Source organism: Lycium barbarum, chromosome 4 (genome assembly GCF_019175385.1).
Source record: "Lycium barbarum isolate Lr01 chromosome 4, ASM1917538v2, whole genome shotgun sequence".
Classification (NCBI taxonomy): Eukaryota; Viridiplantae; Streptophyta; class Magnoliopsida; order Solanales; family Solanaceae; genus Lycium; species Lycium barbarum.
The window spans coordinates 144122886-144194665 of NC_083340.1; the positions used below are offsets into that span (position 1 = coordinate 144122886).

Here is a 71780-nt window from a genome sequence, read left to right on the forward strand (position 1 = left end):
TTAGACCGTATTAATCGTATGAGAACACTACCCTTTGTTAGACAAATAGCTATTAATCATTGGTATTTATATAGAGATATAAAGAAAAGACGAGAATATAGATAAGTAGAAAAAGCCTTAAGTTCTTATTTAGAGATAATAAATTCAGAAACATTATCATCACTAATAAACAATAGACTCTTACAAAGTTAGATTAACCAAGAGACAATCTCTGCTATAATGTGGGAATTACACGGTATAAGAGAAGATATAGAAAGACTTACAACTAGTATAGAATATCAAAAGAAAGTTTGTAAAATAAAAATTCCGTTAGGATAACAGAAAACTAGTAATCTTTAGTCTACTTAATTGGTCTGCTAAATTATTATCCTTTCCTTTTATATGTTCAAATTTTAAATTATAAATTGAAATGGTATCTAAAAAATTTAGCCATCGTCTTCTACTGCTATTTTTATCATTTATCTTTTGATAGAATTTAACTATAACTTCGCAGTCTGTTCTAACTAGTATTTCTGTTTTATTTAAAATATATAGTCTAAAACTATTTAATCCATATATTACAGCTAAAATTTCCGCATCTATACTACTCATATTTCCTTTAGTAGCTTTCCAGCCATCAAATTGGACTTTTAAAGTATTACCAGAATACGTCATAGACAGACAACAAAGATGCTTAGTGGATAGTTTATGGATCTCGCATAATAGAAAAGACTCTAAACATTTTGTAGCTACTATAAATTATCTTTGTCAGTATTTTACAGACCGAAATTTAGACAAAAAATTTAAATTTTATGTTGTAGTTCACGGTAAAACTAATGGTGTTTTTCAAACTTGGATAGAAGTTTTAGACTCTATTAAAGACATAAGAAAACCTCCTTTTAAAGGATTTAATGATTTCACTGAAGCATTAGACTATGCTAGAGGAGTATTGGGTCCAAACTACTATATTTCTCCAGCTCTCAGACAAAACCCAGACAAAATCCCTCAGTACAATGTACAAAAAGACACAGACAAGATAATTTTTTGTGATCACTGTTCTACTATGACTGAAGTGGTCAAGAGATTAAATCAGCAGAAAGAGACATTGGTTCAAGAAAAAATGAAACTCTTGGATCAGGTGAAGACATTAGAACAAAGAATACAAGCGGTTAAGTTCGAATTGATGCAATCTCAGAGTTCTCCATCTCAGACAAAAATGGATGAGATGGGTGTGCATTCCCCAATGGATGCAGTCAGACCCACTGTATCGGGTAAGGATACAGCTAGTCCGGTTCAAACGGTAGTCGGTAAAGACTTATCAAATCCGTTGATGGCTGTCACTTTGCCAAAAAGTGAATATGAGGGATGTTCATCTCTCCAAACAAGACGGAGACTACCAAAGACACTTTCGCAAGGAGCGACTTCTACAAAGAAAAGCACACTTGCAAAAAAGAAGAAGAATGAAAAAATAGAAACTATAGTAAAAGAGACATTAGAAAAAAATTTCCAGACAAAAGAACAAGATAAACATATACTAAAAAATCCTAGTCCGGAATTATCTCCAAATCAAGGGATGTCTCCAGTCCATAGTTCAGATTTCGAAGGAGATGATATTAATTAAAAAAGACAGTGTATTTCAAGACCCGTAAGATCCAAATGATGTAGACTCAGGCATGAGCTTTGATTCAATTGCTCTACACAATTTAGATACTTAGATCAGTTAATGGAAAAATAGTAGAGCCTAATTAAAAGAAGACAATTGAAGACATTAGTTAGCAAGAAGACAAAATAAAAAAGTAATGCAGAGAACATTTCAGGAAAGATAGATGAAAGGAAAAAGAATTGAAAAGGACATGTGAAGAAGACTATAGTGGCATAATCGAGTAAAAGAAAAAGAAGACATGTGAAGAAAGAAGACTTTTGTGTCATGATATCAAGACTTTTGTGTCACCTTTCAGAGAAGAAAGGAAGACAATGACAAAAGAGAGACTTTGAATAAAAAGCTGATAATGACATTTCAGAAAAAGAAGACCAGACTTTATTAAAGTAGCTTTAATAAAATAGTAGCTTCATAAAGTAATGGGACAGTTCAGCAAACGGACAAAATTATAAAGTATCTTTTGAAAAGTTTCACGTGACAATGGGACCCTAAGAGTACCCGGCTGAACTCAAAAGATTCTTCACAACTTTGAAGTCCGCAGTTAAAGTCCGCCAGACTCCTATAAATAGCAGTGTTCGTAGAAGAGCAGATAATCAAGAAAAAGTCATCAAGAACGAGAAAAGTTTCTAACACTTCTCTCACAACAAACCACTCCATATTCCTCTTTCCTTTCACAATGCCCCAACTCTTTTTTTCCAGCAAAACCTTTTGTAATATAACTTCCTTGTAAAAATAATATTAAGATTTCAGTAATTTTCTCTTAGTGTGAAGTAGTTTTCGGGTTCCCCGAAAGGGAAACCTCTCTCCATCTTCACGTCATGTAAGTTTTTATCTATGTTTTCTGTACTAATCTCCCTACTATGTAAATTATCCTATGTTTAATTAAGATATTATGTTGATAATGTTTGAGTAATTATTTACTTGTTATTATGAATCTATTACTCTTAGTATATGGTTATTCTCTTAATTTCTTAATATACTCGATGGATTAACCTGTAAATTCCTAGGTGTTTGAAAGACCGTTTTAATGTCCAAATGATAAGGGACGATGTTGGCCGTGGTAACCGGGGTGTGGTTAAAGAAGAAGGATATTAAGAATCAAGATTAAGAGAGAGATGAACAGTGTAGTATGATTCATAACTTAAAAAAAAAAAAAACGAGAAAATTATAAAAATTGGGAGAATAGGCAGAAATTAAGAAATAAACCTACATGATAAGAGGAATCAAGGGGTGAGGGAGTACCGAGTAGGATTGTTTAAAATACTAGTTAAAAACCACAAAATATTGCTATCCTTATTTATATTTCTATGGAAAAAATATAACCCCCTTATCATTTTTGGTATCAGAACAAGAAGATTTTTGGACCTAAATCTATATTTTCGACAAAATTATATGAGACAATATAGTTTTACCCAATATATAAGTTATAATTATTGTATGATATATTTCACCCAAAAAAGACTTGCAAATCTTAGACAAATAAGAAAGTTCTTAACTGAATATAGTAGATACATAGACGTAGTCCATCGCCGAGACTTACATAATAATATAACAATACTAAATTTAAGAAATAATACTAATTGGGATATATTTTTCATCAACGACGAGATAGTTAGAGCTGAAGATCTTATTAGACATCTAGAGCAACAAGTAAAATTTATTCCCTTAGGGTAATGCAAGATAATTATTTAGACGTAAAACAAGAACTAGAAAAACTATATCAGGAATATATCAGACTAAGTAATACTAAAGAAAACCAGTTAAGACTACAAGAATTAATAGATATAATATCAGGATTAGAATATAAGTTACTGGGATATATAAAATCTAGAAAGACCTTAAAAAACCAAAAGCGATTTAGACCGTATTAATCGTATGAGAACACTACCCTTTGTTAGACAAATAACTATTAATCATTGGTATTTATATAGAGATATAAAGAAAAGACGAGAATATAGACAAGTAGAAAAAGCCTTAAGTGCTTATTTAGAGATAATAAATTCAGAAACATTATCATCACTAATAAACAATAGACTCTTACAAAGTCAGATTAACCAAGAGACAATCTTTGCTATAACGTGGGAATTACACGGTATAAGAGAAGATATAGAAAGACTTACAACTAGTATAGAATATCAAAAGAAAGTTTGTAAAATAAAAATTCCGTTAGGATAACAAAAAACTAGAAAAATAGATACAATAAAAAATCTAGAATACTTAGACTTAAGAATATACCCAGAAAAGAAATATAGAGCATTAAAAGACCATAGTATTATAAAGTGTAATTTTTGTAACGGAGACCATATATTACATAGTGAAGACAAACAGTTGAATACATTGGTAGATTTAGTCATATATTTTAGTGAAAAAATACACGAAAATAATAAAGACATTACTAGAATATTAGAGGTAGTAGAAGCATCTCAGACTAAGCAAAAGAAAACATTCGAAAAGTTAGAACAAAATCTAGATTATTTAAAAACACAAGAATTAGAATTAGAAAAGAAAATTCAGATTCTAGTCAATAAATTTAATCTAGAAAAATTACCTACAAAGACGGAAATAGAAAAGTTAGTTAAAGTTATTATAGAAAAACCAAAAGAGATAGAACTAAAGACAACCCAAATAGTCTCTAAAATAGTGCAACAGGTAGAAGTTTTAATTAGTGATATTAAATAATTAAAAAAGATAGTAGAAGAACTAAAAGAAATCACTCTTTCATGAGTAGACCAACCTTAGCTCAGCCTCAAAAATAATAGAAAAGTCTATACCTTTACCAGCAGACTATAAAGATTATATACCTAACGCTAAATCGGATCAAATAACTCTGCAACAAAATATTACTATAATCTCATTAATATTAGAAATAATAAAGAAAATAGAAATAATAATACCAAGGTTAGAAATAATAAGTGAGCGCGTTCGGTTATTAAGTGAACAACAAAGCGAGAAAAATAAAGAGACGTTTAAAAATAAAGAAGTTGAAGAATTAATAGACCAATTAAAAAAGGTAGAAATAACACCTCAAAAAGAAAAAGTTAAAGTAATTAGAAAACCACAAAAATGGACCTTCTTTCAACTAGACCAAGAAACGAAGGAGGATCAGAAAGGCAAGAAAGACAAAGAGTAAATTTTTCGGATAATAGAATAGGCAATAATTTCTTATCAAGAATTTTAAGTAGAAGAAGACCAGAAGAAAACAATCAACAACTAAGTGAAGTAATAGACGAAGATAGAGATATACAAATTTTCCAACAAAATCAGTCAAAACTATTAAATCCAAAAACTTTATACAATATAGGACAGTTTTCAAGTACAGCCCAATTATATAGACATTATAGAGAAGAACAAATATCAGTCATAGGAACTAAAATTACTACAATAAGTTTAATAGACCCAGCAGCTGTAAGACAAATAAAAAATACTGGAAGAAGTTTAATGCATATGGGATTAATAGTAGTAGGATTAAAAGGATTAACTAGAAAGAACTTAGGAACTAAAGTTTTAATAGTAATTTATGACGATAGATGGTCAAACATGAAAAAATCAATAATAGGACTAATAGAAGTAGACATGACAAATAATGGAGGAATCTTTTATATTAGCCCAGATGTTATAATGAATTTAGCAGAATTTGGAAAGCACATAAAAATAGGAATACAGACCAAGGGATATGAAGAGATGTGTGACGGTAATAATTTATTAATATGCGTAGGATTTCTAGAAAAAATGACTAATAATAGTAATACAAAATTTAAAATTAAGGTAGAAGATGTAGTAAAAGTAATGGGAAATAGACGAATAAGACTAATAAAACCCATAAAAATAAATCCTAAAGAATATGCAGGGATGGAATGGAATCTAGAAGATTTTAATAGAAAAAAGATTCTACAGCCAGAATCTCACCGAATGTACACTAATTCTAAGGGAAAGACATCTGTACATTTTACTAATTATAATTATACGTCTCAAAAAGACATAGAAGAAGAAAATACTTTAGACGAAAATGAAATTACAGAAACAATTTTTATGAATATAGAACTAATACAAGACGAGTTTACGGTAGACATAGCGATAGAAGAAGCAAAAAGACTTCAAAAAGAAAATAAAAATATGCTTTTTAGATGTAAAGGATGCAAGCTAGGAGAATTAACAATAGAAGAAACCATAAGTCACGTTAAATTATGTGAAGTCCGAACTGATAATTGGGGATATAGAGTAGAACATATATACCAAAAGAAATCAGACGAATTTGATAAAATATTAGAAGATATGCAATATAGTGATGACGAAATAGAAATAGACTCTATAATAAGTCAAAAAGAATTAATGGAATCTAGTGCATCTAGTTCTAGTCCATTTCAAAGAACAACTGGAGAACAATATACTGTAGATACTAGCACAGGAAATGTGCCTAGAAGAAGGGTTTTTAGAACATCAGGTGAACCCTTAGACAATGTCAAACCATCAGTAAAAAGAATGCCTATAGAAGAACCCATTATTCTTCAAGAAGGAGGTAATAAAGGTAAAATATTAAACATAGCAGCACATGATCCGCAACGATGGAATTCAGTAATAGATCTTTGGAAAGGAATAGTAGTAGCAGACTATATAAAAACATATAGTGATACAGACGCAGAAACAATGTATAAATATTTAGAAACTTTTTTAGGAGAATCAGCCAAAGTTATATAACTTTGTCTCTATGTCTATTAAAGTATAATCTTTTTCTAACGAATCCTCTTCTCCTAGAATTTCTTCTTCTTCTAGAGTTAAATTTTTTACTTCTGGCTTATCCTTACAACATGTATTATTTTCTTGACATTTTTTACAACAACTATCTTTTTTCTTTTGCAGGTCTGTGGTAGGGATCTTTTTATGACGGATCCTAGTTTCAGTCTTAAGAACTTGTACTAGTGTATGAGTAATATTTTTTAAGAAAATTACTCCATCTCTTGTAATCATACAGCTGCCATTATTATGTAACATAAAGTCCAATCCGATGACAAAGTCTACATTTATATTAAGGTCTCTTACCCATATCTTATCCATTTTATAGCTTGGTTTGTAAAATTCTGAACATGTATTTATAAAGCTAATGTAGGCCTTATGAACATAATGTCTATATATGTTATGTGTTCCATCCATTTGCATGGCTGCAACTGGTTTTTCTAGAATTTTTATTAAATTAGGTGGAACTATTCTTTTATTTATTATGCATTTTGTGCACCCTGAATCTACTAATGCTAATGTTTCTATCTCATAATCATCTATTTTAATTCTTGCAAGTATTTTTATTGTTCCTAATTTTTTATCTTCATTACATACTAATGTTTCATGGTCTTCTATACTCATTAATTCTGCTTGAGAATCTTCGGGTATTATTCTTAATGGTTTCATTATTGGTTGTATATTTGATAATCTTATTTCTATTGGTTATATGTTGTCTCATATAATTTTGTCGAAAATATAGGTTTAAGATATAGGTTTAGGTCCAATAATCTTCTTACTTTGATACCAAAATGATAGGGGGGGTTATATTTTTTCAATAGAAATATAAATAAGGATAGCAATATTATGTGGTTTTTAACTAGTATTTTAAACAATCCTACTCGGTACTCCCTCACCCCTTGATTCCTCTTATCATGTAGGTTTATTTCTTAATTTCTGCCTATTCTCCCAATTTTTATAATTTTTTCGTTTTTTTTTTTTAGTTGTGAATCATACTACACTGTTCATCTCTCTCTTAATCTTGATTCTTAATATCCTTCTTCTTTAACCACACCCCGGTTACCACGGCCAACATCGTCCCTTATCATTTGGACATTAAAACGGTCTTTCAAACACCTAGGAATTTACAGGTTAATCCATCGAGTATATTAAGAAATTAAGAGAATAACCATATACTAAGAGTAATAGATTCATAATAACAAGTAAATAATTACTCAAACATTATCAACATAATATCTTAATTAAACATAGGATAATTTACATAGTAGGGAGATTAGTACAGAAAACATAGATAAAAACTTACATGACGTGAAGATGGAGAGAGGTTTCCCTTTCGGGGAACCCGAAAACTACTTCACACTAAGAGAAAATTACTGAAAGCTTAATATTATTTTTACAAGGAAGTTATATTACAAAAGGTTTTGCTGGAAAAAAGGAGTTGGGGCATTGTGAAAGGGAAGAGGAATATGGAATGGTTTGTTGTGAGAGAAGTGTTAGAAACTTTTCTCGTTCTTGATGACTTTTTCTTGATTATCTGCTCTTCTACGAACACTGCTATTTATAGGAGTCTGGCGGACTTTAACTGCAGACTTCAAAGTTGTGAAGAATCTTTTGAGTTCAGTCGGGTACTCTTAGAGCCCAATTGTCACGTGAAACTTTTCAAAAGATACTTTATAATTTTGTCTGTTTGCTGAGTTGTCCCATTACTTTATGAAGCTACTACTTTATTAAAGCTCTTGTCTTCTTTTTCTGAAATGTCATTATCAGCTTTTTATCCAAAGTCTCTCTTTTGTCATTGTCTTCCTTTCTTCTCTAAAAGATGACACAAAAGTCTTGATATCATGACACAAAAGTCTTCTTTCTTCACATGTCTTCTTTTTCTTTTACTGGATTATGCCACTAAAGTCTTCTTCACATGTCCTTTTCAATTCTTTTTCCTTTCATCTATCTTTCCTGAAATGTTCTCTGCATTACTTTTTTATTTTGTCTTCTTGCTAACTAATGTCTTCAATTGTCTTTTTCAATTAGGCTCTACTATTTTCTCCATTAACTGATCTAAGTGTCTAAATTGTGTAGAGCAATTGAATCAAAGCTCATGCCTGAGTCTACATCATTTGGATCTTGCGAGTCTTGAAATGCACTGTCTTGAAAATTAATATCATCTCCTTCGAAATCTGAACTCTGGACTGGAGACATCCCTTGATTTGGAGATAATTCCGGACTAGGAACTCATGGTTACAGTCTTCCGCTATATTTGCTAAATTATCCATTGCTTCTAAGTCTAGATTTTCTAATCCTATTTCATTAATTAATTCGTCTGCTTCTGAGTCTGATGAGTCTGTTTTGATTTTTTCTTCAGTGTCTACACTTACTATAGAATATATACTTTTTGTATCTGTTATATATATATATATATATATATATATATATTTCTGGACACATGCTTTGCACGTATATCCCATATTAATTAGTATAAACTCTTTAAAATTATATTAATAGTATTTAAATATGTCTGATGAATAACATAAAATTTAAACAAAAAAATACAAGCTCGGGATAAATAAGAGCAATTAATCTATTTATTTATACTCACATACACACACACATAAATGAGCGGAGGAATTAAAAGAAAAACAAAATGGGAATATAGTGATAAAATAATATGGAGAGAGGCAGCAGTAATTTTAATACCTTGAAAAACTTGCTTTCATTAATAAAAAATAATCGATACTCATACAAGGTAAATAGAATTACATCCCAAGTAACAACACACTGCGCCAAAGAATTACAAAAAAATTATTAAAAAAAAAAAAGATTCCAAAGGGCTGCCGCGGTGTCTAAAAGAATGAAAAAATTCAGCTAGTGTATAACGAATATATATATATATATATATTACTTACCATATGGTGGAGTTGAGAACGAAAAGCGGAGAAAAGGTAGAAAAATCAAGTTGGACATAACGTATAAAATGGGAAAAAAAATGGTTGCCTCTTTTAGCCCCTTCTTTTCCTGGACTGTCAACGACAAACTGAATACAGATCAAACTTTTATTTTCCTCAAAATAGACTTGCTCCTGTGTAACTATAAAGTGATACATAAATTTATTAAGCAAATAAGGAAAAAAATGAGACTAAAATGAGTGAAAAAGAGAAAAGATGGAGGAACCACCATTTTATGTCTATATTTTCCCCCTCAGGCCTGAAGGTTAACCTAGGTTACTTCTCACCTTGTGTTGAATGGTCTAAGTAATGAATGATATATTTGTAACTAATGAAAAATAAGAAAGGTCAAGTATGGGGAAATTAAATAATTTTCACCTCTTCTAACACCTTTAATGATAGGTAGTAAAGAGACTCAAGCATAAAATGTGGTACATGACATTGAGTAATTGTAAAATGAATGATAACGTAGTTTGACATTAAATGAATGAGTAACGTAGTTTTTATAATAGCACACATAGAAGGAAAAAAATAAGAGAAAGGTTAAAAAATTGACACTAATTGCATATATTAAATACTTTTTAGAAAAGGACTATAGTATTACATTCTATACGCTTCTGGTACAAATATCCCTCAAATCTTAGCTCTGACCAATTACTTAGCTAGTAAATACACAGAAAAAAAAAAGTAGTTTCAATTAAATGAATAGACTACACTAAGGTGGGATTAAGGTCCGCGTACACTTTACCCTCCTCAGACCCCACATCGTGAGATTTCACTGGATATGTTGTTGTTACTATAGACTACACTAAGTAATTATTTTGTAGTAAGTGCTTGGCAGATTCATGAACTTCACACTAATATCTCCATTTGTTGATTCATGACATTTATTATATTGTAAATTTATTATTTAGTAGTACAATACTAATCAGGATTGCCCTCTGGTGCACCAATGGTGTTTGATGATATACCTAAATCAACTGATTTTTACTTTCTTTTCTAAAACCCATTTTAGGAATCTCTCATAAAATCCAACTTTCCCTCTTCAATTTCATCACAATAAATGGGTAAATTCAAGCCTAACAACATTAATCTAACCAATTCCATGCTTAATTTAGCTAAATCCATCAATTATAACTCATCAAGAGAGGCTTAAAGCCTTCTTTTTTTTTTTTAATGAAGAAACCATTAAAATCCATTTTCAGGAAGTAGTCTTGATGCTAATACATCTTTTACAGTAGCTAGGAAGAATAGACTGCACATATTATTGAAAGAATTTAATACAATTCTTCATCGTGAATTGATTATGCTGAAGTTTTAATTGTATTTGAGTCTCATTTTAGTAAAGTTCTAGAAAACTGAAGACTTTAACCTTTTAGGATGGTCTAGCCATGCTCTAAACATTAATATAAATCCTTGAAGCTTAAAATCTTTTTAGTTATTATATGTTCCTTTATTCCTTTTCAGTATAATACAAAATAATTTATTTGTTCGTGTTTTCAACTTACTGGATGTCAATAATTTCTTCACCCGTCGCTGAATTTCTACTCCCACGTTGTACAACTTATAATTTCAACTTTTTCTTGGGTTAATACTTTTATTTACTTTAGCAATTCGTGACTTTTACGCATTATGTTGACATGGTTCTTGCAGTGCGTGCTATCCTGTCTATATAAGATGTTTCAGGCCCAAAAAAAAAAATTGATTTGGATTACTGCTTTATTACTCGAGGTATTCTCCGTGCAAAATACGTGGTCCTGGATGCTGGGAGCTTTTCAATTGGCTCTACCAGCACTTCTCGGAGTGCTGAGTGACGATAAAAATATATGTTGTGATTAAGATATTCAGAATACACATCCAGATAGAGTATTCCAAATGCTTGCAGGACCTGCATTTCAGCGAGTAAGCATCAAGGAATTCTTATATTCTAATATCTTAATACAGCGATGTAACATGAAAATGATTTTTAAAGAGGGACACACACAAGTAATGCATATTCTGAATCTGGCAAAGAAAGTAACTGTGAATGCTTAACTGTTTCACAACAACAGCTTGACAAAGTTCATGAAGTTGTACCTGCATGTTGTGAATATGACATTATTGTTCCATGGATTGGTTGCGACACACAACAAATCATGAAGATCTTGCATTGGAGGCTCAGAAAGAAAGTAAGTCAATACTGCTCTATGGTCTCTTTGTCTACTATATAGAAATGCGAGTTGGGTGTGGGACGAACACTGCACTTCTCTATTGTACCAAAAATAATAAAAAATGAACAAGGAAGATTGCAGAGGTAATTAATTTGGTCATTTAAAAAAGGTAAACATGTGCTGACATGTGTCCCTATTGTGTATAAATAGCGAGCACGTGTCCTGCAGTACTTATACCTACACGTCATAGTTTTTACTTAGCTTCTTAGTAAAATGTGTTTGACTATTCCGACTTTCCCTTACTCTTACATATGTTCTCTCTCCCTAAAACATATGCATTCTAATTTTGAGTTTTTAGCCTAATCAATTTATCATCGTATCTAAATCTCAACATACATTTCTATAATATGTGGACACACGTTACTTTTTAAATGAGGTATTATGTGCAATCAATAACCAAAAAACTTATAGCATTAAAAACTGCAAATCTTAGTAAATTAGTAATATAGCCATGAAACAGTACATTGATTTTTCACAATATTAGGGCTGTTATTTGGATGTGTTATCATAACTTTTGCCAGCTGGTTTTGCCATTTAAGTATTCAGGACCGCTTGATTTCTTTTTGGTTATTTCGAGGTCCTCGGAAGATTTACATTACATGCATCCATTTTGGCTCTTTGATAGAAAACCCTTAACTTGCAATAAAATGAAAATGATTTATAAGGAAAGCAATATTGGGCTAAAAGGAGAATGGTTTGATTTATATAGTTCACTCTAACTTTGTACTGTGTTGAAGCTTAGTTGGTTCTTTCCATTTTGGAATTTTTAATAGATATGATTCATATACCTGACTCTAACGGCTATTTGAGCTTACAACCTAGGAAGCGAGTTTCATGAAATTAGGGATAGAGTATGCTATATTCTTTCCAGTCATACAAAATTTAATTATGGAACTTTAATATACTGTTGTATTTTACAGGATTGATCATTGGCCAGATAGTTGTAGTCATTAAATAATGGTGTAAAAATGATTGGAGAAGAGTTTCTTAAACGGGGGAGGGAGTTTCATGTTCCTTTTTTTTTTTTTTTGGTCGATAGAGAAAGTGTATTAATTTATGCACCCAAATTCTAGGATAATCCAAGTTTTTAGTTTCTTTTTTAATTTTTTCAGTGAGACACTCTGTAAGGATCATGTAAGCTGGTTGTCTTCGTCAGTTACAACTTACAAGGATGGGATGAGATGAGATTGAGAAAGAAGTCGAAAGAAAGATCAAGTAAATCACCTTTTCATTTATAGCATCTTAGTTGTGTATTCACAATTGTCTTAGTACACTCATTCTTCAACAGGCATGCTGTTAGTCAGAACATGAGTTGTAATGTTGGGGTGCTTACAATTTCATGTTCTATTCACTAACCTAGATTCTCCTTCAAGTTCAAGCAAGGTCCACTTATGTTAAAGAATATTAGATTACATAAGCAAGGTCATTTACCATACTGTAATTGGCTGAATCTCGGTACTACAACACTGCTCTGTTTTTTCTGTTTTGATCTCTCTAACTTAACTCAGTGGCGGAGCCACAGCCCGACAAGCGTTTTCCGAACACCCTCGCCGAAAAATTATACCGTATAGACCTGTCAATTATTACGTATTACAGACATATATTACATATTGAACACCCTTAATATATAAATCATATGAATTTGAACACCCTTGCCACTGACTTAACTGTTCTCTTTCTATTGTATTTACTCTTTACATGACGTAAGTTTTGCCCGAATTTATAAATTTATTCCAAATGAATTTATTAGATACGTAATGCTATTACAAGTAAAAGTGCATGGAGCTGTAACATTTATTTATATGATGATATAGGAGAAGCAAGCAGGTAAAAAGAATTTTGAATGCCAAAAGCTATCATAATGAGATGTGTGTGTTTAACTGTATGTTGTGGTCATATTTTTATCCGTCTCCTTTTGTAATCTGAAGGATTGAAAATGAAGCTAAAGATTGATTACACAAAAAGAGAACCCATGAAGTTAAAAATGTAACATTTAAGGCTAGAAAATTAAATCTGCTGTCATTTTACTTTTGTTTTTAGATCTGCTGTATAATTTCATAAAGTACTCGAATGGTTATGCAAATGCTGTCAATGTGACTAAAGTAGTATTATTTTACATTTTTACTGATGGGAGTTAATTATTGAACGAAATTTTGCTTCATAGTTAAAGTACACCAGTAAAGAAGCTATGGCATAAGAGATTAGTCCATCCGACTTGAACATAAGTTTCAAATAAGTAGCCATCTTTGTAATACTATACACAGGAAGGAGATGAAAGTGGAGATCAAAAAGACAATCACTAAAATAGGGTCACCAGTCACCTCTCCCTGTCCATTGTATGATATTTTAGTTCAATGCTTTTCTCCATTCTTTTTACGCGCCTTAGTTGAAGATCTCCATTAAAATTTAATTCTATGTGTGTGTCATACCTGGAACCTAGCAACATCTTTTGAGAACATAGCATCCTAAAGTACCCTGCATTTTATACTGCTTACTATTGTGATTTACTTGCAATAGAGAAAATGGAGTTCTTAGCTTTACTATTATTAACTTGGTTACTTACACTTTGAAAAATGAAGTTTTAAGCTTTCACCAGTTATGTACGTGGTATTAACATTTTGAGTTTGTATTTGCTTTCTTCATTGAGAAATGTAGAAAAGATATCTAAAATAGCTGTTGCGACAATCGCGGTAAGTTTATCAAACAATGACATGTTAGTTTACTCGAATCACTAGCCAAACCAATTAAGATGCTGACACATTTTCCTCTAATCTTTCATTTGAAGCGGTCTGCAAGTTTGCAATTAACTACGAGAGAACTCTCTAATTTCCATTTTGGCACTTCTCTCAATTTCAGACTTCTTTAGTTGATGATTGGTGTTTACTTGATTTTTGAAGGTATTTCAATATCTCCCTGTATGTGGTTTCTGTGATGGCAAAAGTTGGCTACTAAGCTGTGTATTGTAGCTCCAGCACATTTGATATGATGAATCAAGCAACACTTTGGATTTTGAAACTCTCAAATGGAGTTATGTGTCATTAGAGATAGAAGATGTAAATGAGCTGTCAAAGTTGGAAAGGGATTGTCAAAGGATGACAAGGTGCAAAAATTGGCTCTGTAAAATTTGCTAAAACCTGTAAGCTCTTGAAATCTTTCTTCTTATCTGTCCTCCTAAGTAGCAGTAGATCTCTTGATATTCGTTTAAGGCTCTTCATTCCTGACTGGCTGCTGAAATAAATTACCTCTATCTCAACCGCTTGCTGGTTATTTGAGTTTTATGGCACTCAATTCATATTACTATTGTCTATATGAATTACGTCCGTTCCTCTCTTTGATGATTGAAGGTATTGAGAGTGGTAAATCAAACTTATTAGAACCTGTATGCCACTTAGGCCATTGCCTTAACAAATATATGAGGACCCAAGATTTGAGAATAGTGCGGGCATTCACTACTGTTCCGTGGCTACAAAAACGTCAGGGAAAACATTTTTGCTGATGCTGAAGTGGGGAATCAACTTCTAGCACCGGTAATCAAATTAGAGTTGATTATGTGGTACAAGGGAAGATTAATTCTTATAGTATTTCTCTTATCATTAACAGATTGGAGAGGTCTCTCATGCAGGTTAGTTTTGCAGTTTTGGAGTTAAAATGCACTTTTCCAATCTAATTTCTGCAAATACTTGATAATAAGATATCTTGCTTGGCTTTTTCCTGTCATTTGACAGGGTCTAATACCTATCTCAAAGAGTTTAGAAGGAAAATAAAGAGGAAGCTCATTATACACATCAGGGTAAATGATCGATCTATCAAGTGAAGGCTAAGTTTGTCTCATGGAAGATGAGAGTATGTACTTCTCTTGATGGCGGGTTAAATAATAATATTGTTCTGAAGATGCCCGATAGTTCGTCTCTCTTTAAGAAGACATCTGAAAGCTGCTTTTGGTTTCACATTTCTGGTAAATGTATTATTGTAGATGCAAAAATGATTTCTTTAATCACAAAAAGTTTAGAGAATGCTAGCTATTGGGAAAGCTATAAATATTTCTTTTTGTAGTTTATTCCTTATACTATGTTACTTTTAACTTAACTATAATTGGTGAACATAAATCTATTTGAGCCTTTACGCTTATATTATATGAATCAAAGAATCATAGTGTCGATTAAAGTGAAATCACTACCAATGGTGTTGATGTGTTCATATATAGCAGTTAGACAAGATTTCAATCTATGAAGCTGATTTTGGTTGGCGGGGCCTTCTTTGGGTTAGCTCTGTTGAAAGGCAAATGTGATTCAATTGAAGACATGTCCAAGTATGAACATGATACAGACATCTGCAAATTTTCATTCCTTGTGTTATATCATATTAATATTGTTAAGTTGAAGGAATAAAAATCTACCGCCAGCATTGATGTGTAGATTTTAGTATTGGGCTGTGCAAACCACGGGCATCTCTATCTAGTCTTCTTATTATAGAAATGACAGTTAGATGGCACGAACAAGGGCAAAAGGATAATTATCATTCTTCAACTACAGCCCTTTCATCCTCATTTTCTTGACCTTCCATTTCCACTATCATTTTCTCATATATTTTCCGCCACGCTCCACTCTTCATTTTTCCATATACTGTACCTTACTGCTAAAATTTGGGGTTTGTCTTTCCATTTCTCAATTCTACGATTCCATGAAGTTTTTCTCAGTTCTTTCTTATGGCCATGGCAGGTTGGTTCATAAAATTGGACTTAGCGATTGAATTTATTTTATAAGACACGTGTATAAAATACATCAATTTTCGTTTTTGGGAAGGCACCTGTCTACCTTCTGCCTCTTTGTGGTCTTCAATGGATTTCTTTCAAAGCTTTTCCATTTTATGGATTTATTTCATAGATTCTCCCTTTTGGTTCTAATTTTTTAGGTCTCGGCTCAAAGTTCTGGTAAGTTTTTTGTCTGATTAATCTTTTGTTAATTGCACTTCTTTGTCAGTAATTTTATCTGTTTTGAACAAATATTTTCTTAAAGTTTATTCACTTCCTGAACTGCAGTTCTTTTTCTCCTTCACTGCTCTGAAGTATCAAACTTGCCGTTGGAAGATTAGGTCGTGACAATATCGATGAACATACTTTCATGGTCTTTTATATCTAAATCTATATGTTGTAAGAGTGGTTTATAGTTAGTGATAGTTTGTTTCCTAATGGCTGTATTTTTACCTTTTTCCCAGTTATTTAATCGTCTTAATTCTTAGTTTACTTGACATGATACAGATAAATCTAAGGTGCTTCATGATATGCCTGAAAGAAAATTGATAATTATTTTGGTAACTGAAATCATAGAAGATATATATAGATGATAAAGTTCAACAAGAATAGTTTTTTATGGTTTAAGCTAATGAAATTAATCTCTACCGATGATTTCCCAGTCTATACTATTAAAATTACAACTGCAAAAGAAATGGCATCTTATGATTTGGTCTTCTGAATTTACTTTGGAAAATTGCTTATTATATTTCCACACCGCTAAATATGTTATATGCAAGTATTGATGTTCTGTATAGTTCCTGTGAAACATATTTGCATCATTTTGTGAAAAAGTAATAAAATAAGTGTCAATCTGAAACTAAAATGCGGAACGCAAGGTGCTGGCTTCTTTTGCTTCAACAGTCGATGTTCTCTGATAGAATTTAACTAAACTCTCTTTTATTAATTCATGAGTTTTCATATGAAATTGTGTAAGAATATTTGATGCTAGCTACTTTAGCATCTATAATTGACATTCAATAGTTATAAAATACAAAACTATAACATTCTCTTACATTCATTAGTTTTCATACGAAATAACCTTGAGGGCATATTGTTCAATGGTTATAACCTGACATGATTTTGTTCTTCTGCTTTTATATTCTCGAAAAAAGAAATCAAATAATCGTTAAGAAGATTGGAGGTCTTAGGATTGTTGTCTTAAGTTTTAACGGTTTGCAGAATGGAAACCATAACTCTTGGCATAAAAGGATAGGCATGAAAACAAGTGTCCTAGAGGAGAAAGAGACAACGATATGGTTTAATTTGCTGCTACGCTGAATTTTCAGTGACTTTTGTATGTGCTATTGAGTTAAATCTCTTTCTGATGAGGAGTTAGAAAAATGACGTCAACAACAATAACAACAACAACATACCCAGTGAAATCCCACAGTGTGGGGTCTGGGGAGGGTAAAATGTACGCAGACCTTACCCCCATCTCGGAAGATAGAGAGGCTCTTTCTGATGAGAAGTTAGAAAAATGACGTCAATGCTTGAAATAAGTTACTCCGAAATTTCCAATTCTGAAATTCTGTTTCCATGAGGAAGTTAAAAGGCTATAGTTTCAGGTGTGATTTCTATTGTATCTATTTTGTTTTCCTTTAATTTCTTTATTTTCCATATACTTTTTCAATTATGTAAGTGACATTGTGTAGTGATTTAAAACCATGTCAGAGCTGTTATGACACGCCAAACTAACTATGGAAAGGCATTATGTATGGCGGAATATGTCAAACAGTTTAGTCAGAGAATATAAAAAGAGAGTTAACTACTTGGTTGAACTTGAACTTGATTACTCAAAGTAAATGATATTTACTATGCTCTACTTAGTATCATGTATCATGATGCTTGTGAGTGCGAAAAAAAAAAAATAGATATAGAGGGCTTTAAGTTCTACAACCGACTTATTTGAAGCATTTAATGAAATTTTTCACTGGGGAATCTCCCAAACATATTGGTCGTATGTTCACGTGGTTCTGGAAGTGCATTCTATCCTGTATATATAAAGTATTTTCAGCCAAAAAAAAATTATTTAGGATTAATGTGTTAGTGCCCATGGTATCCTCTGTGCAAAAAACTTGGTATTTTCGCTGCTTTAGCTAACTTTGATAGTTTTTCTCATTGTTTTGGAGAGTTTATTCTACGTGTTTTTTTTTTCTTAATTAGACTTTATTCTAATCACCTCTGAAAATTATTATGTTCCTTCATCTAAAAAATAACCAGGGGATAAGCAACCTCAAGAGGTATTGGTTGCAATCAGCTTTCCCACTGGCTTTTCATGCTCTTCTTGGAGCGCTAACTGACAATAAGAATGTATGTTGTGATTAAGAAACAGTCGACGTTTCAGTTACCAGTTTCAAAAAAAAGAAACAGTCGACGTTCTCCGATAAAATTATCTCTTGCTCAAACTTCAGGAAACCTTTGTCATCTTAATTAAGGTATTTATCAAATTTTTTGGTTAGTTCAGGCTGTTCCCTGCAGATTTTCTACATGCATATCAATAATTTTTTCCGATTTACTCATGCATGTTTAAAAATATATACTTAGCTAATTAGCTTCAAGCTTCGCATTAATAGTACTGCAGTTTTTTGGTGTTCTAGGGATTCGTATATAGATTCTACTGTATTTTCCTAACTAAAACTGTTAAAATGAAGCTTCGTTATATTCTAGCCTTAGTTGTGTTTGTTTTTCTATTCGTTTGTAGAATTTCTACTTGCATGTCTAGAATTCTATCTGATTTTGATATGAATGTTTGGAAATTAATATCTAGGTGCCTGTTTTTTGTTTCTGATTTTAGTTGTGTAAAATGGTACTTTTAGTGTAAAAATATTGTTCTTTATTTTACGGCGTAGTTTCTCTTTGTTGTGGTCATCTTTAAAGTGGGAGCTCTTTTTTTATGAGATTTTTTTGCATTCTTTGTCTGGTTACTGTAATCACTCACTTTGTGCCCCATTTGCAGGGTATATGTTAGTTCCTCTTTTGGGTATAATGCCAAAAAAAAGCATGCCATCAAATCTTCATCCTACTCCGTGGGCTCTTTTGACCTTCAACATGATTTGTAATGGTAATAATTTTATTGTTATTTTTATTTTTATATCATTGTGTACATGGAGTTTTCTTAAAACAGAGAACAGGGGAGTGACTTTTTCAGAAATTAGCACCACCATTCTCGAGAATATTTGCCATTACTTATGCTGGTCCCTTCATTTTCTAAGGTTATGCCTTGATTTCTTTTCCTTGAAACCGTCAATCTGGCACTCAAGTTGTCCCTCGTTTAACTCATGAAGAATGTAGATGTGTTTTTTTGCCGAACAAAAATTTAGCGAGCTACTGTTTAATCCTACCTAACATTTGTTTTTAGTTTACTCTGGACGAATTTATTTTTATGGTGTTGTATTTGGTTATGTGATATCAGAGAATGAGAAGCAGAATGTATGAGCTTAACTCATTTCAGGTTGTCTTGTGTTTACTTCTTAATATTGTAGCATGAAAAGGTAGTTTTAGTGAGAGTTGCCTCATTATTTGATGATCTCATCCAGCTTGCAGTAGAGTTTGTATTTGATGCCTACAGTGCCACAACTGTAACATTATTACCACAATTAACTCGAGCTACTGTTTGTTTTGACCTTCTTATTCCCTTTTTTTTGGGGGGTCCTTTCGATCTTTATTTGATATGCGTAGTCTTCTTCGTATTCCACCTGCAATCCCCATTCTACTACTTGATAACCTTTTATTGTAGACTTCTCCACTTTCTATTCATGTCTACTACTAATTTTGATGTTCTTTGAGTGCTTTAGCTCCAATATTAAGACTTATATGTCTTTGCACTTCTTTTCAGGTTGAGCATGGATGTAGATGCTATTCGGCTTAGGCAGAGAACAAAAGACGAAGCTTCTAGAAAATGAAGGCATGAGAGGTTAAGATAGACAAAAGGGTCCTTCTTTCTCATTTATATATTTTGTTATATTCGATTTGTCATTCCAAATTTAGGGAGTTGTCATTTACTCTATTAATCAATTTATTCTACCATTATCTATATATTTATCTGATTTCTTTCCCATCTTCTGGTTGATATATTTGTCCCAACACTGACGATGGTGCATGCTCTAATGAGATGGTCACGACAAATACCTTTCGAGAAATTTTGATGACACTCCCGGGTAAGAGGAAACCACTTCTCTTCTTTAGGTATTAGTTATTTTGATAGAATTCTTTGCACTATTACTTGACAGTTTAAAGTATAAAATCTTTTTTGTTGTTCATGAAAATTTTGTATTAGGATGGCGATTTTCTTGATATGATTAGCATGTACTAATACTAGGTTGGTTTTACCCGATGAATGATGATTTATCTTCATTTTCTTGGAGTGGTTCTTGCCATATTGTTGCAAGATAAGTGGATATTCCTTTGATAAATGTGATCAGTTTATAACAAATAAACGTAAATGCTTTGTACCTCTGTTTTCGTCTTAGGGTTCACGGCCGACAAGTCATCCTTGGAAATTAACTTCATCTACAATTTTTACGTCTGTTTCACTTGCCACATCACAAATAACTAACTGTTCTTTTATGCTACTGAAATATATAATAGTCCATTCAAGATGTTTCTTATGGTGCTCTGATGAAAACCGCTTCTACACTGCAGTTATAGATAGATTTTTTGGTTCAATATACCAATGTTAACTGTGCTCTTTCAAGTGCCAATAAGAACCTACTATATGAGTACACCACTGCTGCTGAAGTATTTTAACTGATTTTTGCTTTTGTTCTTTCATTGATTTCATTCTCCTTATACTAAGCATGGTAGATGCTAATAGCTTTAAAAGTAGTGTATTTTTGGAGGATCTGAAAACCAACTGAGTCTGACTCACGTTGGGCTGTGTCTTCTATTGTGTATTTGGACGCTAACAGAAGGCAATGTAAAAAGAAAAGGAGAATGAACGCAGCACTAAAAATTTGTACCAACTTAAATTGTTCTCTAAGCAAGGACAAACAGGTGTACCTTTTGCGTGTTCATTGTTTAAGTCCCCAACTGTCCACAACGGCTCGGTTGTCCTTTCATCACCCATATACCACTGATCTCATCTTTGATTTCTCTATTTCCCCTCAATCCAGTGCCCACTTTTAAGATATCATTCTCCACTTTCACTATTCTTTAAATTCTGTTGACTTGGTATATTGGTTTGCACGTGCATTTATCTATATTTGATTGTTGGTGGCTAAGGTAAGCCTTAGATTTTGTTGATTTTGGAATCTTTGCTCATCTTCTCAAGTTACTCATGATTAATTCTCTGTTTTTGGGTTCTTAATTTAGTTGGGATTCATCTTTTTCACGTTTTTCATGTTTTCTTTGTGCGACTTGATATTCAGCTGTCAGAGTTACTTCACGAACCTTATAGTTTACTTCTTCTTAATTCATTGTACCAAGATTGGTCAACATATATACAAATCTGACAGGGGAAAGTTTGAAGCTCGCTATTCGAATTTACTTACATTTTAAAGCGACGGATGCTTTGCGGTCAAATGATGGATGTTCTCAAGCTGGCAAAGATAGTAGCTATGAAAGTTTTTAACTATTTCACAACAGCTTAACAAAGCTCATGAAGTTGTACCGGCATGTAACAGATATGCTTTATTGTTTCATGGGTTGGCTGTGACTCTCAACAAATCATGGAAGATCTTGCATTGGAGGTTCAGAAAGTAAGTCAATATTGCTCATTGTTCTCTCTTTGTTTCAATTTAAATTGCTCTTTGTTCTCTCTTTGTTTCAATTTCTTTGTTTCTTCTCCTCATTTTTTTCTGGTATACAAATTAGTAGCTTAAGTGTATTATAAAAAGAAGAAAAAAAAATGTGGTACCTATAGTGCTTGAGATTTATCATATGAAAGTTTGGTCAATATGATTGATACTATGGATGTCAACATAATGCTTGAATGCTTTTGTTTGTAAATAACTGATTTCTTTTGCGAAAATTGAAGATGACATAGTTGTCAAGTCATCCTTATGCAGTGTGGTTTCTTAGCTTTCTTTGTCTTGGAATAACTATTACTCCCTTCGTCTCAATTTATGTGACACCATTTGACTAGGCATGGAGTTTAACAAAGAAAGGAAGATTTTTTAACTTTGTGGTCCAAACAGGCTTTAGATAAAAAAGCATTTCCAGCCCTTGATCTGCTCCTATTCTTCCTGCTAAAGGCACTCCACTTAACAACCTATCAGTGTCATTCTGATTAGTCCAATTTACTTATTTATTTGTTCGCTCATTCATGCCATTGCTATATGATTTCCAGGTCTGCTCATTTGAAGTTGAATGTTTTGCTGTTGTGGTTCATTTGAAGGTGAAGAATAAAGTTATCTTCAAGGAAATGAAATCATTTAGCTTTTGTTCTCTATCGGTGAATTTCTTTTTTTGTACTTTAAAGTGATAATCACTTATAATGGAATGTTTGTTTTGAATTTGATTGGATAAGCCCAATACCATTAGATGTTACTAGACATTACTGATGTTATTTTGTTTTTCATCAAATTCTTTATTGCTATCGTTCACTGAATGATTGCAAAGCATCCATTGCTTTAAAACGTAAAATGTTGGGCTCGTGCTTAGCACGGGCCCCGCCCCTCTAGTTTAATAATATATGATGATATATATCATTTATTTACAGTTTTTTTATTATTTTATGTGATTTTACCTATTTAAAAATATTTATTATAATTATATTGTTTTATGAAATATTAAAAATTAAATACCCGTGAGGCTTACGCCTTACTGAGGCAAATGTAAAACGTCCGCCTTACGCTCCGGCCTTTTAAGACACTGTTTGAAGTGAAGTGGATTGTTGCTCGATTCTTTTTTCCGTGCCTTTTCTTTCCTGTTATTTTCCATTTCTTACCTACCGATGTGACACAGAGAGGCAGCGGGAGGATATTGTCTGTGGCATGTTCTCTTTTTTTTTTTTTAACCTTCTCGACTTTGTCAAAATTTAAATGAAAAAGGGTTATTTCAGTCCAAAATGGAGATACCTTTTGAGGAAACTAAGCATTTAACCACTTGTCCATGACCTTGAAAGGAAATATTGAAATTTTCACTTTTCTCCATGACCTCTTAGGTGTCATGTATATATTTCCTCTAGTTCGGGGATTGTATGACCACTCCAAAACTAAGACAGGTAATTAATGTCATTTCTATCTTTTCTTCTCAAAGTTTATCTTAATTTAAAATTGTACAGGCAATTTAGCAACTCTAATGGTAGAATATAGCCAAATATATGCAGAGTGCTGAAAATTCTATGCTTTCTCAAGATTCCCAATATAGCTTTATCATATTCCCTTTTCAAGTGTTTTCTCTGCCTTCAAAGTAATTTTATGCTGAAAAAATAGTTAGACTATTAGAGATATAAGCTTCAAACTTTCTATTGTGCCTATCCTACACGAATAAATTTTTTATTTGTAGGCTGAAGTCGAAGCAATCAGGAAGAGGATTAAAAGTCTTGTCGATCGTGGGAACTTGGAAAGTGACAAAGAGGATTATTAGTACGTGGCCAAATGCAACAAGCTGAAACCTGGGTTAATTTGACTGCTATTGGTACTAGTATTCTTGATGTTCATGGGAAGTTGTATGCCAAATATAGATTGAAGAGATGGGAAATTCTCAAGGACCGAACATGTTCTATCTGCACCGCGACTGATGAGAGCCTAAACTTTTTTTTTGAATGTCAATTTAGTAGACATTTGGTACAAGTTATTACAGTGGCAAGGGATCAATGAGCAAGTATATTACCATGGCAGGATGAAGTTAATTGAGCTAACAGACATGCTAAAAGCAAGAGTGCAGGCTTAATGAAGCGATATATGTATTGATGAAAAGGACCATAGGAGGGTAAATATTTAATATTATCCTCCATAATACCATTTCAACTAAACAGAAATATATATGAGTTAAAATTAAAAGATAAGTGCTCAGAACTTCTTAGAGGGTTGTGTAAACCATCACAGACCAATAGTCTCCGACACAAGAATTTTTCATCAAAGCACAATAAAATGTAACATCTAAAACATACTTAAAAAAACATTACAAATTTAACACTAAACAATTAGAACCATATATCAAGATTATGACTCAATATTAACAGAAACTATAAGGATAAGGCAAGTGAAATAACATAAACTTTAATTATTGGACTCAGTTTATGGGTGGTGATATATCAGGATGGTCGTCAAGGTGGCTTTTAACACCATTACGACGAACGAGACCAATTGATACAAGTCGTCACTGTCCATTAACCATTTCAATTTAACAAATAAAATACCTAAAATCACATTTTTAAATATTTTTCAAGAAAATGAGCCATCAGATAGGAGCGAAAGACTAATAACTGTTTTATAATCACAAAGATTTCAGTTGAACTATGCTTATAATCATCATATGACCCAACAAAAACATTTTTTTTAATGAGAAAAAATGACAAATAATAATTGGCCTCATAGAGAAGATTAGGCTAACAACATGATAAAAATTCAGACATATGCTTGTCTATAAAAGAATTTTAATCATCGGCCAATGATATTTAAACAAATAAATAACCTGAACATTAACGTTAAATTCAGACCTGTCTCTACCAAATCAAGATGAATTTTTTAAAATATTTACCAACACATTCTCTTCGAAATTAATACAAACTCGAAATATCCAAGATTCTATTAATCAATTTGAAAAAATTCCAATGTGGTTAGATCAACCCAAACTTTACACAATCAATAACCCTCAATGCCATTCTTCAACAATCAAGCTCAACAAAAATGTTGGTGTCTATTTATATAATTTCTAAATCCCTAAAAGACAGTTTTAGGGTTTACTATAAAAACAAAAAAGAAACATATATAGAGAAAATAATTTAAAGGGCATCAGTTCTCCAAGGTGATAACATCAATAAAAAATTCAGACGCAAATTACCCATTTACGATATAAAAGATTTCATCATATGCCCATAAAACTTAAATTAAAAAAAATAAAAAAGAATAAACAAAAAATGACATTAAATGGAGGATCAATTAATTAATGATCAGAACCTGTCGAGATTCACACTTTACATCATAAAATGTATTTCAGGGGATTGACAGACTTATGAATTATATCATCACCTCATATTCCTCCTCAAATATATAAATAAATAAATTACAAGCTAATAAATAGAGAAAATATTTGAGTTGAAATTTTAGAAAAAATTAGTGCTCAGAACTTCTTAGAGGGTTGTGTAAGCCATCACAGACCAAAAGTCTCCGACACAAGTTATTTTCATCACAGCACCACAAAATTAAAAAAATAACATTTAAAAAATAAATTAAAAGGATATCAAATTTAACACTATAAATAATTATAGTGCAAGGATTACAATCCTAATGGGATAAGGTGGAAAACCCAAGATTAAGCTAGGAATTAAATTTATACCATGTTTGGTTAACAAATAAATTAATAAGGTCCACCAAACACAGTATAAATTTTATTCCAAGTTTAATCCTGGGATATAACACGTACCAAACGAGCCCTTAATACATAATTAAGGATAAAATAAGTGAATTAACATAAGAACTAAATTATAGGACTCAGTTTATGGGTGGTGATATATCAGGATGGTCGTCAAGGTGATTTTAACACCATTACGACGAACGAGACCAATTGATAAGAGTCGTCATTGTCCATTTACAATTTAAATCTCAATAATAAAAATCTAAAAATAATTACCAAACAAATATCTACTTATATAGAAAATAAATCTTCATTAAAAAAAATCACAATTTAAAAATGAGCCATCAGATAGGAGCGAAAGACTAATAAATATGTTTTATAATCACAAAGATTTCATTTGAACTATGCTTCTAATCATCATATGACTCAGTGATTTAGTAATAACAGCAGCAAAAAAATAGATTTTTTAACAAAAAGAAAAAGGAAAAATAATAATTGGCCTCATAGAGAAGATTAGGCTAACAACATGTTGAAATTCAGACATATGCTTGTCTATAAAAAAAAGTTTAATCATAGGCCAAAGGATATTGAAACAAATAAATCAAAAAAAAAAAATATTAACAACATAGAAAAATATTAGGGCTTACTTATGGAAGATGTGAAAATTGTGAAACCCTAGATTAGAAAAATGAATGATTTTGTTAAGGGGAAAGAAGGTACTTTATATAGGGACGGGTGACTCTGGTTAGGGTTTAGTGATGGGCTATTATGGAGCATATTGGGCTAACGTCATTCTTATTGGGCTATAATTCAAAAGGCGTATTTTAAAGGAGGGAAGTTTAGTAGGCGTTTGGCCATTATGGTTTGAAACAAACCAGCGTGTGAACATGCGTTTTCAGTCATGGTTTTAATTTTTTTAAATATAAAATTTAATCCATAAGTTTATATTTTGTAAAAAAAAGACTCGTAAGTTGGTAGATATTTTTAACAATTACCTCCAGCAATCATTTACCAATCTCATTAACTTTCACCAAATTTTATTTGTGTCTACCAAGCTTTTAATTTATATATGTCTGACAATTTTATTTATTAAACTAAAATTTGATCAATTGATGTTGTATTTTTAGAAAGGTCTTCTAGTATTAATTTGAGCCAGTTGTTATGAATTAACTTATTAATGTAGTTATGAACTATGACTTGCTCATTTGGTAAGATTGTATAAGAATTGAGAATGTTTTGATACTTTTCACAACCTGTGGGGTTTTTATGTCTATAAGAGAAAATACTCCTTAAAATATCCAAATTGCATGTTCAAACATGGTTTCAAACCATGGTATCAAACCATATCCAAACGGGGCCTTACACAAATAGGCTATTTCAGTATTAATGTTTAAGTTTTCATCACGCTCGAATAGGCCTACTCTGCCCGAATAGGCCTAACTTTGCCTAAATAGGCCTAATTTTGCTACAAACATTTGCCTTGCGATTTTTTTTTTAATAATTGACTGAGCGGGTGGTTCGAATCCGGAATCGATGAGTTTTTAGGCGAATTTTAAAAATTAAAGATTTTAAATTTGAGGGGCAAATATTAAATACCAGTTCCTTTGAAGGGCATTCCGCACAAAAAAAAAATGATTCCTGTCATATCACCAGGAGTTCAGTATAATTGTGTGTCGTGACTTTAGAACAAATTATTCACGAATTTTAGCGGATCACTAGGAGTTTCTGATGGATGAACTTACAGTGAGTTATGGTGATCGTCAGTACTTTAGCACAAATTGTATCGTAATTATGGTAGAAATTGTTTATGATTCCTGGCGAATTACTGTGAGTTTATGCAAGATTTCACCAACACATATTTGCTTCCCGGTTGTTCCAAATCAACTCTAGATGACTTCAAATTTGATACTCAACAGCTTATACCGATCTCAACAACTCCCAATAGCTAGGTTCAACCGAAATCTGCACAATTCAATAGACCAACTCAGTGACGTAGCTATATAGACAGAAGGGTGATTAACTGAACACCTTATTAGAAAATTATACAGTGTATATAGAAAGTAATACTACACCTATAAGTTAGAAAGTACTTTTTATAAATATATATTAAATCCTTAACACTCTTAGCGACATTCTTGACTTCACCACTTGGACTCACTTTGAAATTCTTAGTAAAATGATTACCCCGTGGCATAGTTTTTGAAATCTAGTAGACTGGTTGTAGATGGATGCATTGCCCATTAGCAAAACAGAGCTCAATATGAAACTCTTTGATTACACCAACAAGGCTTAAATCCGGCTATTCTGTAATATATTTTTTAACTCTATCAAGTTACCGATTAATGATATCGTAAAGATTTATATGTAATGATCTTACTTATGCAACATGTTTTTCACGTCGTGCGTGCATAAACTTGAGCTCAAATATTTTGGTGTTATCATTTATAGTAGCTTCAATTCTTAACACAAATTGTTAAAGGATCTGTAGGATTGGGAGAATAGCACTTTTAGTCCTTGAGTTATATTCCAGTTTTGGTCCCTGTATAATTTGACTAAGCATATTTAACTTTCAATTAATATAAACGTTTGATTTTAGTCCCTCAAACTAACGGAAGTTAAAAATTTAATGGAATTAATATTTTTAAAACGTTTGAAAGCTTTAAAAAACAAAGCAAAAGAGAAGTTTAATTAGGTATTGTGGAAGCTAGGCCGAGGCCGAGGCCGCCATTGACAATTATTGAATACGATGTGCTTCACTGAACTTACCTTACTGAAGTACAATTCATGAAATCATAATCAAATGAATAGAAAGTTTTCTTGCTCACCCTCTTGCTCTTCATTTTTTTTTTTTTTTTGGTTGTTAAACTTCCAAGATAGGTGAGAGTTTCATGAAAGAAATCATGGATGAGAATAATCTTAGTATGTAAGTACTGAGGAGCTTCGATCTATTATTTGCTTTTATATTAAATCTTCCACTCCTGCTAAAGGAAATGGTTCATAGATCGTTGAAACCATCTAACTATCATTCTGTTTGCTGGCTTGGCACGTTTAGGCAGAAGCAACTATGTAGATGGACTTCTTGTGAGGTTTTGGACGTAAAATAGTTGGCTTAGGGAATGCAGGCTACATAAAGTTTGTCAGATTCTATTTACTCTTACACATTGACAAATATGTAGAAATGCAGATGTGGTTTTTTGTTTAATAACGTCAAGCTTCTAACTTCCGTTAGTTTGAAGAACTAAAATCACACGTTTATATTAATTGAAGGTTAACTATACTCAACCAAATTACACAGGGACAAAAACTAAAATATAGCTATAATTGAAGGACTAAAATCGCCATTCTCCCACATCGATTAGGTAGTGAGGGCTCCATTTAAGTTCAGCTCAGTCCGAAATTATATGTACAATAGTTCCTCCTATATTTTGCCTTCCTCATATCGCACCCCACTCGTCAGTTCAAAATTCAAAATTATATGTACAATAGCTCCTCTTATATTTTGCCAAATAGCATAATTCTCCCTTTAAGTTCATCTCAGTCCGAAATTATATGTACAATAATTCCTCTTATATTTTGCCAAATAGCATAATTCTCCCTTTCTCACATACAGAAGCTTACCAAGTCCGACACATTGGTACCGTTGAAAAATCGAGTATTATAACACATTCAAATATAACCTTAAAGTTGGGAGTTCAGCGAAAGGCGAGAAACCTATTAACTTAAAATTATCAAACTACATTTTCAAACCATTACTACTTCCCTACATTGTACACTGCAGCAATTGTCACATACGCGACCTGAATCTAACACCTCAAATATCAAAGTAAATGAGAAAAGAAAGAAAAGAAAATCTAAAAACAGATCTTTCTGGAACAAAAAGGAGAAAAAATTGATGACTGATGAGCGCTTCTCAGATGACTATTATCTTTACCCTCGGTTTCTGTAAGGTCAACTTCTATCGACTTGAATACTTCCTGGATCCAGGGTTGACAGTATTTGAGGCATTGACATGCCACCCGATACAACAATCTCTGCAAAGAGGAGAAAAGAGCATGTCGGAAAGTGCTTTGAGCATGAGCATAATATATCTTGATCAGAAAATTGTACTTGGGTTTTCCAGATGAGAACTCTCGAGTGAGAAGACATTGACACTGGGAAAAGGCACTTATCGAACAAATCAATGCATATATTTTCAAGAGAATTTGATGATGACAAGATCTCTTACCTATTCCTTCACGGACAGACAAGTTTGGTCTAATAACATCTTTTGCACTAACAAGGAATATATCACCAATGTAAAGATGATTTGTAGGAACATACACACAGCATAGCTCTTCGTCTCCTGAATAGTTCTGTATCGGATGGTAAGACAGAATAGCGCACAAGTGAATTTCAAATAAAATGGATGAAAGATGCAATTTTATATAATTTTTCCAACAGCAGGGATATATGATGCTAATGCCACCCATAGGGGAATCTTAGACTCTTAGGGCTCATTTGGTATGAGGGATAAGGATAAATAATCCCGGGGTTATAATTGAGATGAGTTTATTTGGGATAAAATTGCAGTATAACTCATCCCGGGATTAGTTATCCTTATCCCTCATACCCAGTTGGTTGGCAACTTGAGCTTTCACCATGTTGGTGAAGTTCGATTCTCCTCCCCCATTTCCCCTTCAAAAATATTTAACAAAATTTGCTACACATGCCCACCATGTAATTAGAAATTTGTAAAAGGTCTAAAAACAAATGATAGTTGAATTCTCATTATTGACAAAAAAAAAGCACGTCATAATCGCCATACCTGCAGGACGACAGATGAAGTAATAAACCCAAAGGCATATTCGCCAATGCGTGGATGCCTTATTATGGCGACCTCCTTGAAAGCTTGTGTGTTCTGATCTGCAGTAGGAAGTTATGTATCAATCATCACTTTCCAACTGAAAGCTATTTCATGAAAATAGTATGAAACTGAAAATCCATAAAGCATACCTGGAGATATGGCAGAACTAATTTGCTTCGAAGCATTATAGATATGCCGAACAAATGGCATTCTTTTGATGAACCACTCCCCAAGACCCAAAACTGAAGCCCCCAACCATGATGACATGAACACCCCGACCAAAAAAATGAAAGTGATTGAAGTCATAAATCCAAGACCTGATAAGAACAGCCATAAGAAAGAAGGTCATCTCCCAAGAGAGTATCATCAACATGAGCTGCTAATATATCACAATAAAAGATCCTTAACCTAACATGGCTGACATTTACATTTGGTAGGATTAAACTATTTGCTAATTTCTTCTTTAGCATGGCAATGCATACTATGTCCAAAGAGATAAACGTAATTACTTAAAGATACCATGAAACGAGTCAGTGCCAGTAACAACATAGGAATAAAGTAAGCTGGTTTTCATGAAGAAGGGGCAAATGCTTACCAAAAACATCAATTCCAAGTTGAGCATAGATTGGAGAGAAAAAGCCATCCACGAAATGAATAAACCACCATGTTATATAGAAGGTGACTGCTATAGGAAATAGGATGACACTGCAAAAGGATTTGAGTAAGTAACAACTAAAAAAGTAAAGACTAAGGCAGAGCCTCTATCTTAATCACAGCTGACAGTGAAGACAAAGACAAATGTTTATAAGCACATCCTGCTACTCTTTTCCCATGACACTTACAAGCAGCAATGTGGACCATGGTATAGTTGCTTCCTAATCAAGTTTAGTTTGACAACTTTCATCCCATGGATTCTTATTCAGTAAAAGCTCATTGGTACAGCATAATCCGAGAAAGAAGAACACTCCTTTTTTGTGATAGATGTGCTACCTAGAGGATTGTTACTAACAGTCTTCCCATAATCAATGAGGATTCATAATAGTTGTTGTTATTTTATTACATGGTAGGAACGGCCTGGCTACAAGCCTTACCTCTAGTTTGTTTTAACAGCTAATCAAAGTTCCTCACAACAACTCCTATGCTTTTCTATGTTCCAAGATTGATTGTCCTGGTTATGTTCGCCGAAAAGCTATGTTGCTCGGACTCTTAAAAAATGTCACCGGCTTGGTGTCGGATCTCCAAAAGTAGTGCATATTTGGAGGATCCCACACGGTGCAACAACATTTTTGGAGAGTCCGAGCAACCTAGCTGAAAAGTGTTTCTATTTCAGTCTTTCGTAATAGAAGCTAGAAAGTGGATAGTATAGTAAATCAAGGGACAAACAGAAGCTAGAAAATGGGTAGAAGAAGTCTGGATCAGTTCTTCTGTAAGCTTGAACCCTTGCTTAACTAGTTCTTTTAAATCATTCTAGTGGCGCTTTGCTGTTTCTTCCTAAATTTTATTTTCTAAAAGCAAGGAACTAGATAAAGAGATACAGCCTATGTCTAGATCAAAGGGAAGATTGAAGAGAAGAGAACCAGGTTTACCATCCGGTCATGAATTTCTTAGAAGCCCAGCTCCTAACAACTTTAGAGAAAGTCTGCAGTTGCAAAAAACATACAGCTTTGTCAGACAATGAAAAGAGAATTCAAGCTAAAAATATGAAAGTAGGAGTCAACGAACAGTAGAGTAATATTCGCTGTGACCAGTCCAGTCACTATGCAACTAAATTTAATACTTACTCCCTCCGTTCACTTTTACTTGTCCAGTATTCTAAAAATAGATTTTCACTTTTACTTGTCACATTTAGCATATTAAGAGAAGACAATTTCTTTTTTCCTGTTTTACCCATAATATTAATTACTCATTTCAAATCATTTTTCAAATGCAATAAAAATATGCACCAGTTAATATGGGTATCATGGTAAATTATGCACTTCACTTATTATTTCTTAAGGGGTGTGCAAAGTCCATAATGGATAAGTAAAAGTGAACGGAGGGAGTATATGAATAGCAAGTAAACTAAGTTATACGCTATGACAACGGACTGTGGCAAAATAATCAAATTTAGACTAGTGATGCAAGAGAATGAAAGAGAGGCAGAGCGAAGAGGAGAAGAAATCAGATGAGTAGTCAAGTAGAAGAGAGAGATAAGAATAGTAAATGTCAAACAGCAAAGCCGAATACAAGAGACTAGCAAGCAACTAAAAGATTGCCTCAACATCACATAAAACATTACTGCAGAAGTCAAAGGCGCTACTATTCACCTCAGCACTGCAGGTAATGTAATAGTTAATTAACTAATCAAGTATGGTGCATGTGTAAAGTTCGTTCAGGGGGCTTAATATCATTTTGACACAATTCATTTTCAAGGAAAATTGATGGGATTCTTTTTGGATTTTTATATTAATAAGACTAGTTAAAAATATATTTCTCAACAAAAATATTTTACACTAATTGAAGAAAACAATTTATATCTTCTGAGGGCTATATATCTTTCTATATAACCGAAGAGGCAGTAGTATATTTCTTGCTATAGTAGTTTTCTCTATTTTATTCCATACCAATTACTTTCTTCAGCAATATGTAATCATTATTTTCATTTGGGTTCCTCGCTGCTCATACAAATCACTAAGCATCATTCCCATGCTCCAGCTAACACCATCTGGTACTATTAGATGCTACCAATTGTTATACCCATCCAAATATAATCCTACAACAAGTTAAGCCTAAATTGATCACTCTAACACCCGTCCCAATGTGATCTAGCACAGAGACAGGCAGTACTATTATCGAATGTAGAAATGTAGCACGCCATAGATTTCTACATGCAATGAAGACAAAAATACGAATACGACATCTGACAGAACGCAAACACATGAAAACTGAGTGCAGGACATTCGAATAATATATATTGTAAATATCTTTTCACTCTTGATCAGAATAATATATTATAGATTTTTACACAAAACCTATATCCAACATAAAATCACATACACATACATACATACATAAATCTATAGATATCTTATGCAGCACTTATTCCGGTCCATCAAGTAAAGCACATGCTGGTTGTAAAAAAAAAAGAATAAAACATGATTGGAAAAATCTTTAACACCAAACAGGACATAATATTCAAAGCTTTACAGACTTTTCTGCTTCGTGTGTGTAAGACGTCAACACACAGCACCAAACAGACATAGCAAACACATACTTTAATAATTTAATATGCTTCAAATGTATCACGTTTTTGATATATTAATCTAATTTCACTCTCGTACACAAAATAAAATTTCATTTGCAATGAAAAATTAACATCAAACAAGGCTTCAAGCAAAATTATTCGCGATCCCTATGATCAAAAGAGATGAACTTGCCACTGGAGAGAAAAAAATAAATAAATAGTACTAAATAAAATGAAGATATAATGGTCAAAAACACACCTAAACCATCACTTTTTCACCCTAACTATCAGTTATTCCCTTTTCATACCTGAACCATCTGTGTATTAGAACAGACCTGAACTACCAATTGTTCCTTTTTCCTACCTGAAATATGGTGATAGTTCAGGTAGGAAAAGGGAACAAACTGATAGTTGTGGTGTGAAACTCGCGTAAACGTGATAGTTGAGGTGTGTTTTTTTACCATTAACTCATAAATAAATGAATACAAATTAACAAAATTGCTTCTTTATCTAGTCTTCCCTTTTCCTTAACTTTGTGCTATTAACAAGTAAACAGCCAACATGACAATAAATTAAACTCATACAAGAGATCTACTACTTCTTTCCTTCTATAAATACTTCAACAAAATCCATTCTTTAACTGCAACTCTTAACTCCTAATTTACACAACTAAAAAACAACAATAATCACTACAACACACAACAAAACCCTAATCCATTCATACAAATCCAGCAAAACAGCTAATTAAAACAAATCAAAACATTTGTATAAGAACATTATTTACTAAATGCATTAAGTTTTAAAAAAAAAAATTACAAAAATAACCTCATATACTCCTAATTTACACAATTAAAACAACAATAATCACTATAACACCATAACAAATCCATCAGAACAGCTAATCGAAACAAATCAAATCACCAAACCCTAACAAAATTTCCCAAAAACATTACTAAATGCATCGAATTGAGTTTTTTTTTTTTTTCTTAAAAAGTTTGTGAAATTACGAAATTAACCTCGCGACCAGAGTGATGATGGCTTGAAGAGGAGGAAGAGGAAGAAGAAGAAGAAGGTTTGTCGCCGGAGCTATCATCGCCGGCGCCGGCGCTGGAGTTAGCTACCGGAATTAGAAGTTCACGATCTCTGTTAGGGTTTGCCATTATTAATTTCTCATCTATCCAATTTCCACTAATAAAAATGCTTCTTTTGTGTGAATTTAGTCTATAGATTTTTGAACTGTAACAGTTTTTCAAATCTATAATACTCCAATTTTTTATATTGATATTATTTTATTTTATTTTATTATATATATATATATGTATTGCTTGGTGATAGAGGAAATGTTGGGTAGTGGGGACAGATGAGGAATTTAAGAAAAACTTATTGTCGTTGTTGTGAGTAAGTGGGTTTTGGCTGGGCCAGGTTGGATTTTTTGTCATGCTCATGACTATTGCATCCAATCATATTATGCCATCTCAGAGGTCTTTCTTGTTTTTCATATATAGTTTTTCAAATACTTACTATTTCATACTGTATACTCCCTCTATTCACTTTTACTTACTCACTTTAGACTTTTCACATTATTTGAAAAATAAAAATGAAGTGCAAAATTTAGAGCCCGTTTGGATTGGTTTATAAGTTGCTTATAAGTGTTTTCAGTTTTTTTGAGTGTTTGGCTAACCAGCTTAAAGTCATTTTGTGCTTAAAATAAGCTCAAAAAAATAAATTAGACTACCCAACTTATTTTTTTTTAGCTTATAAGTTGTTTACAGCTTAAAGGCATAAGCCCATCCAAACAGGCTCTTAATAATGTATCCATATGGTGCATATTTTTATTAGATTTGTAAAATGATTTGAAGTGAGTAATTAATACTATGGGTAAAACAGAAAAAAAAAATTATCTTCTCTTAATATGCTAAAAGTGACAAGTAAAAGTGAAAATCTATTTTTGTAATACTGGACAGGTAAAAGTGAATAGTGAGAGTATATGAGAGAATCTATGAGTTTTGTAGTCCTCCCACTTTGTAATTTTCAGTTTTGCCCTTATTTTAGCCTTTATTTACGTAGTTACTTTTATGTGTTTTGATAAATTTTTCACGAAAAAGGGTCAAAAATACCCTTAACGTATGAGAAATGGCTTATAAATACCCTTCATCCACCTATTTGTCTAAAAATACCTTTAACCTATTTTTTGGCTCAAAAATACCCCTCAAACTAACACCTTAAACTTGATGACTTTTTTTCAATTTAAAAAAGCCACGTGGCTTATTATGAGTGGCCGGATATATTATTTTAATTTAAAAAAGTATACACACCCACTTTAAACCCAAACCCGCTGACCCGACCCATTTTTGTTAAAACAAAACCCATATTCCATTATTAGATCTTTCCTGAATGGCCTCTAAGGGCGAATTCATCGTTTCATGGAAAATTTCACTTCCCAGCAATATTTATCGTTTAATGATCTAGAGGGTCAGGTTCCTCTAACTGGGACATTCTCAAATGTAAGTGCTGTAGTAATTTCCGAAAATTCAAAAATTGTGTCCTGCAATAAAGAGCCTGTTTGGATGGGTTTAAAATAAGCAGCCTATAAGCTAGAAACAACTTATAAGTCAAAAAAAAAAAGTTGGGTAAGTTAACTTTTTTTTTTGGTTTATAAGCTGTTTTAGATTAACTAAGCCAAACGAATCCAATTATTTTTTTGAGCTTATTTTACGCACAAAATGACTTTAAGCTGACCGGCCAAACACTAAAAAAACTGAAAACAGCTTATAAGCAACTTATAAGTCAATCCAAACGGGCTCAAAATAAGCATGTATTTGCTCTTAAGTTCATCTTGGCCATTGTCTCTGTCTCTTTATTTGTGTTCCTTGACCTATTAGTTGCGTTCTATTATCAGAAAGAATGCAGAAACCAACGAGATGAAATGTCCGCGTTTGAACACTTCTCCGCAATGCAACTAGTGATTGTTTTTCTGAAAAATTGGTTGGCTCTGGCAGTTCTGGAACTCTTGGCTCTGATGGAACGGTCGTTGCTGCCAAGGTGCTCATAACAGAAATGGGTCGGGTCAGCAGGTTCGGGTTTAAAAGTTTGATGGCAATTATATCCCAAAAGGCAACAAACACTTGACATATATTATTCTACTCCGTACCACATATTTTCTTTTTTTTGCCCAATCTCCTTAAAATCTACATTTTCACAGGGACTATTTATTTTTTATTTTTTATTTTTTTTAAAGTTGCATCAATACTCTAAAAACGATTCAACTTTTTGCACGGATTGCCCTTCAAAGGTGTTGGTCTTTAATTTTTGTCCGTCGCTTAAAAAAGTAGCTGAAAATACCTCGAAACTTTGGGTTCGAACTCCAACTCAATAAAAAAAAAATTACAAAGGCATGAAAATTATGTCTTAAGGCGAAATTTGCCTAAGGTAGAAGTTTGCCTTGTAAAATTTTGCAATGCAGAATTTTTTATTTTTACTCTGTTGGAACTCTACAAAAGTGAGATCTTAAAGCTTAGGCTTAACTTTTGCCCGAATAGGCCTAATTTTGTTATGAAATTTTATTTTGCGATTTTTTTCTTTGACTGAGCCAGGATTCAAATACCTAGAATCTCAGGGTATTTTAGGCGAAGGAAAAACATTAAAGACTAGCAATTTGAGGGACAAAAATTAAAGATCACTCCCGATTAAGGCCAATCGTGCAAATTGTCCAAAGGGATTCAGGCTTTTTTCATTGTATGCTTGTCAAATTGACGACTTTTTGTGCACCTCTCCTTAAAAGAAATAATAGCAAGAGATAGGATTATATATATAAAATTATATATTTGTTAAATATATTTACTGAACCCACACTGAAAGACTAACTATCTCTATGACTTAAACTATTTTAAGAAATAACTCAAAATGTATTTATTTTGCATTTCTTTAGGCTACTATTTATTGTTCAACACACATGTCATATATTTGCTCAGTTTTAATCTAATAAAAATTTTTAATGTTAATAATTTGATGAAGTTACCATATTTTTTATCAGTATTTATAATGTATCATTTTATACAACTTTCTTAATCCAAGTTATAAAGAAAGTATATAAATTAATATATTTGCCTCCATTTGGGTTTGAAAAGTTATCAAAGTACAAATTTCATGTAAAGGTATAGCAATTCGGAAAATAAAAAATTAGAATTATCGTTTTCTTATTTATATACTCCTTATATATAGTTGAATTTATCCTTAATGAGATAAGTTAATTTTTATGTACTATCAAGAAATCATATAAAATTGATAAGATTTAATTAAGTATAATTTCGTGAAAAGATTTCTTAATTTCTAGGTATGAGTGACGTGTTAAAAAACTTTTTTAACTAAAACATTTATTAGGTCTTACTTTACATTTAAACATGTCCTACGTCATATGTTCCTCTCAATACGCTTCTCCCTATTAAACATTCAACATTTTACTTCTTTAGTGATGTTATATGTGCCTACAAATAAAGTAAAAATTATTGAATGACATTGTTTAGTGTTGAAAATAAAGGTAGTGTTATCAGTCAAGATTAGATAATATTTAACATCTCTTGTTTGACTAACCAAAAATGAATCTTTTTAAGCATGAAGCATGTGTAAATAACTAAATTGATTCTTGAGGTTCATTTTATGAATTTAAGTTATGTATTGAGCTTCGACTAAAACTAAGGTTAGAAAACACATATGACTAGCATAAGTCTTGACACATAAAATAATGAGTGAAAAATCAATAAATATCAAAAGAAATCTATTTCTATCTATAAGCAAAGATCGCATGCTCACAAATTCATAAAAATACAGAAATAATTTCCAATTTATGATCTTCGACGAGTTGTAATTATCATACTTTATCATGTTAGTTTATAGAATATTGAATCACTTGCGCCCCTTGGTATTTGCTAATTTTCCTACCAAACTTATTTCCTCATAGATTTTTTTTTAAAAAAAGACTGTCCAATTATATGACGAACAAACTTTAATAATTATGAAAATTTATAAACAAAATATGGACAACCTGCATTAAATTAATTATGTACCAAAAAAGGTGACACAAATTATACTTATTTGATAAAACTTATACATTTATTTTATGTTTTGAATTTGGGCTCGAGCTTAGCATGGACCTCCGCCAGCTAATTTCAATATAAGTGGTATTGTATCTTTTCATCTTATTTTGAAATAAGTGGTGTTTCAGGTAATCAAAAAGGTTTTAATGTTGTTCTTCCAATTTTACCCTTATTTAAATGAAAAGAGTTTTATATAATCAAGAAACTACTAAGAACTGCATCTTTTTCAGGGTATTTATCAAGGGCAAGTTAGTAAGAGTAGATCTTGTTTTCTAGGAGTGAGTAGTTTTCTTAAGGGGTGAATATAGCTAAAAACAACACTTAATTTAAAATGGAAGCAGTAATTTGACTTCTATGGACAGTTAGTAGGGGTGGCAAATGGGCCATTTGGGCTAAAGTTGGGCGGATCAAAATGGGTTGAACCTATAGATGGGTCAAAGCCCAACTCTGGTTAAAGCTTGTTTGGGCTAAGATGGGTTAAATAAAGGGTCATAACCAACTCGCCCAACTTAACCCACCTTTTCAGCATATTGAGAAACTAAAAATATCTATATTCTTTGATTGCAAATATTCTCTCGCTCATGCTATTCCAAATAAATTGTGTTTGAAAATCAAATTTAAATACTTTTTGGATATAAAAAAAACTCAAACATATGCTTTTACTCAAAATAATAAAGATATTCATTGTAAATATTTCCTCATAAGTTATCCCAGTACATAAATTATATTCAAAATTATTTCAAAAAGTAAATTAAATGTTAATTGACGTAATGAATAGTGATCTTGTCAGATTCCTCTCTTTTATCCCTTTGTCTTATTTATATATTTTTATTGTTGTATTGTGCATAACTAAGAGTAGAAAACGTGTGTCGGATATGGGTGGGTCAAAAATAGGTTAAATAAAAACGGATAAGCATTGACCTTCAAGAAAAAAAATTAAAAACTTAAGAATAAAAAATTACTATTAAAAAATTTAAAATAAGTAAATAAAAAATAAAACAAATTAAAATTAAAAAATATATTTTTATCTAAAAATAAATAAATTTAAACTTAAAAAAAAAAACTGAAAAAGAAGTTATAATGTTTTGTTTTTATACTTATGAACAGAGGACAATGATGGGTCAATTTGGACTTATTTGATGGGCCAGTTTGAGCTGATGATTTGTGATGGATCTACTTGGGCTAGCCCAAATCAGCCCATCTTCAAAATCACTCTAGCCCAAACCCATTAAAGTTTGGGCGGGTTGGGCGAGTCAAATGGGTTTGGGCTAGTTTTGACACCCCTAACAGTTAGATATAGATTCAGGATTTAAGCTTTATGAGTTTAACATTTAAGGTTCTTCGCATTGATCCAATTGTATTTTAAATATTATATGAGTTCATATCCACGATTTGTTACAATCTTATTGAATTTATGAAATACTAGGTTCACATGAACCCGATAGCTAAGAGTTGTGTCCTTTGTTGACAATGTTTCAATCTCACGAGTAAATCAGAAGTTGGATCTACATTAGATGTCCCTCAAATCGCTACATCTATCCTCCGCAAGGAGTTTGGTCTCAAACCCCTTTCCAAATTGAGGAACACGCCATGCGATAAGCGCATGTTGAACTATCCGTATGATTGAGAGCCCTCATAGCCTATGCATAATTTTAATATTATCGTGTCTTCTAAAGACAATTAAAATAACCTGTTATACTGTGTGAGATCAATAACTTAAAAAATAAGACAGATAATATGTTGTTCCCTCCAGATCAAAAAAAGAGTTTACTTAGCCTTTTTTTTCTTGGATTAAAAAAAGAGTCCACTTAGCAAATCAAGAAAGAATTAACCTTGTTTTTTCATATTTTTCCCTATTAAGTGTTATATGATCAAATCCCAATGCCTATTTAATTAGGGGTAGTTTAGTCAAATAAACTATTTTTGTCTAGGAGTTAGTATTTTCTTAAGGGGTGTGCAAATGACTAAGTGAACTCTTTTTTTGATCTGGAGGGAGTATAATATATTAAAATACCTTGATAGTGTACGAGTTCTTTATACTAAGTGTATGAACTTTAAAACACCGAAGAAATATTTGAAAGGATCAAAGACAACATTTTTTTGGGTCTCATTATTGTATTAAATCTTTGTTTATATATTTATCAAGGGATATGTGTGGATGAAGCTTGAGAGGGCGCATGACCGCAGTCATATTTTTTTAATTTTTTTTGAGATATCATATGATTTTTAAAATTTGCTGGCCCGATTAATGTAAATTCACATCGTAAGACTCGTTAGAAGTAAGAAACACTTCCCATGAGAGATTTAAACACTGGGTGCCTAAGTTTCGATAGTCAAGTCAGCCAGTACTTTTTTATAAAAAGCTAATATGATAATATTGTTTTTCCTTATAGTGTAAGAGTAATTAGTCATGAATTAATCATTTAGCTTATTACTAGTATAGTATAAGCTATGGTGGCAAGTTCTATGTAATCAAGCAACTCAAGAAATAAACTTAAAAAATTGTTTGATTCTTGTAATCAATTCAATTGAACATGTTCAGAACCGATTATACAATTATTGCCCAATAATATAATTTCAATCAATTGCCCCTAACTTCAGATTAAACTAATGACCACACAGATAGTACATACTCCAAAAATGTCTGATTTATTCCTTAACTGTTGACATTTCATAAAACCAGAAAATCTAATCTTTGAATGTATCATAATTAACGGGGATAATAACACTTTTGGTCTCTCAGATATTGATAAGTTCCGATTTTGATCCTTGTGATATTTGAACGAAGCACATTTAACCTTCAATTAATCGAAATGGGTGTTTTTAGTCTTTCTTTATGTAAGAAGTACATCGTATTTGAACTACTTTCAAAACTATATTATCGTCAAATATGGAATATATTACAAGTTTAACATAACATATAGGTAATTAAGTGGTCGAGCGGCTAATTCTTATGGTAAACACAAGCAAAGGGATCAAAAGTGCACATTTTAATTAATTGAATGCTAAATGCGATTAGTCAAATATCACAAGGACAAAAATTAGATTTTAGGAACCAAAAGTGTTATTAACCCCTAATTCTGCATGTAAATTTTAATAGCAAGTTGCGATAGACTATACAGTCCAAGTCGTTCCATTTAGGTTCATATCAATCCAATACTAGGAGTATATAAAATAAAATTAAAAATAAAAATAAAAAACAACATACTTAGTGTAGTCCCACAGATGGGGTTTGGGGAAAATTCAAAATAAGAATAAACATAAAAAAGTTTATAAATGTTCTGTATATTCTACTGAATCAAGCTTTGAATTTGCAATCAAATAAATGACGTAAAAAATGACTTCAGTGTATTCCTTTGTCAGCAATAAATGTACAATCCTGAAGATCTATTCAGCAATCAGCAACAATAATATTAGAGCCATTCAGCTTTGTGTTATTCTGTAATTTTGTACTTATAAGAGTTTTTTTTTTTTTTTTTTTCTTACACATTATGTAAGTCAATCTGAATATATACAGTGGCAAAGCCACAATATACACGTTGCGGGTTCGGCAAAACTCAGTAGGTTTGACCCTGATCCTTTATATGTATCGAGAAATGGTCATCAAAGCCCATAAATTTCAAATTGTGGATCCGCCGTTGAATATATGCAATAACTATAGTGTGGACTCCGTAATTACAACGTCAATAATTCCGTTCAAAAGATGCTTCTCAATGTAGGTCACAATTTGTTCAACTTCATCCAAAGTAAATGCATTTCTCCAACCAAGATCCCATGTTGTACTAACCATTCCATTGCACCATATATCTCTTTCATGCAAGGCATAAAGAGTATCGACTGAAAGGCTATTTCCATCAACCTTAGTGTAATTTTTGAAGACATCAATCGAGTCACATATTTCAGTCACCAACTTGTCGAAGGAGATGGAGACTCTTGACTCGTTAACGGGGTTTTTTGATATTTCCAGGGCGTGCTGAGACCTTTTGTTTTCTAGCAATTCATTTGCACATTCCAGTACAAGTTTGCTGTTAGAAATTTCATTGTCTAGACTAATTGTCTGCCATAATGTCGGTTCCCATGCATCAGTATCGAAAAGCTCCTCTGCTCGACTGAGGAATGATTCGCTGCTCAACAGTATGTGTCTTGTAGTGGCTCTAGATTTGAGGTTTTCATTTTCAGTTGAATCTAGATTGACTTGATAGCTAATGTGCTCCATTAGTGGGATGTCATTGACACACTGGATAGATGGCATGGCAGATTCAGCAGCGGAACTTTCATCATTCTTAAGATTATCTGCAAATAAAGAAGTATCATTTGTAAATAGTTGTACCATGTCTAGAGATCAAACTACTTGGATCAATAACTAGAGTAGTAGAATATACATTTTTCTCTTGTGCCTTGTAAAGATGCAATAACATATTGGATTTGAAAGATGTTTAGACGTAGCTACTTTAATGTGTGGCTACTTTTATTATCTTCTAAGAAGGTTGCTAGAGGAGAGCGACCAGAGGATACTCTAGGCAAATGGTCAACTCTGGTTAAAGCTGTAGTATTAACAAACCGTGCATATTCATTGAACAAGTTCTAGCAAATTTATGTAACATCCAGGGCAAGTTTCATGCTTTCACAAGGACCAGTTACTTGCAAGCCTACGTACATGAATATTTGCAAAAGGTTTACTAAAGCACCCACATAACGCAAAATTAATACTCCCTGTGTCTCAATATATCTGAAGGTGTTTGATCGAGCACGGAGTTTAAGAATGAAAGAAAGACTTTTGAAGTTTGTAGTCTAAAATAAGTCATAGATATTTGTGTGGCTATAAATCAACTCATTAAGGGTAAATGAGAAGTTTAAAGTTAAATTGTTACTAAATATGGAAAGATGTCATTCTTTTTTGGACTGACTAAAAAGGAAAGAGTGTCACACAAATTGGGACGGGAGAGTATCGATTACATGACACAATGCCAAACATAACTAAATAAGTGCCTTACCACTGGCAACACTTTCAATGATTTCTTTCACTTCTTCACAGGGAAGCCCTTCTGAGGATGTAACTTCAGTGATGGTTATATCACTGTCTCGTTGAACTGTGTGCACAATGTGGATGTTGTCATCCTGTTGTTCCATATTCTCAACCTGCATCTACATATTCCATTAGTCTGATTATAATCTTATACGAAGAACAATAACATATGAGAGTAATAAAAAGGTTAGCTAAGAATTCAAAATAGAAGGCATAAATGTCACTTACCATAGGAACAATGGAGGAACTCCTGACTGACTTGTCAGTTTTGACATTCTTTTTCCTTTTTGTGGAGTTATGAGATGCAACGGCTGTGATGCTCTTTGAGATATTGCTATTTGAAGTTGCAGCAACTTTTTCTGGTGCATTCGACTTTTTCTCAGGTTTCCTCACTTTAGCAGTGGTCCTCTTACTTTGACCCTGAGATTTAGTGGTGTCATTGAGTTCAGCATTTTTCATTTCTACAGATTTCTTCGCACCAGGAGCTCGTTGAGTTCTCTCAACCCTTTTTTCTATCACTTCTTTCTTTGTTTGCTTAATCTTTCCAGCACAAGAAGCTCTATTCTTTGTAGAAGGAAGTTTTCCTTGAATGGAAACTTCAATAGCCTTCTGACCTGCAGGTGCTACACGATGGTCGTTGGATCCTTTTTCTCGGCTAAAGCTAGACTTATCAACTTTTCGTGTATGCAATTTTCGGTACATAGTGAAATTCACAGGTAAATTCTCTTCATTTAAGTTCCATTTTCCAAATGAATCTTTAGTATCTGAAGGATTTTCATCACCGATGGAAGTAGAAAACCGTTCTGCCTGAAATTCAGGAGCGTACATGGGCTTCATGATCACAATAGATGGAGCATCATCAGCAGAATTCTTCATGAAATGAGAAACACTAGATTGATGAGAGATCACATCACTAGATTTGCATTTCAAAAGGCCTTTGAATTGCATGGTTTCAATTATTCCGTCCAATGTTCTCTGTTTTGGATCTGCCTCGGCCAGCCTCTTTGCTTTTGGTAAATCTATTTCAAATATAGGCCTTCTCTGCTTAAAAATCTTGTCCTTCTCTAATTGTTTCTGATGCAAGGGTGTCGAAGGAATCTCTTCAAGTCCCATTAGCCTTGCAATCAAATTTGGCACTTTCGGCTTCTCCTTTTGAATCTTGGCTGGAGAACAGGCAAAAGAAGCAAATTGGCTTGAGCTACTGGACGGGAACTCGGGTGACATAACCAGTTTTCTCCCATCAACAACACGAGCCTTTTCTATCGACGACTCACTCGTGCTAGTGAAGCTAGTAGAGGGGAAATCTTGAGACACATCTACTTTTCTTCTATCGATACGAGCCTTTTCTGAAGCACAACATGGTGGCAACAGATTTTGCCTAGCAAGGCTATCTCTTATTACTTCCCTTAGCTCATCATAACAATCGCGAGAACGATCAACAGAAAGTCTCGGCTTTTCAAACTCCAACTTATTATACCTGTGATCTGCAACACGTTCGGATTTGGTCCTCAACTTTGTCATATACTCTGAAGCTTCTTGCAATTTTCCCAGCATCACTAAAGACTCTTGTAAATTAAAAGCTCCTTTCAACAAGTCTTTTGCAACATCCTTTGAATCCTTTTGTTTTTCAACCTTATGACCTTCGATATTTCGAGGGTCAATCTTGGATTTTTTAATTGTCTTACCTTCAATAACCCCTTTGGGATCATCACAAGTGACAAATGATCTGTACATAACGGTCTGTAACATAAAATTTCAAGCAGAACTAGTCAAGATACCGACTTAAAATCTGAAAAAAGAAAAACAGAATGAAAGTTTTAAATTAATAGGATTTGCCAAATGTACTCACATAAACTCTTGAAGAATTTTTCAAAGATCGATGTAGATAGGCAAATGAAACTTCTTTTTCAGCTTTGAATCACTGAAAGCAGAACAAAGTATAAAGAATTAGTTGCTGTCTATTAAAGACAAATATAAACTTCTCAAATATTGAATACATCCATCTCCTCTGAAATATTCAAATTAGAACTATGGGTGTATTCATTTCTAAATTCTCATTATATTCTTTCTTAATCTTTAAGAATAACTGATAATGAGAGGAAAGGGAGACAAGTCAATGGGATAGCTACAAATATGATAAACATAAAAAGATGGATCCAAACAACAAATTTACATCTCAGATGACAAAACTACAAGTCACTGAAAACAAATGAAAAGCAGCTTAAAGACTCATTTTTATCTCAATTTGTTCTAGTATAAGCTGATACTTTGATTAAAAAAAAAATGATTTTCTTATCTTCAGCCTCTATACAAAATGAGATATGAATGAAAAGGAATCAAACACAACACATATTTAACACAGTAAAGCAACTTAAAGACTCCATTTTTATCCCAATGTGTTCATCTTTACCTTCAGCTTCTATACCAAACATAATAAAATAAAAAAAAGGACAAAACATCTGTAATAAAATGCAACCAAATGAAAAAAAAAAAAAAAAAAAAAAGGACCCCAAGTGATAAATTCACACACACACACACACACATATCTGATCTATTGATCAAAAAGTTACTCTATATTATTCTCAGCCTCTATATAAAGAGAAACTTAATGAAATGCACCCCAAATAAAAACCTTGAAGAGAAAAAGATCCCAAGTGATAAATTTGCACACACAAAATAGCTTAAAGACTCCATTTTTATCCCAATGTGTTCATGTATAAGCTGTTCCTTCCATGAAAAAGTGATTTTTCTTACCTCCAGCTTCTATACAAAAGACAAATGAATGAACAAAAAGACAAAACATCTGTATCAAATGCACCCTAATGAAAATCTTGGAAAAGAAAAAAGGACCCCAAGTGATAAATTTACACACACACACACATATATTTAACACTGTAAAGCAGCTTAAAGACTCCATTTTTATCCCAATGTACCATGTGTATAAGCTGATCCTTTGATCAAATATTGATTTCACACACACACACACATTTAACACTGTAAAGCAGCTTAAAGACTCCATTTTTATCCCAATGTGTCATGTGTATAAGCTGATCCTTTGATCAAAAAAGTGATTTTCTTACCTCCAGCCTCTATACAAAAATGAGAAATGAATGAAAAAGTATCAAACATCTGTAATCAAACACACCCAAATGAAAATCTTGGAAAAGAAAAAAGGGTCCCAAGTGATAAATTTACACATCACACACACACACACACACACACACACACACATATATATATATATATATATATATTTAAAACTCACATATATTTAACACTGTAAAGCAGCTTAAAGACTCCATTTTTATCCCAATGTCTTGATCATGTATAAGATGATCCTTTAATCAAAAACTTATTTTATTATTACCTCCAGCCCCTATACATACAAAACACAAATGAAGAAAAAGAAAGACAAAACATCTGTAATTAAATGCACCCAAATGATAATCTTGAAGAAGAAAAAAAGATCCCAAGTGATAAATTTACACACACATTCAACACTGTAAAGCAGCTTTAAGACTCCATTTTTATCCCAATGTGTTCATGTATATGCTGATCCTTTGATCAACAAGTGATTTTCTTATACAAACCACAAATGAATGAATAAAAAGACAACACATTTTGTAATCAAATGCACCCAAATGAAAATCTTGGAAAAAAAAAAACAAGTGATAAATTTACACAACACACACACATATTAACACTGTTTTTTCCTTTAATTCTCACCTGCATTAACCTTTACACTTGGTCAGCAAAAGAGTGAACAGACCCAGATCCCAATTATTATATATAATAATGATAATGATGACAATATCCCTGTATTTTCAAGAACTTAGACTTTTTAGGCAATTTTCTATTTTGTCAACTTTGTTGTGCTAATTTAATACTATTAGCATTTAAAATGTAAGATTTTAAATGTGAATTGTGGTTGGTTGTTGAGTATGATCCTTTGTCCCATGTGAGTTAAGTGTACCTAAGACTTAACTGGATATGGAAGAAATAATTTAAAAAAAAGATAATTTCAATAACATACAATTCAGTATAAACTATCACATTCATGTAGTCGTATTTTTAATTTACATTCGCGTAGCCAACTTTATAATTTGCAATAGTGTTTATACACACGATATACAATATTATACATTTACTGCAATATATAATGTATCAACCTTGTATGAAAGTGTATAATAATGTATAAGAAGCCCATTTCGGGTAAATATTTTCTCCAAATAGACATAGAGTGTTAGTTTCCTTTTTATAAACGCGTGGGTTTGGTTTTTTTTTTTTGGTGGGGGGGGGGGGGGGGGGTGGGGGGGGGGGGGTTACTAATTGGAAAATTGGTCTGAAAATTTTGATGAGAGGAAGGTGGATCAAAAAAGGGATTATGCAACATGTTTACACAAATCTAATCTAACAAATACATTACATTACATGTGTCCTTCCCTACAATTTTTTCACTACACAATAACTACTTAATACTCCTTCCGTCTTAATTTATGTGACATTTTTTTTTCGTGAGTCAATTTGACTAGTCTTTGAAGTTAAATTGGATTATATAGCTTAATATTTTAAAATTAAAATTTTAGATATTCAAAACCTATACAAAAAATACTAAAAGTTGTAATTCTTCTCATATCAATATGATAAAAATATATCTATTTTAAAAATGTTGGTCAAAGTTCACGTAGTTTAAATCTCGAAAATCGAAAAGTGTCACATAAATTAAGACAGAGGGAGTACACATATTCGCTTTAATTTATTACTTAGATAAAATAGTCCGTGCACAAAGCATCTTGGATTAGTAGGGGCCGGAGAAGGACCATATTGATTCCAAGACTCACACTCATAATCTATAGGTTATATTGAAATAATTATATTGTTATTCCAAAGTTCCCATTTCAATTTATTACTTAATCAGAGCTAATTAGTATAGTTTAATATAAATGTAGAGTAAGTTTAACCATCACAAAAACATGTTGCAAATTTGAGTCTTATTAAGAGAAGCTACCATGAAGTGCCTGTGAATTGATTAACATGCAGCCAACCATTTGGTTGTGCTTAATTGCAGCATATTCTCTGCAGGGGACACTTTTCGATGAGGAATTGTCTGCCCCATAAAATTATACAATGAAATCTTACTTCAATTACCTCTGATTTATTTGGAAATAACTTCGTTATAATTATTGCTACTTATACTCCATCCGATAAAAAATGACTTATTTTACATGATATCAAAGCCCGGTGTGATCCCTATATTATATCATGCACACTCCAATTGGTGATCCGGGCGATCCATATCTTTCAATATTATGGTGATGCTACATATAAAGTAAGGATACTCTCATTGGTACAAGTAGAGCTGTCAATATGGACCTGGCCCGTGAGGCCGACCCAACTCAACCCTTTATTTAAGTAGGGTTGGGCTAAGATTGCTTTGGCCCATATAGAAGTGAGACTCAAAAGACCAACCTCTCTTGACCCGCAGGCCTCAAGGATTGGGCTGCGCCAGCCCTTGAGTCCAAAAAATAATACTCCCGCTGTTTCAATTTATGTGAACCTATTTCCTTTTTAGTCCGTGTCAAAATGAATTACCTCTTTCCTAATTTGTAAACAAATTCACTTTATGAAATGATTTACAGCCACACAAATATTCAAGACTTATTTTGAACCACAAGTTTCAAATTTTCTTAAATATCGTGCCCAGTCAAATGGATTCACATAAATTGAAACGGAGGGAATAATAAATTAATTAATTTTAAAAAAATATATAAGTACATTAAACAAAAAAAGATAAAAAGTAATGAGAAAAAAGAATGAACTTACTACTAAGTAGTAATTAGAAACTGAAGTAATACTTTTTAGTCTTAGACTTTATATTATGTTTAATTTCTTTTGAACGTGATCTGAATTAGTGATAAAAAATAATAATTTATATTTGTTTTCTTGAATTTTTTTCTTCTATAATATGGATTTGCCCAAGAATGGGTGGTAGAAGACAGTGTTTTAAAAGGCGAGGGCGTAAGGCGGGACGTTTTACGTCTGCCTCAGTGAGGCGTAAGCCTCGAGGCACGGGGCGTAAGCCCCATGGGGTTTTAATTTTTAGTATTTTATAAAATGATATAATTATAATAAATACTTTTAAATAGGTGAAATAGCGTAAAAAATTGAAGAAAATTATAAATAAGTGATATGTACATATATACAACCCCCCCCCCCCCCCCCTAAAAAAAACTAATTAGAACAATCTATTATACGCTACTTACAAGTACAAGTGACTGCTCGTTACTTTTTTGAGATAGTAGAAGACAAGATAAATAATTGAAAAAGAATATATATGTATATATGCTCCACCCCCACAAAAAAACTAATTAGAACAATCTATTATACGCTACTTATAAGTACAAGTGACTGCTCGTTATTTTTTTGAGATAGTAGAAGACAAGATAAATAATTGGAAAAGAATATATATTAGGCATTCTAGCAATAAAAAAAGGTCTTGACTTTTAAATTTAATGTTTCAGTTCCTTTTTAAAACATTTGAGTAGTTACATGTTGACTTTTGAGAATTTGGGCATTATATAAAGGACTTATTTAACAAATTATGTTTTAGTTCGAAGAAGTTTTCTGGGCTTATGCCCCAACACGCCCCAACAAAACAAACTCGCCCCAAACGCCTGAGCGTACGCCCCGAATTGTTGGGCGTACGCCTTTGGAGACTTTCGCCCCGACCCATCGCCCCGGGGCATTTTAGGTACGCCCCGCCCCAGGGCTCGCCCCGAAAACGCCTTTTAAAACACTGGTAGAAAATTCTATTTCATATTGCAAAAGTTTCATGTTCAAATTGTACCAAAAATCACTTAAAAAATGTTATTTCGGAAGACGAAAAAACTTAAAGGGTTGGCCCGTTCTAGCCCGCAGCCCGCTTAGAGCTGGGTTGGGCTGCCATTTTGCAGGCCCTTCAATTAAAAGGGCCAACCCATCCTAGCCCATTTAATTCTTTGGCCCTTTAGGGCTGGTTGGGTTGGGCCGGGCCAACCCATTTTGACACCTCTAGGTATAAGGTCTTTTTGAGAGAAATTATTTGGATTTGGCCCAAAGCGAATAATCACTTCAAGGGTCATTCGCACCGATGTCCCTATTTTGGAGCGGTCTTTAATTTTTGTCCCTCAAATTTGTGTTCTTTAATTTTTGCCTTTGGCGCGGGATAAACTGAATTTCGGCCGGTATAGCTAGAGTTTAGCTTCAACATATGTATCATAACATCCCACAGGTTGTGCTGAATAAGGCAAAACTTTCAACATTCAACATAATCTAAAAATAGGCATAAGTTTAGATTTTGCTCGGCATAGTAAGCATTTAGCTTCGGCATATGTATCATCACATTCACACAGTTATGCCGAAAAAGATAAAACTATTGACATAATCTGAAAAATACTACACAATTTATGCCGCATTACTTAATTCCTACAGAACTTGTGTCGAGTGAGGCCAAAGTTCAGTTTCCGAAGATAAAAATATTACACAACTTACGCCGAGCGAAACATATCTAGATATTTTCATTAAATAAGCTGGACGGGCAAAAATTAAAGACCATAGATATGAGGGGCAAAAATTAAAGACCAATCCGTATGAAGGGTAATCCGGTGCAAAAAGTTGTCACTTCAATTTAAGAGTATTTTGTGTTGTTTTAGCCCAACAATTGATATTAGAGCCAATGATTCATTAAGACAAGTATATGAAGATAGCAGAATGTTGACGTTGGACCAGACTTTGTGTCTTCTTGCTTCTATGGGTTAGTTACTACCTATTTCTAGATAAGTCCGTGAGTTGATGAGTCATGTAAAATTCAATTTGAGTGGACGATTGTTGGGTGCGCAAGCGAAATCCTACCTTCATAGTTGAAAAGAAAATGATGTAACACATAAAATGTAGAATACTTGCAACATTGTGAAGCCTTTTAAGAAAACAGTACAGGCTTGACTCAAAACGGACAATGACACATCATATTAAAGAAAATTTACTTGTCATAGCTACCTCTAAGACCTATTTATTAATAATAACTACTTTATTTTTTATTTAATTTTTGTAGCTTTATTTTTCCAAAATTATCCAATAACTTTCAAAATATATATACCTCTCTCTATTCTCCCTCACTACACATTTAAGATTTTTCATCTTCTCCAAACCCTAAAAAAAATCTCTCTCCTCTACTTCCCCTCACTGTCGCCTCTCTCTCTCTCCTTCTCTCTCCTCTCCTTCCCCTCATTGCCGCCTCTCTCCCTCCTTTTTTCTATCTCCGGCAAAATCCAGTTATGGGCAAAGGCTTGTATTTACTTTTACCCCACGATTAATGGCGGCGGCTAAGGGTTGTTGCAATGACAAATCAACTGAGTATCACTACTGGAATTTCCGAAAATTTAGATGACAAATCTAATTGAAATGCTGTTGGTGACAATATATTTCTAATGGCGACAAAGCTGTCGGAGTACAATTGTCTAAACAAATTTCTAGGGAGAATTATGCCCATCGAAAATTTTCAACTGTTTTTCATGTAGATTGAACTGGTGCTGCATGCATTTTTTGTTACAAGAATTTTGCTGAGGTTATGAGGAGGTTTTTTTTGGTTGTTGTATTTTTTTTGGATATAGTGTATTTTTTTTGTATTCGCTTGTATTTCGAAGGAGAAAATGTGTATTTGTCATTTTTTTAGTGTATTTTTTTTGTATTTCACCAAAGATTTGACTGGAATCCATGGTTTCTTCTCCTTCTTCTCTCTCCTTGTATCTCAGATTTTAAGTGTATTTCGTCCTTTTTGAGTGTAAATATAAGTTTAATATATTTGGTTGATTGTATTTTTGTGAAAATGAGATGTGTTTCACTGGGACATTTGTATTTCGCTGTATTTCAAATGATGAAATACAACCGCTGGTGTATTTACATGTATTTAAAAAAATTGAAATAAAACCGAATCAAGCAAAACGATGTATTCTGGGAGACTTCTGTATTTTTGGAAAATTATCGTGCTGAGTTTTTTTAATTCAAAAAATTTGGAATGGAGTAATTTGGAGAGAGAGATGTGAGTTGTTATGGAACTTCAACCGTTATGTCATTTATGCTTATGCGTGATACATGATTGATTTAATTTGACTTACCATTTAAAATGAAAGAAGAGAATTTGTTCCATAAATACAACCTATTTTTACTCTATCGGATTTTATATTTTCGTGTATTTCAAAAACGCGAACTCTGCCGGATTTTGTATTTCCGTGTATTTCAAAAATACAACTGAATATAACAAAAACTAGCTACAGTTTGTAAATATAGAAAAAGTAACTATAAATTATTAGAAGCTATTAAAAGGTAGCTGTTTCTGTACGTAATTTTAATCCAACACAAATTGCTAAGCGATAGAGATCCAACAAAAGTTTTAATGAAATTAAGTATATTATTTGCTTTCACATTTTCAATCTAGTGATAAATCTTTTATTGGATTATAAAAGTTAGTGAAGTCAATACAAGACGCGGATATTCAACAAATTTCGATTATATAGTATAAGAAGGCCGGCTGTTCATTTTTTAAATGAACGCGGCGAATATTATAAGAAATGTATCTCTAATTTTGTCACCTTATATTTCTCCGATAAATAAGGGAAATTATTGGTCTTCTATTGACTTCGAAACAAAAAAAAAAAAAGAAAAAAAAAGAAATATACGATTACTTACTTCATAGGGAAAAAGAAAAAAAATATATAAGAACTCTCTGTGGCTGAAACTTTAATGATCTTAGACCAAATTAAATGACCACCCTTTCATAATTACTAGAGAAACATAACACAATAATATGTTCTTCTTTAATGAGCTAAAAATGAGATCATCTTTACTAGTAAGATATTATATTAATTTATCATAGTTAGTGACAAAATGACGTGAATATAGTAATTAATTATGGTTATGTGATATATACTTATGTTAAATTAAAACATATATTCATCGATTTGATATAAACATTCAAGATGAATAAGTTTTATAAGATCATTCCTTTCTAACGGACTAAAAAAGAAACAAATATTACATCAACTAAAATGGAGGAAGTAATTACTAAAGTGCTTAAGACTGAGATAGCAAATGTCAGATCGTATTTATTTAAGCTCATAAGCAGTCCACAAGCCCGTCTAGCTCAGTTGGTAGAGCGCAAGGCTCTTAACCTTGTGGTCGTGGGTTCGAGCCCCACGGTGGGCGCTTTTTTAAAATTCTGTACTTTTTTTTTCTTTTTAAAATATTTTCTTGTTTTATTTTATATGATATTGTGTTTGACCTAATATAGTTTGATCCTTGCAGCATTTCACAAAAGTACAAAGTAAAATTGTATATAATAACTTCAATATGATTGATTCTTCCTTAAACTTGGTGCTTAACGAGAGTTTATGCACCAAGCTGCCCCTTTAATAGATATAATTCTTTTTCCAGTGTTTTCGATCCTCGAAAGAGATTGTGGTGGTCAAAAATGATTGAGAGAAGAAGCTAGTATTGAGTCAATTTCATAACTAAATCTCATATTAGCTAGCTTGGTTTGAAAAAAAAAAAAAGTGGCAGCCCGATGCACTAAGCTCATGCTATGCGCGGGGCTCTAGGAAGGAACGGTCAACAAGGGTCTACTATACGCAGTCTTAGCCCCACGGTGGGCGCTTTTTTAAAATTCTGTACTTTTTTTTTCTTTTTTAAATATTTTCTTGTTTTATTTTATATGATATTGTGTTTGACCTAATATAGTTTGATCCTTGCAGCATTTCACAAAAGTACAAAGTAAAATTGTATATAATAACTTCAATATGATTGATTCTTCCTCAAACTTGGTGCTTAACGAGAGTTTATGCACCAAGCTGCCCCTTTAATAGATATAATTCTTTTTTCTGTGTTTTCGATCCTCGAAAGAGATTGTGGTGGTCAACAATGATTGAGAGAAGAAGCTAGTATTGAGTCAATTTCATAACTAAATCTCACATTAGCTAGCTTAGTTTGAAAAAAAAAAGTGGCAGCCCGATGCACTAAGCTCATGCTATGCGCGGGGTTCTAGGAAGGAACGGTCAACAAGGGTCTACTATACGCAGTCTTACCTTGCATTTCTACAAGAGGTTGTTTCCACGGCTCACCTTAGCTATCTGGGTAAATGCTCAAATTCAAAAACTGAAGTAGATGAGGGGCATCGCCAAGATATTCAATTCACTAGTATCGATAAGAATTTTTTATACAATACAATTATTTGACTATTTTTAAAAAGATCAGTAAAATATAGTAATATGTGAAATTTGTAAATAAACTATCGGAGTCATTATTTTCTATTCAGATTGTAAATGAGGCCATTAATTTTTTGGAATGGCTCTACCTAAATGGCTGGACATGCTTTTACTCTTTCAACTCATTCTATTAATAGAACTCATTCTATTAATAGAAGTAAAAGAAGTACAATTACACAAGGCAGTTCAATTTTAATCAATCCGTTTAATTTTATTTGTCCACTATATTAAAAATAGATTTTCACTTTTATTTGTCCAATTATGTAAGTCAAGAGAAAACTTTTTTTTTCTTCTTGTTTTACACTTAACTGCTCATTCTCCAAATCATTTCACAAGTCCATTGAGACTATATATCAATTAATATGAATATTATAATAAAATATATACTTTATTTATTATTTTTCTTAAAGAGAGTGCAAAATCAATTATGAACAAATAGAGATGAACGAAAGGGAGTATTTTTCTTGAATAAGATTATCCTATTTTATAAAAGAATGCGAGAATAACGCTCATGCAACCAGATGATAGGATAATTATCCTTAATTTTAAAGAATATTAATGCAGCCCCCCTTAACCTTTGTTATAATATTTTAAAGTTATGCCTTTATTCATATCTTTCTTTGCTTTATCGATACTTATATTAATTAAGAGAGTATATTAGGCGGTTCTTATGCCCTATTTATGCACTTAGTAGCTAAGGTAAATACTCATTCGCATCCCATGCTTATATTAAATCAAATAATTTAGTCTTAGCAGTAAAAGTTAAAAGTGAGAACATATATATAACGAAATCATGCTACGTGATCAAGCTGTTATGAAACACATATGTTTTGCATCTATTGGTTTGACTTAAATATTGGGTGTATATAAAATTCTACCATGTTTTTATGGATACACATATATACTCAGGGATAGATGTAGAATGTGCGGCATGGGCTCATCAGAATCCTATAATTTTACCTTGCACACTGTATATGTGTTTAAATTTTTACTAGATAAGCATGAATAGTTATTTAGAACCCAGTAAATCAAGTAATTATGATAAAAAATTCATATTCAAACACATAAATTCAAATCTTGTACCTGCCTCTCTAAATGTACTCGTTTTAGCCAAAGTCGTTATAATAGAGTCAACTCCTAACTTGCCTCCAACTTTTAGCTCTATTGAATGCACAAGTACAGAGTACAGACTATAACGACGTAAACCAATTGCATTGCACTAAATATAGGCCTCAAATTAAATTCCACATAGAGATTGAAGCACATGGAAAGAGAGTTTCTGGTCACAGTTGAACTGCAGTGTAAGGTTGTTACCATTAAATTGAAACTATAATTTTCATCATCATTATTGTTGTTATGTTAGACAAGGATCAACATAGGGCATGTAGTGGCTTGACCTTGAAGAGTTGTGTCCTACTCCCTCTACCTTCAATTTATGTGTATTAGTTTATCGGATACGGAGTTTAAGAAAATACATATGACTTTTGAATCTTATGGTCTTAAATTACATGTGTTTAATATACCCAAATGTCATTTAATCTTGTAGTTTTAAACATGCACATAAAATGTTAAAACTAAAGAGGAGTATTAAATATAAAAAGTATTTTTTTTAAGCAGATTAAAAAGGAAAGTAAAACACACAAATTGCAACATGGGGAGTCCCTTTTATTGCATATTTTTGGCACCGGATGTTCCTCAAATGGGGCCGACTTTTTTAAATGAATTTAAATTTTATACACCGACTTAGAAACAAATGGATAAAATTGACCTACAACAATAAGCGATTTTTTTCATATCAAATATGACAAAACAACCTGAAAAATAGAGTAACAACTTACTGAAATCCTATTAATATTAGGCTTCATTGGGGTTTTTTTTTTTTTTTTTTGGGGGGGGGGGGGGGGGTGGAGGGATAGGAAAATAAGGGCAAGAAAGATATTTAAAAGAGAGTTAGTTGATCACTGTATGCTTTCCCGGGCTTTTTGCTATCATTGAAGATTCAACCAATAAGAAATCCAAAAATAGCACAAAACATGTTCTTTATTTATACTTCCACTTATTTTCACCTACCCCTTTCCTTTTCTCTTCATCAAACATGCACCCCACTTTCCAAAAAAGTTCCTTAACATAGTTAGCAGCAAAACATATCCCACTATGTCCCTTCCTTATTGTTATCAAAAACAAGAAAATCAATTTTCTCATATTCATCATATCATTGCCTTTCATTTTTTGACAAAATTGGTGTTTTTTTCCCTCACTCTTGTACTAATATTTCTTTCAATTTCTATGTGCCAATGTTGCATAATTAGGCATAAAAATGGTTAGAGAAATATACAAGATTTCAAAGTCAAGATCTTTCAATTTTAGGAAGATGTTTGAAGGAAGACATGCACATAGTCCTGTGGTGTTAGAGAATGGACATGGCAGAGAGATGAAATTTAGGAGTCAAGGTGTAAAATCATCTTCAGCATTAGAATTACATCAATTAGGTAGTATTTTTAATAGGTCTGTTGATCCTATTTCGCGCTTCGCCAAAGAAGGAGCAAGATCAAGAAACATCCACAAAGATAATAAACAGGCTTCAGGTTTGTACCATTTTATGTGTTATGATAAATTGTAGTTGTAGAGGCGAATCTAAGATGGTTCTGTGGGTTCAACTGAACTCATGATCCTTTCAATCGAACTATGTATACATATGCAAAAATAGTATTAAAATGTATATGCAAAGAGAAATTAGAATGTATATGCATATAGTGAGATTACATTCATTCTGAATTCGCCGTCTCTAGATTATGGATTTACCTCTACATGTTTGAATTACAATTCCGCCCCAGAAAGATTAAAAGGCTTTAGGTTTTTACCATTGTACATGTTATCGTATTTGTTGTCATAAACTTGTAGATGCAGAGGCGAATCTAAGGCGGCTTCTATAGGATCAACTGAATTCATGATCCTTTTCGCTCGAATTATATATGTATACATATGCAAAAAGAAATTAAAACGTATACATATACTGAGATCACATTCATTCTGAATTCACTGTCTCTAGATTCTGGATTCACCTCTGTATGTACGTGTTGCATGTTTGAATTACAATTTTTGCACACATTGAATATTGTTTTACCCTTATCCTTCTTATGATCATCGATTTTGTGTTTCTTTGTCCAAGTTAGATATTAATGCATGTTTTTTCTTTATTTGGATGTAGACATGGAAATGATGAAAGAAAGGTTCGCGAAGCTACTTTTGGGAGAGGACATGTCCGGTGGAGGAAAGGGCGTTTCATCTGCTCTGGCTTTATCAAATGCCATTACTAATCTTGCAGGTGATTTCCACTAGAATCAGCTACCGTATAACATGTGTGTTATGAAATTGTGGAAACCATCAAGGTTCTGTTCTTTACAAGAAATGTTCATATACATGGAGAAAATATTAACTCTTTGTATGTTCTTTATGTGTGTAAAATATATAGCTTCTGTTTTTGGAGAACAAAGGAAATTGGAGCCAATGTCTCAAGAGACAAAAGGAAGGTGGAGAAAAGAAATCAACTGGCTTTTATCTGTATCAGACTACATTGTTGAGTTTGTCCCTTCTCAACAAAAATCTAAGGATGGAACAAACATGGAGGTCCTATATTATGCTCTCTCTCTCTAATTTCCATTTCTAGATTTAAAGTAGAAATAATGATCATTGAAAAAAGAAATGAAATCTTGAAAGTGATTTCACAGGTAATGGTGACACAACAAAGAAGAGATCTGCTCATGAATATCCCAGCCTTGAAAAAGCTTGATGCAATGCTCATTGTGAGAACCTGCAATGCCCTCTTGCTATGCCATTACTTGATTAGTCCTATGTTGTTCGGACTCTTTAAAAATATCGTCAGGTGTGTGTCGGATCCTTCAAAATCTATGCATATTTGGAGGATCTGACACAAGTGCTACAACACTTTTGGAGGATCCGAGAAACATAGGATTAATCTGTTACTCTCACCGTTTCATTTTATATGGTAAACAGAGTTTAATAAAAAAAGAAAAACCTTTAGTACATACAAAAAGTACCCTTAAACTTGTGGTCTAAAACATTCTATGACGTTTCTATGACTACAAGAGCATGTTACTAAGGGTACGTAAAATGGAAATCTAAAAATTAGTTTCTGAATATAGAAATTTGTCATTCTTCTTGACACAGACGTAAAAAGAAAGAGTTCTCTATGAAATGAAACATGAGTTGTATCATATCTAATGCTGGATAATGCCATGATGCTTAACAGGATTGCTTAGAAAATTTTAAAGACGAGAACGAGTTCTGGTATGTGTCAAGAGATGCTGATGGATCTGAGAAAGGTATCCAGAGGGATGATAAATGGTGGCTACCTACTGTCAAGGTTCCACCAGAGGGTCTATCAGATGAATCCCGAAAATGGCTGCAATATCAAAAGGATTGTGTGAACCAAGTACATAAATCCTCCATGGCTATTAATGCACAAATACTCTCAGAAATGGAAATTCCTGAAAACTACATTGAATCTCTTCCTAAGGTAAGTAAAAGGACACCCTCTGTTGGATACACTTTTTTTTTTTTTTTTAAAATCAATGTCGCTCAGACTCTCCAAAAATGCATAGCTTTTGGAGGATCTGACACACACACGACAATATTTTTGAAGAGTCCGAGACATAGCTTTTTATAAGGGACTTGGCTCGAAGATACTGATATTTCTGTTATTGCTTGTTCCGGTTTTTTCAAGAATGGTAGAGCAAGTCTTGGTGATTCAATCTACAAGAGCATCACAATCGAGTTTTTTGATCCTGAACAATTCCTTTCAACCATGGATCTGTCTACAGAACACAAAGTCCTTGATCTTAAGAACAGAATTGAGGCATCTATAGTGATTTGGAAGAGGAAAATTGACCATAAAGATGGAAAATCTGCATGGGGTTTAGCTGTGAGTGTGGAGAAGAGGGAGCTCTTTGAAGAGAGAGCAGAGACTATCTTACTCTTGTTAAAACAAAAATTTCCTGGACTACCTCAATCTTCTCTTGAAATCAGCAAAATCGAATGTAACAACGTAAGATACTTTCTCCGTCCCATTTTACGTGGCACGTTTTCCCTTTTAGTCTATTCTAAAAAAGAATGAAACTTTTCTATTTTTATAACCAATTTAAACTTACAATTTTCCATTTTATCCCTAATCACATGATTTTGAAGGGAAGCCTTGGAGTAACGGTAAAGTTGTCTCTGAGCCGTGTAATCAGCCACTGATGCTTGCGACCCCATGGGGTGCGGCCCTTCCCCAGGCCCTGTGTGAACGTGCGATGCTTTGTGCACCAAGCTGCCCTTTATCCCTAATGACATGATTCTATATTCACAGAAATGTCATTAAATGTTTAAGACCACAAGTTCCCAAAGCCCGTCTTTCTTTCTTAAACTTCATGCTCAATCAAACACATTTGCATAAAATAAAACAGAAGGACTAACAAGCATTGTTGGAGGAGAATAATTCCTCGTTACCTCACAAAATCATAACCTGTTTATTTCTCTTTTTGTTATTGTGTACAGGATATAGGACATTCTATTCTTGAGAGCTATTCAAGGGTGCTAGAAAGCCTAGCTAACACGGTTATGTCGCGTATCGAAGATGTCCTATACGCGGACTCTCTAACACAAGATCCAGCACTTGCAATAGAAAAGTTTAACCTCTCATCATCTGATTCCTCACCTCCACTTCCACTAAGTGGTATGTCAACTCCAAGGGAATTAGAGGCAGATGTGTTAAGTTCTGTTGCACAAACACCAACTTTATCCGATTTTATTGGCTGGGGTGTGGAGCTAGGAGACAAAGGAATGAAGAAGAATCATTCAACGGGTAACTTAGAAGCTTATTTCAAAGGTGAAAATGACTACAAATGCATGGGGAAACTAGCTAGTATTACTCCCAAAAGATTTTCCTACATTGAAAAGATTGGAAGTGGCCTAAGAAGTCCAACAGCTCGACATTAACAGCGCTAGGCCACGACAATGAGGAACGAAAAAAGAAACAAGAACAATGTCAGGGTGATATGAAGATATAGGAAGCAAACAACATCTAAAGTAGTTAGGGAAGTTTACCTGTGTATAAATACTCCGACATTTTTTAAGGAGTTGGATGTGGTTAGTGTTGTTTGAAGTATGTGACTGCTCTTCCTTCCATTGCGGATAGGGAAGTTCAAAGTTTTATTGAATATTTTCTGCAGCATATCTCCATATTGTGAATGTGCAGTACTTCGAGTTGATTTCTTAGACGGTCACTCAATTAACAGTAATTATCTCTGACAATCATTTTTTTCTATTTTGTAATAGAAAGTCACTTTAGTTGAGTGGCTTTTCTGTTACAAAATAAAGAAAAGTGACATTCTGAGATAATTAATGTTAGTTGAGTGACCGTTTAAGAAATCAACTCGTAGTACTTCAAATCTTTGATTGTGGATAGGGAGCTGTGCCAATTTCAACAAGCAAGAAATCTTCAAAATATTTTTGCATCAGTTACTAAGCCCCCTTTATAATATACATAATTTTGCAAAACAAGAGTATTAGTACATATTTTTAAAACTGGTAACTTGAGGCCTACACAAGTCTACAAAATCATGAATGGAAATTTCATGGCAATCATGTTACTATTCTTCTACCCCGTCGAATGAGTGAGCTGATGTCCTTATGATGCATCGGTCTCCAATTCAATATGTTTCGTTTTAGCTTTCGAGCCTCCTGCATTCACAAGGAAAAAAAATACATGAGCATGGTGTCTAACACTATCCATATCGACAAATTGCTGACATAAAAAGGGTACCTTAAACTCAAAGTTGGAATTTTGTGATTTTGGTATTATAGAGTGGCCGTCACGAACTGGAAGCACTGCATATCCATATGTGAATATTGAAATTTGAACATTTCTCTCTAAAAATCTAATGTTGGAAATTTCCATATTGTGAATGTGTTTATTTACCTGGAGGTGAAAAGGTAGACTTTTGCTCTGAATCTTCAAGTAGAGAAGGCTTTTAAGTTGTAAGTGTACAAAAATAATGGCACATCTTCCTCTGCCTCAAATTCATCCTTGTCCACAACATTTTTATCAATTGGTATACTAAATCCCCTTCATTCATACAAGTCCATTAGGCTTTTATTTATTCTCCACAATTTACACCGTTCTCGATACGGAAAAGGACCTAAAATGTCCCTGAATTATCGAATTTGGTACAAAAATATGCTCCGTCCACTTTTTTCGCTCCAAAATGCCCTCACCGTTATCCTTTTGGCTCAAAAATTCCCTTATTTTTAACGATAATATAATTAAGAATTTCATTTAATACGTGGCATGTTTTTATTGGTTAGTTTTATAATTAACCTAAACTAATTAAATTTCAACCCAAAACCCTGATCCACCTAATAACACGTACCCGCCCCAATTAAAATCCCTAATGAACCAAGGAGAAAATCCCCAATTAAAGCCGGAGACCAGTCCCTTTGATTTTAGATTGTTTATTCAGTTTATTTGTGTTGAAATCTAATTGAATACTGGAATATATACTTCTTGTTTAAACTCAAGAAACCTCCACAAATTCAGATATCCATTGATGAACGTTCAGCTCAATTTGAAATTTTGATTTCAAGATTTGTTGGCTATTGGAATTTCCATATTTGTGAATTTGGATGTTAAAATTAATTGGGTGATACTAATGTCAAGTTGGTACAATGAATAATCATAGAATTAGAGCTTAGAACCTGATAAAAATAAACTGAAAACTCCATGGAAGCCTTTAATGAAGCTTGAAACTTCAATTTAGAAGAAGACCTGATGTTATTTTAAAAGAAGAGAGATTGGATCTTTAACAGTCTGGTCAGGTCAAAGTTATGGGTTGATTTTGGTTTTTTAAAATTTGGGAGGGTTTAAATTTGGGCCAATCAGATTAGACCACATAATAAATAATTATTTTATAATTTTATTTAAGGGGCCGTTAGAAATAAGGGCATTCCTGAGCCAAAAGGTTAACGGCGAGGGCATTTTGAAGCGAAACGGTGGACGGAAGGTATTTTTGTACCAAATTCATAATTCAGGGACATTTTAGGCCCTTTTTTGTTCTCGAAATAATGGACTCGATAAAAAATAATTTAATTACCTTGACATTTTCATTCTCCTGAAATCTTGAGTTGCTGGTTTAGAACAGAAGTATTACTCAATACATTTATGTTTTGGTTTAAGAAAATAGTGAACTTATTGAGTGGATTGAAGATGTTAAAGATTACGTGGTGATATATAGCGACGATGATATGTTGCTAAATCAGTATTCCAACAAAACCTTGTGAGAGCAAGCTTTTGAGAGTATTGCTGGCAGGTCGCTAGCCTCTAATTAAATTGAACCAACACAGAAAAACATTAGTAAAAATTATCAAAGGAAACAAGAGAAGGAGCTCGTTTGGATTGGCTTATAAACTGTTTTCAGTTTTTTTGAGTGTTTGGCTGGCCAGCTTAAAGTCATTTTGTGCTTAAAATAAGCTCAAAAAAATAATTTGGCCCATTTAACTTAGCTTATCTAAAGCAGCTTATAAACAAAAAAAAATAAGTTAGACTACCTAACTTATTTTTTTTTAGCTTATAAGCTGTTAGGCATAAGCCTATCCAAACAGGCTCAAGGTAGAATAAGGTGAGAAATTGACAAACGCGTTAAGTTTTATGTTCACTGACAGTTATAAAAAAAAAAAAAGTAATAACTACGAACTTGAGTCAAGCCATCAATTCGCAGTTCTGTTTCAGAAGCTGTGTCAATCTTGGAAATCCGGCATTCAAGTTTAGATGAGACGTTTTCTAAATGATCGACGACTGTAACAGTTGCTCTGCAAAGGTACTCTTGTGTTTTCCACTAGACTGCAAATGGAAATATAGGGTGTGTTTGGTATGGAGGAAAACATTTTCTCGAAAATATTTTTCAATTTTCTCATGTTCATTTGGTCAAAAATTTTGAAAAATATTTTCCTTAAAATTGGGGAAAATGACTTTCCTAATAAAAGCAGGGAAAACAAGTTCACAAGTTCATTCCACCAACCACCCTATCACCATCCAACCCAATCCCAACCACTCCCAACTCGACCAAAATCATATTTTCTGGACTACTTTAAATAAGACCCAACTCGACCAAAATCATATTTTTCATCATTCTTGGTCAAGAAAACCTCTAGAATACTCTCTAACCTTCATCCACACGAAAATTCAAGGGAAACCCATGATCAATAACACCAAATCCATGAACCCAAGTGTATGAAACCTAGCCAAAGTTCATCTAATTCAAGAAAACCCAAGGGAAGTCAAGTAGGGTTTTGGTGCTAGAGGAGTAACTCCACTCAAGACTTGTTCAACCACTATCTAAGGTAAGTTTCAGGACTTTCTCATGATGATTAAAGTGTTGATGAGTTCTTGGGAGAATAGTAAATGGGTTTGATAAAGAGAATATATGAACTATGCTAGAGTTGTTGGATTGTTGACTTGGGATTGTTGTATTCATATGAGTGATGAAAAATGATGTTAATTACATCTAATTGAGATTTTAGAATTTGCTAGTTGTAATAGAATGGGGATTTGGTGAAGAAAACACCATTAATGAGGGTTGTGGAGCTTCATGCCCACTAAGTGTTTGATAAAATGCTTAGATGACCAAAGCATGAATATTATTGCTAATATAGAATCCCTTTGACTTGTATTGATATAGATCAAAGTTGAAAGGGTTGACGAACATTGTATTACGCTCAAAGGCTGGAATTAAGGTATGTGCAGCTAACTATCTACGTTAGGGAATGTTCATGATTCTCCTTACGCCTCATTCTTCATACTTGTCAGTAATTTGACTCAGAATAAAGTTTAGCCCAGTTTTATGGTATGTTGTAGAACTGTTATCTTCTAGGGTTGCAGTTACAGAATTCGTTCATGGTTATCAATTTGAATATCATGAACTCAGCACGTAATCATTATAGACTTATGTATTGTTACCACATGAGTCTCAGTCTAGAAATTCAGTATGCTCAGAAACAGTCAGTGTATTCAATTCAGTCCAACATGTTTATTTCAGTTCAGCACTGTTCATTGTTGTTATGGTCTCAGCCCTTATTAATTAACCATAATTATACATATGTGATTTTGCCCGAGGGCACAACACAGTCTTGTGTATACGTATACATGGCCGAGGCCATTGACTGACGCACTACTAGGCCGAGGCCATAGCGTGCATTTATTACTAGGCCGAGGCCCCACATATACAAACACAGATAATACAGATGATTCAGATACAGAGCAGGGAGTATTCATATCTCTACTTCCTTGCTATTACAGTTACAGTTATCAGTTTCAGTATTTTATTGCTTCAGTTGCTTTACATACCAGTACAATTCAAATGTACTGATGCCTTTTTTTTATTGCTTGGGGGCCTGCATCTCGCGATGCAGGTAACGATACACAGGTTGACGACTCAGCTAATTAGGAGTGCACGTATCAGCTACTGGTGAGCCCCACATTCCTTCGGGGCGTTGTCAGCTATCCAGTTATTTCAGTTTATAGACAGCTCTATTATTCAGTACTCTTAGAGGCTTCATAGACACAGTTCAGACAGTCAGATATTTATTATGTTTGCCTTGTTGGCAGTTGTTCAATCGTTTTGGTTTAGCCATGTTGGCTACAGTCAGATATATTTCAGATTGTCTAAGTATTTCCGCATTGTGATTTCAGCCAGACCTTTAGTATATCATCATGTGTTTAGTTGTTTTCATATTCAGTTATGTTTTGATATCACATGTTGATTCAGTCAGCCAGTTGGTTCGCTCGGTCACATGCAGTCAGGCACCGGGTGCCGTGTTACGTCCAGGCCCAGGTTCGGGGCGTGACACCCCCACTCACCCCCCCTCCCCCAGGTCCAGGCCCAGGTTCGGGGCGTGACGTCCAGGCCCAGGTTCGGGGCGAGTCAGAATTGATTGGCCCAGATATGGTCCAGCAGGCCGTGGACAAGGTAAAACTTATTCGAGAGCGACTGTTGGCAGCACAGAGTCGACAGAAGTCATACGCGGATAAACGGCGTCGACCGTTGGAGTTTCAGGTAGGCGATTGGGTATTTCTGAAGGTATCGCCTATGAAAGGCGTGATGCGGTTCGGCAGAACGGGTAAGCTCAGTCCGCGTTATATTGGGCCTTATCAGATTGTTCGGAAGGTTGGAAATGTCGCCTATGAGTTAGATTTGCCACCTGATTTGGAAGCGGTACATCCGGTATTCCATGTCTCTATGCTTCGCAGATGCATTGGTGACCCTTCCAGAGTATTCCCTGCTGATGATATTCAGGTGACGGAGCAGTTATCGTACGAGGAGCAGCCCGTATCTATTTTGGATCGCCAGGTCAGGAGGCTCCGAAATAAAGATGTGGCCTCCGTTAAGGTACTGTGGCGGAATGATAACCGGGAGGAGATGACCTGGGAGTCGGAAGAAGAAATATCCTCATCTGTTCCCTATAGCCACAGGTAACCTTAAATCCCTGCTTTAATTTATTCCAATATCAATCGTGTGTCATATGTGATGTCTGTAAACATGAACTCCCCCAAAGTATTTTCAAACCCTATGAGATTAATTTAACATTCGAGGACGAATGTTCTAAAGGGGGGGAGGATGTTATATCCCGTATTTTTGAACCTCGGAGCATCTGCTGGGGTGGGGCCCACATACCGAGATTTTTTTTGGAACATCTGAAAAGTCATATGAATCACATATGTAAATTTAAACACAACTCATGAAGTACCTTTGGACCAAATCAAAGTGGAAACCCTCCAAACGAATATTTTTAAGAAAACGTTTTCGGGTGACCTGACTTTGGGGGGCAAAAACTGTATTGTAAGTTTGGAATTTCGAAAATACCTTGAAATAGAAGTTGTAGATAATTGAATTAGCTTTCCATCCATAGGTCGTGGGTTCCCAGGTGACGTCGGTACAAGGAGATATGAACGTTTTAAGGTCGAAAGGTCAGTGGGCTAGGCCCAACTCGGGACCAACCGAGTTGGCCCAAAAAAATGAAAAACAAATTCAGGCCCAAGTGAGGAGCCATTCGGCCATGGTCCATAAAAAGGATCCAAGCCCATGGAATTAAGTCATGTGGTCAATGAATAAAAGACCACTTAATCATCCAAATTCCATAGAATTTTCAAGAGAAAGAATAGGAGGAAAAACAAGAGAAAAACAAGAACAAAAAGAGGGCATTTCGGGTTTGGCCATAGAAAAAATCACCCCTCAAAATCTTGCCTCTAAAATTATTTTCTTGTTGAATTCCTACTAAATTAAGTGTCCTCTACAACTTGGTGTAATTGTTTTGGAAGAAGGAGCACTTATTTCTTCAAGTTGACAACTTGTTCAAGTGAAGAAGTTTGTAGAAAAAGGTAAGAATCAATTCCTTTTTCTTATGTTATGAAGGTTTGTTTATGTTGTGGTATGTGGAAATGAGTAGAAATTATGGAAATAAGGAAGTTTGCAAAGTGGGTATGTATATATATATGTAGCCATGGGTGTATATATGTTGTATACATATATGAGTTGAATTTTATGTTGCATTCTAGTTGTGGTTATGATGGAAATTATATTGGGAATGAAAGTTGAATGAATTTTGGTTGAAGTTGGAATGTAGATGATTATGTCACTTTAGAATAATTTTGTGATATTATGGAAATGAAGTTGTTAAGATGTGAATTATGATTATGGTTGATGAATTTGGAAGTTGGAAACTTGTTATGAAATTATATGCCAAAGATTTGATGTTTTGCATAAGTTATGCTTTTGGCGGAAAAGTGTATATCATGTATATCAAGTGTATATCCTAAGGGAAATGGTATGAGATGTCTTTAGATTTATATGGTGATGATCATGATGGTTGTTGAATATGAAATTATTGATCTTAGTTGAAAGTTGGGTTGAATTGAAGATTATGTCAACTTGTGAGAAAAATGACTAGTTGAAGGATATTTGTGTTTTTAATGTTCATTGTTGATATTGTTGTTGTCGTTTGGGTTGTTGTTGATGATTTATAGCCGAGTTGAATTCTCGGGGTGTCATATGTATAGGGGAAGTGCTGCCGAAATTTCGGTAGCCAAATATGCTTAAAGTTGAAATAATGGCATTAATAATTCACAATTGGTAAACTTGACCAATTGCAGTTTTTCGGCGAAACGGGAAGTGAGATTGGAAAGGCTTAAGGAGCGTGAAAGGTATGTAAAGTAAACCCAATTCTTCCCTTGGCATGCCCTTAGTGTATTAGGGTCGGATCCGGGCCTCGAAGGACCTCTTGGCCCTCGGAATCCGCAAGACAAAATTTCAGTTTTTCCTTCAGTAGAATTGAACCATTTTGATACGCTTTTTCTGAAATTATGCAATTGTGCTCTAAATTACTCAGAAAGTCATAGGATGTTTGTATAACCTTCGTAGATGATATTATATGTTTAGAGGGCACACTTTGAGCCCGCCGCCTTATTTGTTCTGAGGCGGGCCCACTATTTACGTTTTTGCCCCTAATGTGTTAAAGCTCCTTTTTAAGCGATTTTTGAAAGAAATGTTTTAATTACCCTACTAATCGCTTAACGAATATAATTTTAAATATTCTGTTAAATATTATAAATTATTTTGACACCCGGAATGACTTCGGGAAAGTCAGACTTCTGTAATTTATTATGATATCTAGAATACATTTATTATGATTCCGTCCGACTCCATTTGATTTGTTTGTCTTTGCTACGCCTCATCGAGTCTTTGAAAATACTTATGATATTTTTTAAATTGCATTAGTCTCTCACTACTCCATTCGTGGATGTCCCAATGTTTCCCACACTGAGCCCGGGCCAGGATATGTTGTCAAGCGTAATTCTCTGCATTGTTCGCCGCGCCCCGATGTGAGGGGGCAGGTATACGCGTACATGGGTCTGTGGAGTATGATGTGCCATGTCCGCCTATTCTGATCTGATCTGTTATGGCCATTCTGATATGACATTTTATGATACGGGGCCACGCCCCCTTTTCTGATTCCTCTGTATTGTGGCACCAGTGTCGGGAGGGTGACCACGTTCTGTCTGCCGAGTCCCGTGGCAGGGATCGGATATGATATGACATATGTTTCTGTACACATTCTGTCTGATTTGGAAATATGCATTTGACACTTTGGATTTTGTACCCATTTTCTGTAATCATTATGATTTGACTTCTGTGATTCCGCTTTACATATTCAGTACATATTTCGTACTGACCCCCTTTCTTCGGGGGCTGCGTTTTCATGCCGCGCAGGTACTGACGACAGGTTCGCTGATCCACACGTTTAGGATCCTATTTCTGCTATTTGGGGCGCTCTCTTCTACAGAGCCCATCTTTTGGTACAGTCTGTCACTGCTATCTGGATATGTACTTTGTTCAGGGTATGACGGGGCCCTGTCCCGTCTTATGATTATGATATGTTCTGTAGAGGTCTGTGGATACATCTGTGTGGGTTCTGTACATATGTTTGGGATTCTGTTCTGTGATGGCCTTATCGGCCTATGTGTGCCAAGTCTGTTTTCTGCTAAATTCTGTAGCGACCACTAATATTATTATTCTGTTAATATGCTAATTTGGGGTATCGGGTACGTATAGGTGCCCAGCTCGGGCACTGGTCGCGGCCCACGGGGTTGGGTCGTGACAAAAAAAAATTGACAATTATAAAAATTAAATGTTTGCGTGGTTAAAAATTAAAACTTTTGGAAGGGGTGATGGGGTATTTTGGGTGGGGGGGGGGGGGTGTGTGGTGAAAATATTTTTTTGGGGGTAGGGGGTGTCTGGGGGTGTAGAAACCCGCAAAAGACAATAAAAAACTTCAAAAAAAAATGTTGGGGTTGGGGTTTGGGGGTGGGGGGTGATGGGGGATGTGGTCGTGTAGAAAATTTAGAAAAAAAATTAAAAACTTCAAAAAAAAATGTTGTTGGAGGGGGTGGGTGCGTGGGGGGTAGGGTGCGGGGGGAGGGGGGTGGTGTATGGGTTAAGGGAGTGGTTGGGGGTGGGGGTGCAAAAAAATTTAAAAAAATAAAAAAATGGAGGGGGTTGGGGGCGTAGGGGTGGGTGAGTAGGAGTGGGGTGTGCGTGGGTGGGGCGTATGGGGTTGGATTGGAGTTGGTGAGGGTTGGGGTGGGGGTGCAAAAAACAAAAAAAATCAAAAGAATTTTTTTTTTGGAGGGGGGTGGGTGGGTGGGAAGTGGGTGTGGGTGGGGTTGGGGTATGGGGTTGGGTTGGAGTTGGTGAGGCTTAAATGAGTATTTTCCGGAAAACGTTTTCTATTTACCAAACGAACATAAGAAAATAAGTAAGAAATTCACTTATTTTCCACTATCCAAACAAACATGAGAAAATAAGTGGAAATTCACTTATTTTGTAGGAAAACATTTTCCAGGAAAACATTTTCCTTGGAAAATATTTTCCTCCATACCGAACACACCCATAGTTTGTTTACTTTAGTAAATTGCCTATTTGAACATCAAGATATCTCAAAAAATGTCATTTATGCTCTTATACATTGGTTTTGCATGTATGTTCCTATTTTCTCCTAATCTTGAGTTCTGTTTCAAAATTTTCAGCTGAGGTTTGCATTAAAAAGACTCCTAACAACTAGCTCCTTAGTCCTTCAATGTACTAGAACAAGATAATAATTTGAACAAGCAGATATTGTTAAGGGAACAGGTTCAATTTGGAATTACAGAAGAGCATAATTTGAAAAATTTGACCAATGGGGAGTATTTGGTATGACTGAATTTTCATTAGAAATTCATTTTATGATGTTTGATTACTAGAATCATCAAAAGGAGGAAAACGACTTCTATCACTAAAGTGAAGAAGTAATTTTCATTATAACTATCTTAACTTCTAACTGCATATTTCTTGTTCCGACCAAAACTTTGACATTATTATTAATCTTTCAGACTAAAATATGTTATCAAAACACTCTCGAATTTGCTAAATTATTAATCTTAAATATATATATTTTCTGAGAAAAAATATTCCACTTACTAATTAAACACCGGAAAATCATTTTTCATAAAAAATGACTTCCGTCATAACAAAAAAACTATGTTGATGAAAGGCGATCGCATAAATACTCACTGTCTTTTCTCTTCAGCTTTCTGAAAACTTTTCTCACAATAATCTTCAGCATGGTGAAGCTGAGAGCACAAGTCCTTGAGTTCCTGCACCCAAAAGAAATATAAGCTCCGCAAGTAATTGTTGAAAAGAAATACCATACTTAAGTATACTCTTCTAGCACCCGAAACAACAAAAACAATTACGTCACAATTCCAAGCAAATTAGAATCGGCTATATGAATCCTCACTGCAAATAATCATTATAGTTACTTACTTGCAGGGAGTTGCTAAACTTAGTTGCATCATCAGTTTCAGCTTGTGCATATAGTTTGGTCAATGAACTAGATTTCTCTTCCATTCTGGTGTCTCTGCAATAAGTCCTGATGAAGAAGCAAG

General features: G+C 33.5%; 3 protein-coding genes, 1 long non-coding RNA gene, 9 other non-coding genes and 1 pseudogene across 15 annotated transcripts; 3 read left to right on the plus strand and 11 right to left on the minus strand.

Moving 5' to 3' along the window:
• The first annotated feature begins 16010 nt into the window (after positions 1–16010).
• Positions 16011–22893, plus strand: LOC132636794 (uncharacterized). Of its 2 annotated transcripts, none has more exons than XR_009581419.1 (5): positions 16011–16237; positions 19268–19372; positions 20147–20468; positions 21736–22007; positions 22598–22893. It is a non-coding gene; the product is annotated as an uncharacterized LOC132636794 (long non-coding RNA). The 2 variants fall into 2 exon arrangements; XR_009581417.1 differs by having other exon boundaries at positions 21765–22007.
• A 1366-nt stretch (positions 22894–24259) lies between these two features.
• LOC132639017 (small nucleolar RNA U61) lies at positions 24260–24338 on the minus strand. The gene has a single exon (XR_009582065.1). It is a non-coding gene; the product is annotated as a small nucleolar RNA U61 (small nucleolar RNA).
• Positions 24339–24482: 144 nt separating this feature from the next.
• LOC132639001 (small nucleolar RNA Z43) lies at positions 24483–24582 on the minus strand. The gene has a single exon (XR_009582051.1). It is a non-coding gene; the product is annotated as a small nucleolar RNA Z43 (small nucleolar RNA).
• Positions 24583–24646: 64 nt separating this feature from the next.
• Positions 24647–24738, minus strand: LOC132638999 (small nucleolar RNA snR60/Z15/Z230/Z193/J17). Its single transcript, XR_009582049.1, has one exon. It is a non-coding gene; the product is annotated as a small nucleolar RNA snR60/Z15/Z230/Z193/J17 (small nucleolar RNA).
• A 462-nt stretch (positions 24739–25200) lies between these two features.
• On the minus strand, positions 25201–25294 carry LOC132639006 (small nucleolar RNA Z101). Its single transcript, XR_009582055.1, has one exon. It is a non-coding gene; the product is annotated as a small nucleolar RNA Z101 (small nucleolar RNA).
• A 68-nt stretch (positions 25295–25362) lies between these two features.
• Positions 25363–25450, minus strand: LOC132639028 (small nucleolar RNA snoR14). Its single transcript, XR_009582075.1, has one exon. It is a non-coding gene; the product is annotated as a small nucleolar RNA snoR14 (small nucleolar RNA).
• Positions 25451–25532: 82 nt separating this feature from the next.
• Positions 25533–25611, minus strand: LOC132639016 (small nucleolar RNA U61). Its single transcript, XR_009582064.1, has one exon. It is a non-coding gene; the product is annotated as a small nucleolar RNA U61 (small nucleolar RNA).
• A 292-nt stretch (positions 25612–25903) lies between these two features.
• On the minus strand, positions 25904–26002 carry LOC132639000 (small nucleolar RNA Z43). Its single transcript, XR_009582050.1, has one exon. It is a non-coding gene; the product is annotated as a small nucleolar RNA Z43 (small nucleolar RNA).
• A 104-nt stretch (positions 26003–26106) lies between these two features.
• On the minus strand, positions 26107–26200 carry LOC132638998 (small nucleolar RNA snR60/Z15/Z230/Z193/J17). The gene has a single exon (XR_009582048.1). It is a non-coding gene; the product is annotated as a small nucleolar RNA snR60/Z15/Z230/Z193/J17 (small nucleolar RNA).
• Positions 26201–29405: 3205 nt separating this feature from the next.
• Positions 29406–35129, minus strand: LOC132636795 (protein CONTINUOUS VASCULAR RING 1-like). The gene is made up of 7 exons (XM_060353815.1): positions 34853–35129; positions 32200–32252; positions 31209–31318; positions 30763–30930; positions 30575–30672; positions 29996–30122; positions 29406–29801 (listed from the first exon to the last, which is right to left on the minus strand). Exons 1-7 carry the CDS (start codon positions 34994–34996, stop codon positions 29719–29721), a joined length of 783 nt encoding a protein of 260 aa, XP_060209798.1. The 5' UTR covers positions 34997–35129; the 3' UTR covers positions 29406–29718.
• A 7066-nt stretch (positions 35130–42195) lies between these two features.
• Positions 42196–47818, minus strand: LOC132636796 (uncharacterized). Of its 2 annotated transcripts, none has more exons than XM_060353817.1 (5): positions 47682–47818; positions 45805–45876; positions 44184–45695; positions 43924–44068; positions 42196–43222 (listed from the first exon to the last, which is right to left on the minus strand). In XM_060353817.1, the coding sequence occupies exons 3-5, from the start codon at positions 45687–45689 to the stop codon at positions 42585–42587; spliced, it is 2289 nt and encodes a 762-aa protein (XP_060209800.1). In that variant the 5' UTR covers positions 45690–45695; positions 45805–45876; positions 47682–47818; the 3' UTR covers positions 42196–42584. The 2 variants fall into 2 exon arrangements, with proteins under 2 accessions (XP_060209800.1, XP_060209799.1); XM_060353816.1 differs by having other exon boundaries at positions 43924–44074.
• A 6303-nt stretch (positions 47819–54121) lies between these two features.
• TRNAK-CUU (transfer RNA lysine (anticodon CUU)) lies at positions 54122–54194 on the plus strand. The gene has a single exon. It is a non-coding gene; the product is annotated as a tRNA-Lys (tRNA).
• A 3162-nt stretch (positions 54195–57356) lies between these two features.
• LOC132638774 (rho guanine nucleotide exchange factor 8-like) lies at positions 57357–61496 on the plus strand. The gene is made up of 7 exons (XM_060355546.1): positions 57357–57834; positions 58458–58574; positions 58722–58876; positions 58978–59052; positions 59520–59786; positions 59994–60314; positions 60806–61496. The coding sequence occupies exons 1-7, from the start codon at positions 57567–57569 to the stop codon at positions 61244–61246; spliced, it is 1644 nt and encodes a 547-aa protein (XP_060211529.1). The 5' UTR covers positions 57357–57566; the 3' UTR covers positions 61247–61496.
• A 238-nt stretch (positions 61497–61734) lies between these two features.
• Positions 61735–63407, minus strand: LOC132637976 (uncharacterized; annotated as a pseudogene).
• Positions 63408–71780: the final 8373 nt, after the last annotated feature.

Coding starts and splice junctions, on each gene's coding strand:
- LOC132638774 (XM_060355546.1), top strand. CDS start 57,567: ATGGTTAGAGAAATATACAAGATTTCAAAGTCAAGATCTTTCAATTTT. Junction 57,835..58,457: donor AGATAATAAACAGGCTTCAG/GTTTGTACCATT, acceptor ATTTGGATGTAG/ACATGGAAATGATGAAAGAA. Junction 59,053..59,519: donor AGCTTGATGCAATGCTCATT/GTGAGAACCTGC, acceptor GATGCTTAACAG/GATTGCTTAGAAAATTTTAA.
- LOC132636796 (XM_060353816.1), bottom strand. CDS start 45,689: ATGTACAGATCATTTGTCACTTGTGATGATCCCAAAGGGGTTATTGAA. Junction 44,075..44,183: donor GTTCCTCCATTGTTCCTATG/GTAAGTGACATT, acceptor TGGAATATGTAG/ATGCAGGTTGAGAATATGGA. Junction 43,223..43,923: donor CATTGAAAGTGTTGCCAGTG/GTAAGGCACTTA, acceptor CTTTATTTGCAG/ATAATCTTAAGAATGATGAA.
- LOC132636795 (XM_060353815.1), bottom strand. CDS start 34,996: ATGGCAAACCCTAACAGAGATCGTGAACTTCTAATTCCGGTAGCTAAC. Junction 31,319..32,199: donor AAGAAATTCATGACCGGATG/GTAAACCTGGTT, acceptor ATCCTTTTGCAG/TGTCATCCTATTTCCTATAG. Junction 30,123..30,574: donor CTTCATCTGTCGTCCTGCAG/GTATGGCGATTA, acceptor CATCCGATACAG/AACTATTCAGGAGACGAAGA.